The sequence below is a fragment of the Peromyscus leucopus genome, chromosome 8a (genome assembly GCF_004664715.2).
Source record: "Peromyscus leucopus breed LL Stock chromosome 8a, UCI_PerLeu_2.1, whole genome shotgun sequence".
Lineage (NCBI taxonomy): Eukaryota > Metazoa > Chordata > Mammalia > Rodentia > Cricetidae > Peromyscus > Peromyscus leucopus.
In genome coordinates, this window is record NC_051085.1 from 37243902 (window position 1) to 37315990 (window position 72089).

Below are 72089 nucleotides of genomic sequence, written 5' to 3' on the forward strand. Positions count from 1 at the left end.
TAATTTGTAGAATTATATGTAAATAAACATACTCTAAATACTGACACATTTAAAAACAGCACTCTAAGTCTTTACAATGAAATTAAAAACACTGCTGACAGAAGTAAAGATGACTAAATAGTGGAGAAATTTATGCATTAAGGCAAGTCTTAGTGTTGTTAAGGTGATGATTTTCCTAACATCCATAGATTAAAAATGGTCTAAGTCAAAAATCCCAATAGGCTTTCAAAGGTGGTACTATGTTATGCTTTTCTTAAAATATGTACAAAAGTTCAATAAACAAAGGCAGTAAGAAAATAATTTAAATATAATAATAAATTTTACATCAGGTTTAGTAGGGAACTCCATTAATAAATATAGCTACTCACTGGCATGAGGATAGGAAAGACTTAGGAGCAAGAGATGCTAGGTGGAGTAGTGTGTCCAATTGTTTTCACACTTGCCAAGTAAGATTAACAGAGAGGGTAGTCTTTCCTCCCAATAGTCTGGAACAACTGGCTTATCCTGTGTGAAAATATAAGTCAGCTGCAAACCTGATTTAAGTATATTCTAGAACCAAACGTATGAAAACTATAAATGAAAGATACATTGAACAAAGCCTTTATTGTGAAATGCCTATTATTTTTAGTCTTTCCCTTCAAAATAGTCAAACACATAAAATATAACTTAGAAGGCTATAGATAAATCAATAAATGATCTGATATGTGCCCATAGGATGGACAAGACTCAGCAAAATCAATGTATAGCCACAGCACTGCACTAAGATGAATGTATCCCTACCTTGTATTTATCAAAATTCTGAAATTGAAAGAGGTGACTGCATATAAATAATAGATCAATAAAACTGCTAAATATAATCTTGATACAGAGACACAGATTGTTTAAATATTTGTACTACCATGAGTAACAGGTGATTAAAATTTATACTTAGCACAAATATTGATGGCACAGGAAATGCACCTTCTGCGAGTGTAATGGGGACTTAATTACATGCTGACAACACACCAGAGTAATGCACATGAATAAAAACATAAATTCAATATTATATAGTACTCATAAATAAGATTATGAAATGTGTAAGTGAAGGATATAAAAATCGTTTAAATTATGTATTTAGATATATTCAGGGAAAAGAGTTGGCTTTCCAAAAATTGTTTCTTATAGCATTAAAAATCCAGAACAAAGTATAGTTAACATTAGTAGAAGGAAAACACAAAATCATAAAATTTACTTGATATATTTCCCTAAGTTCTGACAAATTCATTAGAAGATGTAGTCTTGCCCAACTATTTCATTTAATTCTTTCTGACCATATATACCTTATAATTTTCTGTAACTGATAATTAATAAAAGAAAATTCTAGGTGAAATATAAAGGCAATTGAAAAAACATTGGAATAATTCCTCCTTGCTCATGAGTAAGACATGTATTTTCAGGATCCCCATATCATATATATGTTCAAAATTGTTATGAAAATTTTCTATTAAAAGAAACACATTAAGCAAATATTACTAAAAATGGAAGGAAGGCAATACAGAAGGCTGTGTTGAATATAAATACAACATAGCCTACAGATATCACATTGTAAATGATAAAACAGAAAATAAGAGCAGGCACGTAAACCTGCCACCTTGAAGGATAATGTCTAAGAAAATTCTAAAATTGAATGAATACATCAACTAGAGATTCAGGAACTATTGCCAACCTAAAGAAAGATAAATATATAAAAATCTAGATTAAGCAGTATCCAGCAGATGACAACACCATATCTTCAAATTGATGAAATAATGCTGCTATCAATCTACTTTCTATAAACAGTGAAAATAGGCTTCAACAATGAGGTGAAATAAAGACATTCCATTCAAGTAATATTTGTCAACAGCCAGCACACAAAGTAAAATAGAAGAGGACATTCTTCATCAAACTGAAAGTGTTAATGTATACAAAGAAACGGAAAGAACAATAGCTGGCTGAATCTAAATAAGCATTCACTTGAAAAAAGAACTTGTGAGCAAGACACCTGTGTAGCTTGGTCTGTTTAAGGGGCCCCCAGCAATGGGATCAGGATCTATCCCTGGTTTAATGAACTTGTTTTCTGGAGCCCATTACCTATGGTGGGACACTTTGCACAGCCTTGATGCAGAGGGGCGGAGGGTCTTGGACCTGCCTCAACTGAACGTATCAGGCTTTGCTGACTCCCCATGGGAGGCATTACTTTTCCAGGAGAACGGGACTAGGGATGGGTTGGGGTGGAAGGCTGTTGGGAGAGGATAGGAAAAAGGGATGAGAGGGGGATCTATGGTTGGTATGGTAAAATGAATAAAAAAAAATCTTAATAAAGAAAAAAAATTAAAAATGAACTTATACCCTAAAGTGAAATACATATATGTATGTACACACACACACACACACACACACACACACACACCTTACATTCACCATGTCAATACATCCAAACTGTGTATCTTGGAAGGAAACAGTGGAAAGAGAAGTACTTTTGAGCATCATTGATAACCCTACATTAACTACCAAAGTGTTAAATAAGTATACTGGTGCTGCTGTTCAGGGACCACTTTGTTTATACTCTCCCAGTCACAAGGAGACCTCTATGCTGGTAGAAGTACCTGACCATGTTAGTACATATAGATATTCTTTACATTTTTATTAAACAGCATGTGTGCTGGCTAAACTTATGTCAGCTTGACCCAAGTTAGAGTTATTGGAGTGGATGAGCCTCAGTTGAGAAAATGCCACAATAAGTCTGGGCTGTAGGTTAGTCTGTGGGGCATTTTCTCAACTGGTGACTGATGTGTACAGAGTCCACCCACTGTGTGTGGTGACATCACTGAGTTATTGATTTTGATGCTATTGAAAGCAGGCTGAGCAAGCAATGGGGAGCAAGCCAGTAAGAGCTGCCCTCCATGGCCTCTGCAGCAGCTCCTGCCTCTAGGTTCCTTCCCTGTTTGAATTCCTGTCCTGACTTTCCTTCAATGATGTAAAAGTGTCAGCCAAATAAACCCTTTCTTCCCCAACTTGCTTTTGGCCATGGTGTTTCATCATAGCACTAGTAACTTACTAAGGCAGCATCTTTAGGTTTTCTTTATTTTTTTCAATTAAGTTAATGAGCTTTTTTTTTTAATTCTGCAAGTCATTTTTTAAGAGGAAAGGAGGATTAATAGCTAAAGTGTCCCTCACAGGAAGAAAGAGTAGGTTTTGGTTTCCTACAAGACACATACATTTTTGGTGGGTGGGAGGCCCTCCTTTAATTCCAGTGCACAGAAGACAGAAGCAGAGGATCATCAGAAAAAGCCAGTGCTAGACCAACCGCATCAGTGAGCTCTGAGATCTACTGATATATCAAGACTTACTGAATAAGGTGGCAAGCAGTCAAGAAAACTGACATTAACATCTGGTCTCCACAGGAAAGCCAACAACATATGTAAGTGCATACATACCACACACATATGCATATGAGAAACTAGAATTAAAAGTTAAGGAAAGATTTAAGCAAGAAATTACTGTCTCACTTTAAAAAAAAAAACGTTTAAGGATGTTTTGGAAATCAAGCGTCTCTGTCTCTTGTCTTGTAGGACTGATGTTTGAATGAGTAATTTAGATTGCATTATTCCTATGCATTTAGCAATTTGAATATCTTGGATATTTACAATCAGCCCCAAATAATATAAGAATGACAAGAGATTTGACAGTATGACTTGGTGAGCACTTTGAGTCATTATAAAGAGAAGCTCATTTTTGATCAGTGCCGTGGTGTTAAATGGCTGTTAGTGACAGAGGGACCTTGAGTTTCTTTTCTTTGGATCATCAGTGACTGCTCTGCTATGTGACCTTTGTGTCTTTTCTAAGCAAAACTTTCATGGGTTATGAAACAGATGTTTGAACTATTAAAAATCTGTCAAAGTTATAACATCATCTATTTGTAAATCTTCACAACGTATTTTAAAGATCTCAGTGTTCAAATGATGGCTGGCACATCCAGTTAAGGTTCTGAATTTTCCAGTTCTCTAATAAACATAGATAAGAGAAAGTTGCAAGTTTGTTATAATTCTATAAGCTGCAAATTGAAATTACATTTTTCTTTTGTTATTATATTGTGTGTGTGTGTGTGTGTGTGTGTGTGTGTGTGTGTGTGTGTGTGTGTTGCCTGTATGGAAATATACTACCTTTTTTAGTCCTCATGATTATGTTATGAAAGGGTGATTACTCTTTTGCCTAAGGCTGAAAGGCTAATATTATCTGCAAAAGGTCATAAGATTAGTAACTGGTATTGATAAGTTTTGCATAGACTCAATTGGGTTTCAAAGTCCATATGCCCCTGATCTACAAATTGCCTCCCAATATTGGCTACCTCTGTACTATACATAGGACACTAATCCATATGGCACTGCTAGGTGAATAGCTCCATGTTATTAAATAACACAGAGTTAAGTCATAAATAACCTGTTTTAGAAGTGTTGGTGAGTTATTCACATTTACCTAGGTTTTATTCCTTTGTCTAAGCCTCATCATATGCAAATGTCAATAAAACCTTGTGAGGAAATGGGACCTCATATTCGATCAATAGACAGAAGAATCATTCACAGCAACATGAAAATAAAAGCAAAGCAAAGCAAATCATTACTTTGGAAAATAGTGCCTAATGACATCATTAGTTAAAGACATTTCACATGAAAGGGAGGAGATACTTTTCTTTTTCTTTTTGCTGTTAAAGAGCTTCACTTTCATTTAGACACAAATTTACTGCAGATTTAAAACAAAGTGCTCTAAAATAATTGAAGCAACTGAATAATGAAGTCAGATATAAAAACATTAATTGTAAATTCCATTGATTACAGTATGGTAATCTGTGTGTTCTGACTCTAGGGTCCCTTTCCATTCCTTTTCAGATGATTTCATTTCATTACCTACTGCTCCTTATTTAATAATTTATTGGATAAGCCCTTTATCAAACATCAGACTCAGGTAAAATGGCAAATAATTAAACTTACTGCGTTGAAAACAGCACTTATGTTTTTCACTGTTATTTTAAGATCACCCAACTATTCTTACTCTTGTTAAATACAGAAACACTCTTTCTAAAAGCACCCATAGCTCTTAAGCACTTGTAGATCACACTAACACTGTTGAATTTGTGTAATACCTGCTTACTCCTGCATTTCTTATGCCTTTTTTACTTTTTTTTAAAGGAAGAAGAAGACAGAGACAAAGGTGTTACTCAGGCTTAAAAGCGGTGGTTATCAAATGGATATGGCAGAATTTGGCTTCCACGTTTTGACAAGTGAAAACTAGTAGCATAGAATTTAAAAGGCTTGGGGTTGCATTCAGCCTTTCAAATAGCCACAGTATTACTTATAATGGGCACTTAATCTGATTGTTGAAATATTTTCACTTAAGGAAATTCTCTTTCCCCACTTTGTTTCCAAGAAGTTATTTCTAAGAAGTTGTGTATTTGAATCAAGTTCAATGCAGGTTGATGTCATCTATGTATACTCTAGGTATCTGGTCAGGATAGGAATCAAATAAGAAGCTATTTTTCCATATTGAAAAGAGTTGATATCTGCTCATTTATGTGTTAGATTGAAATATGCTATCTAAGACTCAGCTGTCAAATTGCATATTACATTAGAATTATGTGATGGTATAACCACCTTGTAGCCCCCGGGATTCTTTTAAGGAAATGTCTGTTAAAAGAGGACTCAATTGTTTCCATATAAGAAAACAAAGATTAAAATTAATAGTATTCTTACCTTAAAAATAGAATTTTTGCTATAAATGTATGATGGGTTTTACTAGAGATCTACCAATGTACTGAATTTATACAATCACCCTGAAAACTATGATAACATAGAACAACAATGTATTCACTGAAAATCCCTTGAAAATGAACTACACTTGAAAACAATGAGGTATACTTAAAATAAATAAATACACCAGAAGACCCTGTACATGCATTAGTTTTCTATTTGTAAAAAATAATGATGAGAAACAAGTACTTCATCATGATCATTTTCTTTCCTTATGATCTGTTATATAAAGGATGCATATTTTCAGCTGCTCTATTGGCTGATCAACACACTGTTTCTTCTCACGCTTTCAGTTTCATATTATGTTTATTACCCTAACTTTCACATTTCATCTGTAGTCTGAAAAACTTTACTCCCTCATGCCAACAGATACAACCTGATCATCTTTCTCTGGGGGCTGTAAGCCCTACATGGATCAGGTTGTTGGATCAACATACAGATTAAAATGTTCAAATGTTTGTCTTCTAGCTTCATTATTGGGGGGGGGAGCCTAGATTTTCCTGGAAACCCTTATTTTGGATCTCAGTTGAAATACCTAGAAAGGATATCTGAAGAAGAAACTGAGGCAAGTTTCAAGGAGCAGGGCTGGACCTAGTAGGTACTGTGCTTTTGGGGCATGTTCTGACATGAGTAAACTAAACAGTGCTGAGCTGGGCTAAATGGAGGATGATGAACCAGGTTACATTATGCAAATACAGCCTTCAGATTCCTACCTCTGCTATGATCACAAATGTTATGAAGCAAAAATAAATATTCAAAATCTTTGGCTGGAGAGATGATGCAGAAGTGGGTTTAATAGTCTCCTAGAGGGCCGGAGTTAATTCCCAACACCTGCATTGTGAATCTCAAAACCACCTGTAGCTCCCACTCAAGGGTGGAGTGATGCTGGGCGGTGGTGACGCACACCTTTAATCCAAGCACTCAGAAGGCAGAGCCAGGTGGATCTCTGTGAGTTTGAGGTCATCTTGGGCTACAGAGTGAGTTCCAGGAAAGACACAAAACTACACAGAGAAACCCTGTCTCAAAAGAAAAAAACAAACAGAAAAAAAAAGAAAAGAAAAAAGTGGAGTGATGCCTCTGGCCTTTAGAGGAAACTACACTCATGTGCACATACCCACACACAGACACAAAGCTAAAATAATAAAAATGAATATTTAAAATATCTACAGGTTATTTTTAAATGGTTAATAGTCACCATCACTTAATTCATTACTGAATTGGAAACTGTGTACGTGCATATCAGTCATAAGAAAACTCAACCAGTTGAAAAAGAATGCTATTTTCCCAGTAAAAACTGGAAGGGATGTTTCTGTGGTCTTCACTTAAGTGTCCTTTCTTGACTATTCCTCGACCAAGACAAATCTAACTGTCCTATATAGACTGGATTGGCAGAATCAATGGGATTTCTGAGACAGAGGGTGAAAATAGAAGAAAACAAAAAACCCCATTTGCCAAAACAAACAAAAAAAACAAAAAACCACCCATTACCATTTCTTCTCTAGTCCTTGTCTGCTGTTCAACAGCAGAGTGACTGATATGTCATTCATTGGTAGGAAATTCAACCTTGACAAATGCATAGTCCAGGTTTTCGATATGCCCAGATGTTTATGACTATTGTCACACTCAAGTTTAGAACATTTTTAGCACCATATAAAGAGACCTCCCAGGTTATCTTTTCTATCCTGTTTTAGGTAATGAAGTTTAATCCCTATGTTTTCTTCTAAATATTTTATAGTTTTAGTTCTCAGTTAAGTCTTTCACATATTTTGAACGAATTTTTATGTATAATATGAGATCAGAGTTGAATTTCATTGTTTTGCATGTGAAAATTCACAACTACATTAAAGATGTTAGAGGATGCATCCATCTTGACTGTGGAGAGTTTGGAAGGTTTCTATCCAGTGCTAAACAATCCATATCTGTCTTCTGTACTGCCTGACATCCACTCATTGCTTGCCTCTGTGTTGGATGGAACATCCACAACTAGCACTTTCCTATATCCACATACATGGTATTCCCAGGAATGTATTTCTAAAATTCCTTTTGAAAAAAATCTTTAATTCTTCTGTAACTATAATAAGCCATATAGTCAGTCCCTTATTGGAACATGTTATTCGGATAACCTGTGTCCATGTTTCAATGTTGTAGGCAACTCACACTTGGTTCAAGAATAAATTATTTCCCAATTATTATGAAGTGAGATCTTTGTTTGGTGTCAACATGGGAATAAGGGAAGACATACTTTGTCCTTGGCCACAGGACCTCATTGCTGCATTTTAACTAGTTTTGGGAAATCACTTATTTATTGTATATTTTTTTATTTATTCAATTTTAGAAAATATAAGTATCGGGGCTGGAAAGATGGCTCAGAGGTTAAGAGTACCAACTGCTCTTCCAGAGGTCCTGAGTTCAATTCCCAGCAACCACATGGTGGCTCACAACCATCTGTAATGAGATCTGGTGCCCTCTTCTGTATACATAATAAATAAATAAATCTTTAAAAAAAAAGAAAATATAAGTATCATATTTAAAATATTCACTGATTTCATTGAGGAAGGGGTTCTAGATTCTCCTTGTGTAGTAATTCCGTGAACAACATTGTTTTTATATCAATAGGTTTTAAGTCTCAAACTGTTGTTGTCAAAACACTGTGTGCACACAGATGTTCAAAAGGGTCACCTTGAACAATCTCCCTCTTCCTTGATTTAGTCAGCACATGCGGAGTGAAATATTCACATTAATGTTAGAGTATGATAACAACTTAAATTATTCAGACAATTTTTAAAGTCAGAATCTGATACTTAGACAATGTTTTAGGAACTAGAGAGCTAGCTCAGCAGTAGAAAGTACTTATTGCTCTTTCAAAGGACTTGGGTTTAGACCCAGCACCCACATGACAGCTCATAACCATTTATAATTCCAGTTTCAGTAGATCTTATACCAACGTCTGACCTCCCCAAGCACATACCTGACATGTGCATAAACACATATGTAGCCAAAAACAATGATATATATATATATATATATATATATATATATATATATATATATATGAGAAAAATATTTTAGTTGTAGATATTTTGGGAAAACATTCCCAGAATATTAGCATAAGCTTCTACGTTCCCATAGTATACAAAATTTAGAGACAAGAATTAAACCCATCTATCTTCAGGCAATGAGTAATTTTTGCTGATGAATTTGACAGAAAAAGAAATCCATAAAAATAAAATAGTAGGTGATCTAAGATAAATCTTTTAAAATATTCCTTAAGTTATTTTTTTCAAAATGTATTTAATAAATAGTGTCACATACCTAGAATTATGCAAAATCAAAAGATACAAACTTGTCCATCAAGGGCTTTATCATTTAATGAAGGATGTGATTGGAGTAGTTGATTTTTTCACAATTATGTAGGGTATTGGTGTCATGTAAATACATACTGGTAAAAGAATAAAAATAAAATGGTTAAAGTTTCAATTCTGTTTAAAAAATACTTAGTGACTTCTATGGTATATCCTTTGCCCTCTGATTTGTAGAGATGTTCTTTTACTTGATTTTAATCTGTGTTCTCTTTTCTTTTCCCTCAAGATTTGACTGTGCAACATTTTTATGCTCACACAGCTTCCCCTGCGTTCTTAAGGCTAATTACTCCTGAAGGAACATCTGTATCTTGTCCTTTCTATATCCCTTCATTGGACCAACTTAATTACATGGACTGTTTTGTTCAAGGAAATATACTGACGGATCATTTCCCCAGTTGAGCTCCACAACTATTAAAAAGAATCTTATCCTTCACTTTCATTTCCTCAAATGATTGGCTCCAGTGCGGAGTTTAGCATGGCTTCTAAAATGAAAATGTGCTAATGATTTCGGGGAAGTGTAAGACAGGAAAATTGCAAATATTCAACACACTGCCAAGGGGAATGTAATACAGCCTGCACTGTCACTTGATGAATTATTTCAGATATTTGGGATTTCTTTTTGGTAGTTCAACATGCTATAATAGAATATTATATATATGTATATATATATAATATGTATATATATATATCCAATTTATTTGTAAAATACATGAATCTTCAAAAAGAAATCTTATTTTAAGAAATGTATGCTGAAGTGTGTTTCTAGTGTGTTTCCAGAGAAGGAATATTTTTCACCTTATCAGGTGATTTATCATTTTATCTTCAGTTTTCTGTCTTTTCTTATACAAAATCCAGTCCTCAAGCTGAGTGAAAATTAGCTATGGAACTATTATTTGTTACAAATATACAAACAAGTGCAAATTCCATCATATGCTGTTTTCTTTAGTCTTACCTTTGATATTTCGTAGACTGTCCATTTTGGGCTCATTTTTATAATACTGAAAGCTTGATCAGGGATTGCTACTGAGCTAACTAATCCTCTCTCTCTCTCTCTCTGAATTTTTGAGACAGGGTTTCTCTGTGTAGTTTTGGTGCCTGTCCTGGATCTCACTCTGTAGAGCAGACTGGCCTTGAAATCACAGAGTTCTTCCTGGCTCCACCTCCCAAACTCCCAAGTGCTGGGATTTTTTTTACATTTCATGCATTATTGTTCTTTTTTATGTTTTTCCCCAGTACTAGGGATCACTATGCATGCCAGATTAGTGTTATAGCACTGAGAAGAATCCCCAACCCTCATTTAATCCTCCCTCCCCTCCCCCCCTCCCCTCCCCTCCCCTCCCCTCCTCTTCCTTCCTTATTTCCTTCCTTCCTTCCTTATTTCCTTCCTTCCTCCTTTCTTTCCTTTTTGAGGCAGTCTCTCTCAGGATCTCAGGCTAGCTAGCCTTTACCCCACGCTTTGTTTAGTCTGACCTTTAACTTGTGACACTCTTATATCAATCTCCCATATATTTGGGATTGGCTCATCACCAAGAGACCTGGCCATGCATTCATGTCATAGAAAAATCAATTTAGAAGTGTTGCACATAGGTGGATTTCCTATAACACAGATTAAACAAATCTTCAATGCAGAGATTAAACAAGGTACATTATTCAGAGTATCTGAATGACTTACAGTGGTGCTCACAAAGGTGACAGAGCCATAGCATAAAATCTGACTAAAATTCCTACCATTCTCAAGCCAGATAAATTTCACATATATTCCCTCTAATCAACATCTTGTTATTTATTAAAATAAAATCATTAATGCATGAACATCATTAAGTGATGTGGGATTCCAGCTATAAAGTTTATGTGTGACATTGAAATCTATGGACTAAAAATTGAGGTTTAGTTTGATTTGTCACTATTAGACCAGGTCTCATATATCACTGAGTAGCCTCATACTTGCAAGGTGGCTGAGGATGTCCTTGAATTTCTGCCTTAATTCTCTTGCTTCTACATCACAAACATTGGGATTGCAAACATTCTGGCAGTGTACCTTGTTAATAGGCATATGCCATATAAGATATAAGGTTACAATGTATATCCTCACTTTAAGTCCAATAAATTTGAAATATTGAAATTCAGGAAACTGGTTATGATAACAAATTATAACTAGATATTTTTTGGTTTAAAGAGATCACAATAATATAATAAAGAATTTTTAAAATTATTTTAGCAAAGGAATTGTACAAAATGTACTCTGTATAAATATAAGCCCCAAGGAAGCATACTAGATAAACTACCCATTTTATAGTCTGGTTGCCTGTTAGTAACATTCACAAAAAATTAGGCATTTCACCTTCTTATTGGGTTATTGACGAATAATATATGTGATATTGTATTTTAGTTTTAATTTCATATTTACCACAACAAAGTATCATTACCAAATATATTTTCCGTGGTGTGTATGATATAGTTGTAGACCAATATTAAGCAAAAAATATGCAAAAAAAACCATTAACTGTGTTTAGGATATATTTTGCCACTAATGACTGTTTAAATATATTAGCCCATGGGCTTGCAAGCCACCTCTTCCTTGCTGTCAGGAAATAACTAACCCCAGTTTCTTTAATTACTGTCTTAAGCTGCGTAAATATTTACAAAAAATGTAAAAATTAAACATATTTCCATTTGAGAAGCCTGAGTGCCCAGTTTCCATGGAAACGGTGTTTGAGTCTAAAACTCTATATGAAGTGTAAGCAATAAGCAGCAGGAAAGCTTCATTAATCAGCAGTAGCTTATTTTCCATATAGTTCACCTTTGATATAGAGATACAGAACATAGATATGATAGGATAAAAGGATGAATTGTTGAATTTGCCTTTAAAGAGCAACAACTTGTTTAAAAATATTATACATTGCTATAGATTTTAGTTTATTGATACAAATTTAAAGTTAATTTTGTTATATTGTATGTATATTTCTACTCTCATGTAAGGTATTATGTTTATGTAACTCATTTAAATTTTAATGGATAATTAAGGAATACAGATTAATATTTTTTTATGATATTCAAACTTACAGTCATGTTAAGTTTTCTAGGTATATAAAGATATAATTCAATTAGATAGGTAATCTTCAAACACTTCAAAGACATATAGAATATGACATTTAAAATGTTTTAAAAACTTAGAGTTTCTGGACAGTGAGACAAGTCTGCTCCTGACAGCACTGATTTACTTCCAAGAAAAAGATGTGTGTTGAAGACACTCTATATGGAGTTTAACTTCTTTTTGTCAAAAACAGCCATTTGGACAAGGAAATGATTTTGCCTGAACTGCTTGAAAAAATGTTGTATAATCTGGACATGTAGGACACATAGGAAGGTGACCATGGAACTTTGCAAGGTGAGATAGTCCTTCAGGTTCCTGCTTTGCAGAAGAAACTGCCAGACATTCTACAGGACACAGAAAGAAGCAACTCAGAGACTCTAGGCCTGTGAGCTGAAGATGGATGCCCCAGTGTTTCAGAGGAACTTTGGATGACTATCCAGGCAGGCAGATGTCTCTGTCATTCTAGATTTTTGGAAGTTCTCACAATGTTCTTCCTGTTTGCTTAGGTAATATTATGTCCTCCTGAGGTCTTTGATATAATGAAAGACTAGATAGTTATAATTTTCTTTAATTATTATAAAAGATAAACTAGATATGAAACTTTAGACTCATGAATATAGGATAAATAGAATATTTTCTTTAATTTCACAAAATACAAATAGACTATTGTAACTGTAATTCTCGCTTGATTAACTGTTATATATAACTTTACTATGTAAAAGTTAAAACCTTCGTTTTTGAGAAAAAAGAAAAAGGGAAGTGCTATGAGATGTTCTGTATGCTGTGAATATTTGTTGCTCTGATATTGGTTGGTAAATAAAATGCTGATTGGCCAGTAGCCAAGCAGGAAGTATAGGCAGGATAAGCAGACAAGGAGAATTCGAGGAAGGAAAAGGAGAACTGAGGAAGAGACACTAGCCTTCCTTCCAGGGAGCAGCATGTAATGGCACACAGGTAAAGCCATGGAACACGTGGTGACATATAGATTAACAGAAATGGGCTGAGTTTAAATGTAAGAGCTAGTCAGTAGTTAGCTTAGCTAATAGCTGACCAGTTTTAGTTAATATAAGCTTCTGAGTAATTATTTTATATGTGGCTGCAGGGTCCGTGGGGCTGGGCAGGACTGGAGAAAACTTCAGCTACACACCTTGGTGGTCCTGCACTACCAAGGGCTGCATCAGAGAAAGAGTTACTAAAGCTTATTTTTTTTTTAAAAAAACCTTACATTGCGCATACCCTATGATATGGTGATATTTTATTTGTACTGAAATGTGATTTTAATTTTATGTTAATAAATAAAGTTGCCCTGGGGTCAGAGCTATTAGAGCCATAGCAAGAGCGTGGTGGTTAGAAGAGCTAGGTAGATTTCTGTGTGTTCAGGGATACAGCCAGTATTGGAGACATACGCCTTTAAGACCTGGAGGGCGGTACTTACAGGCAGTGATGAGGCAGTCATGTGGTTGGGTTTACAACCAATGAGAAGGCAGAACAGAAAGACTATTTAAACATAGACAAGCAGGAAGTAGCTCTCTCGGGGAAGCTAGGAGCACTGCAGGAGGTAAGATTTTATCTCTGAGCTCTGACCTCTCAGCTTTCTCTTTTACATTGGCTCTGTGTTTCTTATTTTAATAAGACGTTTGGTTACATCTACACTATGATGTCCATACTTCATGTCAAAACTCCTGACAGCTCTTCAAATCGTGGAAAATTTTGTAGAACTAGGAAGTTTATTCCTGTTGATATTATATATAAAATTTCTTGTCTTTCAGTTGAGTGACTAAACCTATATGAAGAAATTTTCTGTTCGATAAACTCATTTTGTAGATGTTTTTTATTCAAATCTAAAATAACATAATTTACCTGTAGTAATATATCAAAAATATTTATGAATATTACTAATATTTCAACAATGATTCTTTCTCCATAGATCATATTAGTAAAGAAAAAAGTAATTTTGTATGTTGTATTGACCAAGTGACATATACTCATGTTGGACATCATCTTGGTTTAGCTATGTGGAAGAAATTAAATCCCAGGTAAGATATTCAAGCACTTCTTCACATGTCTGTGAATAATAGTGTGTCATACATACATTTTAATATCTATTAGAAACTTACCTAAGAATAGTCCATTTAGTGCTGTTCTAGTAAGAAAATTAAGCACTACATAATGTTGATAAACTACTGTTACAAACACTGGGTTGTGGTGATGTGTTGTACCCCCAATAATGTACACCCTAATAAAGTTTATCTGAGGATTAGATGAAAAAGCCAACCACCCTATTAAACACAGAAGTCAGGCAATGGTAGCACATGCCTTTAATCCTAGCATTTGGGAGGCAGAGATCCATGGAACTGATAGTTTTTCCTGTGTCCCATTCCAGATCTCTATGAGTTCAGGCCACACTGGGGAACAGAGCCAGGCATGGTGACATGTGCCTTTAATCCCGGCACTAAACATAGAGGTCTGGAGGTCTGTACAGACAGACAGGAAGTGATGTAGCTGGGCAGAGAGAAGAAATGAGATGGCAAAACAGAAAGGCATATATGCATGGGTACACAGTAAGTAGGTCTCTTTGGAGACTGAGGTGTCAGTGAGGTTAGGTGGTCTGTGGCTTGTCTTATTTCTCTGATCTCTCACTTTTTCACCCCAGTACCTGGCTCTAGGTATTTTAGAAATAAGACCCTTCAGCAATTCATCCTGTACTGGGTTTTAAATTCAAAATGATGGTATCATAAAAAAGACAGATAGAAATCATATAGATGTATATGATGGTCCATATAAGACTGAAAACAAGGTAAAGAAATGCTGCAATTCATAGGTGGAACTGATTCTCTCTAGCTGGAGAATATAGCGCTGTGGGGAGATTTCTGAAAGAAGAACTAATTTTCACCCAATGACCTGTTTATTCACAATGATTCCATTCTTGGGTTTGACTTTTTAATAATTTATTATACTGCTCATTCGTTCTTTTTATGTGTGTGATATTGTAGAGAGGTTTGAAGTTCATTTAAGAGAAGCATTTTATACAAGCAAATTATGGGGAATACACTACCCTTAGTCAATCATTGAAAACCTTGAATAAAGCGTAATTATGTAAAGTTGGGATGTATATTGACATAAATACAAGTAGAACAATTTATTCATCTACCCTTTCATTTACAGTTTGCTCAAATCAAATAAATTTACTTCAACGTGTAAGAGAAGCATTGTGAGATAATTAAATTATAGAAATTTTTAGGAGAGAAATCTCATTCCTATAGATAATGATATGATAAATGATAGTGTACAGATCATGTTACTAATGCCTGTAAGAAACCCAGATCATAAACATAGTAACTTTTTTCCTGTACAGTTTTTCATTCTTTTGCTTTTTCTCAAGAGGTCCTTTCCAAAGTCCTGCCCTCCAATGCATTTAAATCAAAAGCACAAGTGTGTCATGATCTATGCCAAATTGTCTTAATATTTTACATCAGGTTAGTAACCCTGATATTATCATATCCCAAACAGTTCCATTGTTCACCAAAATCACTGACAGTTATTACAAATATTTATTCCTTTTAAAATGTTATGACAGTAACTTAATGTTTTCACCTTATATCCAGTTATCTACTTAAACATGTAAAGTTTATAAATTCTCTTTGCCCTCAAAAAAAAAAAAAAAAAAAAAAAAAGCTCTCTCCTCTTCCCCATAGCTCTGCCTGGAAAAACAGAATCAAAGGGTGCTTTAAGCCTCCCTGTGGAATCAGAGTGTGAAGTGATGCAGGCTGAACATGCTCAGAGCCAAAGGATATTGAGAAGAAAATGAACAGGATGCTGCCTTCCCAGGAGTGCAGTAGGCGTTTAGTTCTCTGTGAAGAGCTGTTACACTGAAAGGTACAGTTAGATGGTGGGTGGTTTGAAGGAGATTAGGGCCCCTGCAACTTTCTAGAGAGAAATAGTCATTAGCTAAATTCAACAGCAAACTTGGCAAAGATCATATGAACTGACCTGGGCTTGTCTGCACTATTGTCTGTGCTTCGTGAGCTGGACTATTGTTCAGTATATTCTCTGTCTGTCCTACTGAGACGCTTCAAAAATCCTAGAAGACAATTAGGAACTCAATTTCTGGAGACTTTTGACCTTTCTTTTAGGAAATACTCCAAAGATTTTCATTTTGATCTGCCAATACCTCTGAGAAAATTGTGTTTGAGTATTAACTTATAAATGTCTTAGCTGTTGCTGAGTAACATTCTCTACTGATTGATGTGCTTGCAAGAGAAGAATGAGGGCCATTGCAGCCCCAGAGCAGGTTCTTAGGGGAAAAAAAAACAGACAAAAAGGAATTGCTTGTGTCAAGCAAGAACCAACATTACCAATCAGTCATATCAAGAATTTACTAAAAGAGAGTGACGCACATATTTTTTTAAAAAAAATAAATATAGTAATTCTCAAAACTCAGAACCAGAATTTTTCAGAAAGACCATTGCAAACACCCATAAGCTGTGTTCTCCAAAATAACTGTATTCTCCAAACTATTTATTTAATATTAGACTTATGCACCATTTAAATCAGAACTATAGACTCAAACTAGTTCATCCTCACCATTTCAAAATGTTAAAATGTGCCTATCTCTTAAGATTCTAAGTATTCTTGTAGTTTAAGCAGAGCACAAGAATATATACACAGTGGTCAGCTAACACCAAAAATCTGTGTGTATTCCTTAAAAAATCTCTCTGAGCCAAAGTTAAATGTGGCCATGTGATACTTAATTTAGAATGTCAACTTGACTAGATTATCCTGTGTGTGTCTGTGATGGTCTACCTGGAAGCAATTGAATCACAAGAGTTCTGAGCTAATGTTATTCTTGGGAAGTGGTCAAAGACAGGATAGGTAGCCTAATTTTAAGCATGAGATCACTGAGGACATTTCTTTTGGAGTGTCTCCTCCACCCTTGGATGTAGACCCATTCCTCTGTTTCCTGGATGCCAAGGGTGAGCATTTCTCCTTCTCCAACAACACTATCATTTCATCTACTATATGGCCATATTTCGCTAAATACATTATATACACTCTGAAACAGTGAGAACTCCCCAAAAAACCTTTACTCCTTTGGTTTCAATAATGGTGCCACAGAATATACGAAATGGTCTACCAAATCAGAAGTATACACTCTCCATCATTTGTTATCTTCTTATCTGCAAAATTATCTGAACAATTTAGGTCTTGGTACATCTCTGTGTGTATATTCTTTATATATAATATGTATATAACATATACATGTGTATGTTATATATAAACACACAATAGAGAGACATGTGTGTGTGTGTGTGTGTGTGTGTGTGTGTGTGTGTGTGTATGACACACACAGAGAGACAGACAGACAGAGACAGGGAGACAGAGAGAGACAGAAAAAGACAGAGAGATTTTTTCACGAGCATTATAGTAGTTTCAAAGGGGTAGCATAACAAAATTCAGCAGAAAACAATTGTATGCACTGCCAGTGCTGGAGACCACAGAACTAATGACTACTCTTCTCTGATGATGTGATGAACTGATTCTTCCTTTGGACTCTGGTGACAGTCAGGCATCACTAGCATTCTTTGGCCACACATTAATCTCTCCAGCTTCAGGAATGTCTCCATGTGAACTTCTTTGAATGACTCTCCAAATTTTGTTCTTGTTAAAAAAAAAAAAAAAGGTGAATTTGACCTCAGTGACTGCCATATCCTTTACTCTGGCATGGCACCCTTTACCAGATAACATCTAAATCTATCACAGATGAGGGAAAATCCAACTTTCCTGATCTAAGACATCAACGCATCTTTCATTTAGGGATATAATTCATGTTACATTGACGACAGCACACACAGACGTCAGCAAGGTTCCTATATTAATTTCTGCTTCATAGCTGTCAGTGTGTAATCTAGATCCCTTTAGCAAATGAAATCTGGTAACTTCGTGTAGAGTACTGTAAGAATTTCTTTTAAAATACAGAACTTACGGTATACCTCAAATGTGTGCTGTCCTCAAAACATCGATATTATTGTTCCCATATGCTTGGTAACCTCACTTTAAAATCTGGACTTGGATTTTCTACTTTAGAGTTAGTTTTCTTTCGCTTTTCTTCTTCCTCCCTCCACCTGGGTTCCCAGCATCATTTATGAATGGTGTTAAATTTGCATGAATCATCCAATTTGGAATATATGTCATGAGATAATAGCAAAGGAAGAGGTAGGGAGGATATAAAAGCAAGATTTTTTTTTTTTACCTTGTAGAGAAAGCTTTAAAATATTAGCTTATCTCATTATGTCTGATATTTGGAACAAATTCTATTTCTTCCTGTGTTTTGTTTGTGTTTCATGTAGCTGAGTAAGTTTTGTTTTATGCTGGTGGATAAATTGAAGCTACAGTGGCAGAGAGTGTCTTATTACTTTTGTAAATTTACCCAAAGGTTATAAAGCAATAAGCCTTCCTAATAAATACAATTTATGAATATATAAAGGCTCATGCTTTGTATTTAATTCTTAAGGGGAGCCACAGCATCAAGGTTGAAAACAATGAAACTGATTTTTAAAACTGCAGAGCAGGTCATCAGTTAGGAAAGACTGTTGCATTATATGGCTGTTTAGGGGAAAAAACAAAAAACAAAGCAAAACTTCACTTTTCATTGCCTTTGTTCTAGATAAACATATTTATTAGTTTTTTTTTTTTTTTTACTTTTTTGGCCTTAAGATATAATTTTACTTAATATTTTTATTTCCTCAAATGTTACATTTAAATATGATTAACACAGTAAAGTAGATTTATTCATTCATTCACTGTGCTCCTTCACTGTTTCATACAAAATTTCATGAGTATCATTTATCATACATTATTTTAGTCACTCATTTATATGACTGTCTCCCCTTGTAAACCTTGAGGACCGTTAAAGTGGGACATTTCATTTATCTCCATAATCACTACCTGCAATGTTAACATATGGTAGTCATTTAAAAAAAATGTCTTGGATTAAAAGTAAAACCTGAAATTGAGAATACACTGGAATGGTTCTTAATAATTACCCAGTGTTCACACATCTAATAAAATCTAAACAAATGATTGCGTGACAGTAAATGTTAATGGAGAGAAGCATTAAATGTATATAAATGGAGAAGCTGAAAGCCAGCCACCTGTCTTACTGAAGCTCTGCTTTATTCATTTTGATGTGAAAGATGCCAAGAAAGTTTTATGTACTTAAAGAAATTGAGAATCTGAATTCTTGCATGGAACATTACACTTATTAAGAGCAATGTAGATGAAGCGATACTCTCAGAAATGTTTATTCTAAGAATTAGCTTGCACAATCAGGGAGGCTAATAAATCCCACAGTCTTATGTCTAGAGTCAGGACACCTAGAAACGCCATGAATATATTCAATGCAAGTTGGAAGTCTGAGAATTATGAGTCAGAGAAATAAGTCCAGGTCAGGGGTCACAGAGTGACTTCCTGCTCAGCAGGTCGAAAGCAAACCTTATTTCTTCCAAATTTTATTTCCTAATAGTGCCTTGATAATCAGACTGGTCATTCACTGTGACATAGGGAAAAAACTTCTTTACTAAGGTTTTTAATGATTTACTAAGTGTGTCATAAACCTAATCTCATCTGGAGGAGCTCTTCTAAACACATCTAGAAATATTGTTCAACCTGTGTAGCGTGAACCACCACTTCAACTGACACAGAAAACAACCATTAATGTTAAGCTAAACATAATCACATCAGTCTCTTTTGCATCACTTTTTGGATTATGTGGAAATTTTCAGTTTAGAGTTAAAATTTTGGTTGCAAAATGTAGTCAGTCAACCTATACTGCAGTCTGATTAGATTCCAGTGTTGAGTTGGGCAGAACATAATGTTTAATAAGGCATAATCCTCCCTGGATCCTCTTGAAGAACAAGTTAAACAAGGTATAGTTTACCTCAATTATCTCATTTTCTCTTTCTCATAAAGCTGTATGTTAATGCTAACCAATAAATACTCTGCATTTGTTATGTTCTTCATGGGATTTATGACAACCCTGTTTATAATTCTGCAGTCTTAAAAATACCTTATTGAAAGAGATTATTAAAAATATCTGGAAAAAACAACTACATATAAATAAATAAATAAATAAATAAATAAACAAACAAACAAACAAATAAATAAAAGACAGATATTCATGGTTCCCACTCACTTGGTTGAACCTCTTAAGAAACTTTAGCTTCCTTATATTGGCAGTTATCTTCTGTTGTGTGACTGACTCTTCCTCAGAGAGAAGTTCTCAACCTGGGAGTGTCAACATATTTGGTAGTCACAAGACCTTTCACAGGGCTTGGCTAAGCCCATTGTAAAACACAGATATATCTGTTACCATCCATAACAGTAACAAAATTACAGTTACAAAGTAGCAACAAAAGTAATTTCATGGTTGGGGCTGGCCACAACTTGAGGAACTCTTTCAAAGGATCTCAGCTTTAGGAGACCTGAGAACCTCCATCCTAAGACTTGAACCAATGTCTGTTCACCAGAGACAGGACACCAACAGCAGACCAAATACATGAGTCTATCAAAATCCAGTGCATTTACTCGGGCTAAAACAAGAGTATGGAGGTGGAGTTAGTTATAGGAGTGTAGGTGACAAGGAAGACACTACATCAACAAAAAGTTAAGCGCCGTGATGTCCCATCAAAGCTGCATCCCTAGACCTCTCTGCAAAACATGAAGGCAGATTGACAGGGCAGTAAGTGTCTCCTAATGTGAGGTCAGGAAGCCAGGGAGTCTCTTCTCCCCAGTAATTGTTCACTGTTTCCAAAGGCTCAGGCAGGTGCCTTATGAATCTTGCATCTTTGAGGAACTTCTTTAGACTTGTGAGTTATATACTTCCTTAGTCTCATGAGCCTTCCTACTCAAGGTGGATTGTTTAAATGTAGATGAAATTATTTCACAACACCATCATATTATGGGATTTTAACTTCTATCCATTTATGTCTTCTGCCCTACCTAGTTTAGCCACAAATTAATATTTCATTAATCTTTCATGAGCAAACTAAAGCACCACTTCTGCTTTGTCTAGCCATAACCAATGTTTTATCTACGCAGAGCTGGAATTATTAGAATTCTCAGAGCTGGAATTATTAGAATTCTCTAAACTCTCAATCTATAGTAGCATTGAAACATCATACCTTTAAATTCAACCCTACCACATTTTCCTATGTGAGACTAGGTAAAGAAAATAAAATATCCTAACCACTTTTGAATTAATGGAAACCTAATTATATTATCTCTATATCAGTTCAGAAAGTGACTAACACAGACATCCACATCACTCAACTGTTTGCTTCACTAATCAATAAATTAGTGTGATTGATAATATTGCTAAACATTCCAGTAGATACCCCACAGTTAGGAACTCCATTAAACCTACTAATATAAAAATAATACTAAAATTAGGGAGGTAAGTTCTTTATTGTCCTTTTCAGATAATAAGCATGGCAAGTACAGGGAATGAAATGGGAAAAGCATTTTTTCAAGCATTATAGTACACTTCACTGGTAATTCTTATGCTGATGTGTTTACCCATAAGTCGCTAGCACAAGGGGGTTTACATTTAGAGTAGAGTTCTCTCATTTTCATAGTATAAGAGCAAAACTATGGCAACAAAGTGAATGAACTCTGCGTCTATGAATTGGCTGATTACACTGGAGTGATTGATGCGATGAATGATTGTCAGTGGGCATTTCCATTTTCCTCATGGATCATAGAGCAAGACATAGATAAAATGCATCATTTTGGCAGGACATAAGCCAGCACATCTGGCTGGCAACTATATTGTCCTAATATGGAAATCAGTTATCTTTATTTTCTTTTAGGACTTATATCAAAATTGTTGTTCTCCACAGAGAAGGATTTCAATGACTAGTTCTTATTGAGTTTGTATCTAGGCAACATCAAAACAACACATTCAAAAATTTAAAACCCAGCCACTTATATGTTTGTTTGAGAAAACGCTGTTTTTAATCAGTTACTCTGATAACTGATAATATGTTGCTGATAACTATGTCAATACTTTTAATACAAAGAAAAGAGAAATGTAAAAATAAAAATATTCCAATGTATACTACTAGGATGACTCATTTTTAGAAAGATGCTGTCTTACTTCCTTGAAACCTTCACAAATATGACTACATAGCTATTTGATAAATACTGTGTCTATTTTGTCTGAATATTGAAATGTAAAATGTAACCTGGAATCTTGATGTATCTTAAGAATAGATAAGATTCATTAATCTTAAGCTTCATTAGTCTATAGTTAAAATCTAGAGGATATTTTATTTTTTGTTTTGTTTTATTATTAAATTTTTAAAAATTTATTTTACATGCCAGCCAAAATTTCACCTCCCTTCTTTCTCCCTTTTCCCTCTCCCCACCTCCTTCATACTCCACTGTCCACTCCTCAGAGAGTGTAAGGCCTCCCATGGGAGTCAACAAAGCATGCCATATCAAGTCGAGGCGGGACCAAGCTCCTCCCCCGCTGCACCAAGTCTAAGAGAGGCCTCCAACCATAGGGAATAGGTTCAAAGAGCCAGCTCATGAGCTAAGGACAGATCCTGCTCACACTGCTAGGGACCCCACAAACAAGCCACGCTACACAATTTCATACACATCCAGAGGGCCTAGGTAGGTCCCATGCAGGCTCCCTAGCAGTCATTTCAGTGTTGGTGAGCTCCCACTAGCTCAGGTCAGCTGTCTCTGTGGGTTTCCCTATCAGGATTCAAGGGGATGTTTTAAATAGTGCATGCATTTTAATGCCCTTCCAAATAGCTGTTTGCTGCCTGCACTATAAGCTACTGCATGCATATGTGCATCATTCACTCATATTGGTGTGTTTTCTTTATCACTTAAACTTTGCATCTAACTTTCATCATTATGTAATGATTTAATTCATTTAATATCTTCAGTTTCCTGCCTGAAATTAGGTTTTGAAAATGTGCATTCGAGTGAATAAATTATTTTGAGTTCATCTCCAGAACCACAGACAGGCATCTGGGCTTTCTATCACCTTCTCACATTATGGTGGAGAAATATCTTTATCATAGATCCATAAATCATTGTTCTGAGCAGTAGAAATGACATGAGTGTCTCATAATCTTAAGTTATGAGATAAGAATCATTCTGGTCTTAAGTCACATGTTTGTCTTCCCAAATACCTATCATTGAGATGTTGTGCACATTGGATAAAGTAGTGAAGTCATTTGGTGATGATCATTAGTCCATAACTTCTATTTCAGTGTACTTTGTGATAAAGATGAGAAATAAAGCATAGATCATGTAATAGCAGTAGAAGCCAGATAACCTGGCACAAAAGCCAAATTACCCATTAAATGAATGCTTGAATTTGAGAAAGCCCTCATCTACTTAGTGTAAACATTATAACAGAAATTCTGAAGCTCAAGGGGCTACCCTGTTGATACTGAAGGAATAAGGAAGAAAAATCCTGCATTAGGGAGGTTTTTGGTTCTAATTATAAAACCAGAGAAATGAGCTGAATATAAGGTTTGTTTTCCCTGAAATAAATCAATAATATTGAATTTTCTATGTTCCTTGTGGAAAGAAAGATTAAAGTGGGATCAGAGTCGAGGTATACCAAAACAATGTCCTTTTGGAATGAAACAGTGTAGAATTACATGTCACCTTAGCAAAACATTTAATTATGTAGAAAGTATTTAGTGTAAATACTGACTCAGACTTAAAACTATCTTCCATGAAAAGGATAAAATGTAAATTCAATTCAAGTCTCTCATATTTTTGGTGATTTTAGAGAGAAGTTTCTTCAGCTGTATTTAGTTCTGTTCCCTGGCAGATATTTTCTGGATGTATAGTAATTCTTGGCATAGTCATTTACCTAATGTGCCTTCCAGTCACTCTCCTCCAGGTTGATACTCTAGTAAGATGAAATTAAACATGATTCCAGAAATACTGAAACAGTTTGGAATTATGCACTCTTCAATTTCATAATCCTTTAAATCTTAGACCATTACATTTTTATCTCTTTTTAAGATACTACTTATGCATTCCTTGGAGAAAGCATCCTGATTTGCACTTCAGTTATTTATGATTTACATTTGCATACTGTCTTTCTTCCGAAAAGCTTATGGCGTTGAATAAAAACACTTTCAACTTTCATTAAACATCTGTCACAATGTAGTGCAAAAAAAATAAAAAAATCCAGCAGGGGAGATTTACGACAATATCTGAACAAATATGATAGAAAAAGAAAATAATAAACAGTGTAACATGAGAGATTTATTATACTATTATTCATGTCCTCTGACCCAGCAGTGAAAATATATTAAACTTTATTTGAATTGTATTCATTGTATGTAATTCATTTTCTAGATGAATTCAAGTAGGTGATTCTGAACATGAGGTGCAATTCTTTGCTTCCCTTAGAAAATTTGTTGAAAGCTTTGTTGAAAATGCTTAGCCATTTGCATCCTAATTTTCCATTATTCTTTTGAATATGGAGAATAAAACATCAGTGATTCTAGGGTAATAACAATTGAATCAATAGGAATAATTCTACCCACCATAGAGTGAGCAATTTTGGTAAACAAATAGAGATATTCTATCCATAGATATTAAATGTTAAAACTGAGTGATAATTTACCTGTTGAAAGCAAAAAATCTGTGTGGTTACAATATATATGGAAAGATATCAGAAGAATGGCAAAGGGCATTATTATAATTCTGACAGCAACTAAACACCAGAATAGTAAATAGTATTTAACTAGCTTCCACCAAATTGATAAGAGATTTTTTTTTTCACATGAACATCCTGGGAACACAGACAATTTCCAAATTTTTCCAAATTTTATTTATGATCAATAAAGAGAGAACTTTGAGAGAGACAAAAATAAAAAACCGTGTTATTCTAAATCAAAGAAGCCCTCAGATTCATCCAAAATTTGTTGCAAGCTTCTTTTAGCACTTTGTAGACATGATTTAGAATATAAATACATTGAAAAGTACATGGGCAGTGACCTCAGGAAAGAAAAGAGTCATTTGTAACAAAAGGTAAAAGATTGATGAGACTAAAAGGTGATTAAAATCTAAGAAATGCATAACCAGAGATCATATGAAATATTTAAGTTACTGTAATTTTGAATAGCATAATGTAAGGATTCCAAACTGGGCATGGAAAAACCCAAGGGCTTCAATTGTACACCAGGAACTATAGGCAACTGAGGAAAGTTGGTATTGGTAAAGGGTATCCTTCCCAGGAAAGAGCACACTACTTGGTTGTTCAGTACCAAGCAGTCTTCCATGAAAACATACTTGTAGAGTAACATTATATAGACTGAGAAGGTTATATCTGGGAATACATATGAATATATACACACACATACATGAGATAACAATTAATAAAAAAGTCATGAATTTGAAGGAGAAGAAGGAGGGGCTTCTGAGAGAGGAATGAGAAGGGAGAATTTTTGGAATCGTAAATCTCAATTAAAAAGCATTGAGTTTTTAAAAACTCTTAGAAATTAGATTTGCAATATTTTTAAAAAGGAAAAACAACAGTCCTCATAGGTTTTAGGAAATAAAGAGATTAATTTTGACTTGAAATATTAAGCTACAACAAAACAAGAGACTGAAAAAAATGCAACAGTTGTTACAAAGTTATCAGAAGATGGAAAAGAGGCGATAACATAATAATAAAGGGCAGTAGACAGAGCATGTAGACAACTAAGACTCAGCATGTAGAAGAATAAAGAAAACCTATAAAAATTACAGAAATAGCCAGGTGATGGTGGCACATGCCTTTAATCCCAGCACTCAGGAGACAAAGGCAGGTGGATCTGTGTTAGTTTGAGTCCAGCCTAGTCTACAGAGTGAGATCCAGGAAAGGTGAAAAGTTACACAGAGAAACCCTGTCTCAAAAAAAAAAAATTGCAGAAATAACATACACATGAAAACCTACAATTAACTTGCACACTCTGAAATAAACGATCGTTAGACCCTATGTATTGAGATGTCCACACCATATGCATTAGGGAAAGTTATCCCCAAAGAGTCAATATTACCTCTCATAATTAGTCTTAAATTTTAAAATAAAATTTTCCAAGGAAAGGTAGCCATGCTCATTGATGATGTGGGGGGACATGAAACTGGCATCAGGCATTTTGACAGCAGCACCTTGTGCCAGATCATCAAGTGGCATCCTGGTCCACACAACATCAGAGTAGTGATGCCTTTACATCCAAGCACAGTGGCTTTGTAAGAAGCATTGCGCACATGTGATATCCATACGTTGTTATTATTAGCCTTTGCCTGTAAGTAGAGAATAAATTTCACACAGTAAAATAAATAGGCAATCGTTAGCATCAGGTTTGTATTAAATCTTATGTAAATTTGCTCACAGAATTCAGACTAATTACTGGAAGGAAGCCACTGCATTTTTTTATGGTGCTGTATTTTGATAGCATAGATATTGAGTTACAGACGGGCACAGACTGACAAAACACATACAAAATAAAATGTTCTTAATGATTTCAAGTGTTTATTGAAAGGAAAACTTTGTTAATTTAAACATCTACAAAAATATTCATAATATACAAAGTAGAAAAGACACAACTGTTATATTTTAGAGGGCTATACTTATTAGAAAATGGAAAGATTTCCCATGCTCATGGATTGGTGGGAATAATGCAGTAAAAATGGCCATCTTACTAAAAGCAATATACAGATTCAACACAATTCCCATTAAAATCCCAACACAATTCTTTACAGACCTTGGAAAAAATTTTAAAATTTATTTTTATTTATTCTTTGAAACTTTCATATATATATATGAAATCATCATTTTTTTACCACAACCCTCCACTTCTCTACCTTCCCTGAAACTCACTCCCCCAACACATTCAACTCTCAATTTTATGTTCTTTACTTATAATCTACTGAATACAACTGGTGTTGTCCGTATAAGAATGGATATAGCATAATCCCCTGGATTATGAATAATTTACAAGGATCCAAATATCCCTGAAGAAATTTGGTTCTCACTCTCTAACCATCCTTAAACTGCCAATAACTCCTGAGCTAGTAGTGTGGTTTCATAAGCAGGGTTTGTGTATAATCTATAATCTGTCACTTACTCTATGTACTTTTATTATTTGTAGCTCTGTATTAGACTGCTTGATAATCAGTGTTTATGATTACTATCCCTTTGCTTTTACCTCCAGTTTACTACTCTGTTTTATTTTTAAATACAGTTGGTCATATTTATCAGATATTTGTATGGATTGATATGATTACATTTTTAACCCGACCTATATTTGAAATCATTCACGGCACTTACTTATTTAAATGCTAAGCAAAACACATTGTCTGCCCTAGTTAGTTTTAAAGAAAGCATTGATAGAAGAATGATCATCTCATACTGAAATAAAGCTTGGAGGGGATTGTCTTGATTATTAAGTGAGGCAGCAGAGGGCAGTCCACTGTGAATTGTACAATCCATAGGCTAGTGGTTCTAGGCTACACAGGGAAACCAGCTTTCCAATAGTCAGAAAGCAGTATTCCTCCATGCTTTTTACTTCATGGTATTACTTAAGTCCCTACCATATCTTTCTTCAGTGATGAACTGTAACCTGGAAGTGAGCTCAAATAAATCCTTTCTTACCCTAAGTTGCTTCTCGATGAATGTGTTTTATCACTGTAACAAAAGAGACTAGAATATTCCTTCAAAATAAACCTAAATTGGATATTGGGATAACTGTTCATATGTAACAGGACATGTGTATAAAATATTGGACTCAGAAACTTGACAGATGAATGACTGGTCTAATTTGCCATGTAAATGCAGTTTCTGAAAGATTCTCATCAAGTTTTCTTCTCCACTATCATGGACTGAAAAGTCTCCTCAAATGTCTTAAGTTGAAGTCCACACCCCCTGTCCTTCAGACTGTGACTATTTTTGAAGACAGGTTCTCTAAAAATGTATGAATGATGTATAAGTGTGATGACATGTTTTATATTATTTCAGTTTTATGAAAGTGTGAATGTGATATAGATTTAGAATGGATTCTACTTCAAACTTTTAATTTTCATTTGGGGGTTCAACAATAGCAATTTTGACTTAGTAAGCTGGTGATTGTAAGTTCTACAAGATCTATGACTTCACTCTTCACTAGCCTTGGGTCATTGGCTAGGTTTCCAGTAGCAGGCATCGTTTCATTATTGTTGAGCTGAACAAGGACAATATTAGACATTCTATAGTGGACTGGGAAAGACCACCAGGAGCCCACCACCAAGAACTAGAGACACCTATGGAAATATGAGAATAGGAGAAAGAGTTTTCTCAAGGAAAGAACACATTAATTGGTTATCCAATAACAAATGATTAGCTCTGAAAACATACATTTAAGTAACATTAAGTTGCATTTGTGTATTAGGAATATATATGAAATACATAAACACATGTAAATGTAACAATGAATAGAGAGGCCATGGATTTACAAGAAAACAAGTAGTATGTAGGAGGGTTTGAAGGAAGGGAAGGGAAGGAGAAATAGATAGAATTATATTATAATATATTATATTATAATCTAAAACAATAATGCTTTAAAAAAAAAAAGATGTAGCACTGAAAATTTGACTTTGGTTGGATGATGATGAATTTACAAGGAGAAACTAGAGTTTTACGTTTCCATTTAAGGAACTCCAGTGGAGAATGAAAGGTAGGGAAAGACTTTTGTGGAACACAATATTACCTACAGATCCAAATCAAACAGCTAGATGTAAAATTGCAGGTGATGGAGCAATGATTTCCAACTCAATGACAGTCCTATCCTGCAGAATATTGGCAAATATGCAGACATGTGGTGCCAAGCACAGTCTGTGAGAATGAGGATCTGTTAAAGTTTGGTCCTTAAATGCTTCTACAGTGCTCCAGTTTTGTAGGCTTGGTCCTCAGTGGGCAGTATTTAGAGGTGGCTGTTTTAGGTAGTAGATTGAATCATAAGGAATTGACATCTTATGAATTATGGAGTATTGGAACCATAAGTTAATGGTTTATTGGAATGTGTTAGAAACATTAGGAGGTGTAATCTATTGGAAGGAATTAGATCCTTTGGAGTGTGTCCTGGAAGGGCATATTTTATCATGGATCTCTTCTCTTTATTCTTTTTACTTTCAGTTTGACAAAAGCATCCTCCTTCCTTCACAAGCTTCATCCACGATGTGTTTCTTTCCAAAGATCTCTAAGTAAACTTGTCAAGCAATCATTGAAACTTCTGAAATGCTAAGCCCAAGCAGGTTCTTGGTCCAGTCACAACAGTGGGAATTTAATATGATAGCTATCAGTAGAGATTTCTACATTTATCCAATTTTTCTAATTATGGTATGGGGAAACTTTATGATCCTGGAAGGAACAGCAAAATATGTAATTATAACAAATCACTTTTTTTACTCTTTACACACATTTGTGCATTAAGTGATGTTACTCACCTCCCAGAAATTTATCTGCATTTTATAGAATAAAAGAACTACCACTGGTTTCTATTTCTGCATGTGAACATGAATATAACTGGGACAAAACAGCAGTGTGTTTCTTTTCCCTTGCAACACCACAATCCTGAAGGAAATTACTGTAAGTTATGTTTATGCCTGGTGGCCAATAGAGAAATGCTAATAAAACAAAACTGTATACAGCATTTTCATTTATTTGAAAATAGTTTTCTTAAGGCTGTACTGGCATATTAAAGTTTGTTTTATTTAAAATCCAATATTATGCCTTAAAAATAAATCCTAAGTCCGTGTCTCTGCACCAAATTATCTTGTGTATACAGGCAATCTAATTTTGATTACTTTGACTGTTTTTTTTTTGTTGTTATTGTTGCTGACCAAGGAGGAACTATAATTCTGACGTTCACAGGAACACATAAAACTGGATATATGATTGGCATTTATTCAAATGTTATTTAATGGAGAATATTTATTAAGTCAAAAAATGCATTTTGATTTCTTATCAACGTGAGTCATTTATGCCTACTTATTAGACTGCTTCTCAGATAAATTTTTCTTCATTGGTTTTCTTTTGTTGACTTTTCTTACTTGGGGCCTGGTTCTGTTATGAGATAGGGGCGGATTGTGACATTTTAATTAAACAAAAATGATATATGTAACAGGAACTATATCTGCTTCCTTTTAGTTGACAGACACATATACTACTCCTTTAAATAAAGGAGTAGTATAATTCACAGAAATCACCCAAGTAATTAAGTCTAAAACAAGAAGAAAGTTTCCTTTTTGCCCTTTAACAACACATTTTCCTATAATTTTATTACACGTACATACACATGAAAAATTTATCTTCTTAATCCTTTTATATGTAAAATTTCATGCTATTAAGCACATCCTAAAGGTTGTGCAAATATCACCATGATCTGGCTTTGTGAATAGTTTATGAAAGTTTTACATGTGAGAACTATGTTTACATCCTTTACAGCCCTCCCTCTCCAGTCTCCATCTCCTACAATGAGACTCTTGCTGTCTCTAACACTCTCAAATCATTATCTCTTCTTCAATTATTGTTGTTACACACAAACACAGAGAGAGAGAGACAGAGACGGAGACAGAGATAGACAGAGACTGACAGACAGACAGACAAATGCACACCCTAATGAGCTCAATTAGTGTTTGGGAGTTTAGGACTAACCACTTTGGGTTTTACTAACCTATCAGGAAGCTTATATCTAACCCTCCCTCCCCCAGCAGGCATTGACTATCTTTTCCCCTACCTAGGCATAGGGCCTCATGGGATTTCCTCTATTAATGTTGGAATGTCAACCATTATTGCTGTTGTACAGATCATGCCTAGTCAACTATATTTAAGATCCTGTGTGTGGCTTACCTGTCATGTATAGAAGATACTATCTCAGAGCAAAATTCCAATCCTGCTTCCCTGGTCCTGAAAATCTTTCTACCTCATGTTCCATGAAGTTCCTCCAGTCTTCATTGTAGAAGTGTTGCTACTTTTGTTCTTGGTTGGGCATAGTCTCATATACAGTTGTTCTTCACATTTTGACCAGTTATGGTTTTATGTAATGGTGTGTATTAGTTTCATTGATGAGGGTTGAGAGCGATACTTATCTGTGGGTATAAGAATAAATATTTGAAATGCACGTAGAAAGTATGCTTGCTTCAAAATATGGTAGTATTAGGTTCTCCTTGAGGGCCGATTACCTCAAAATCTGAGGGTAGTTAGCTAGGCTTACAATAACATACATGATTCCTTCCTATTGAGCAAGATAGCTGTTGGTTGCCTCTATGATACATGGGTGACTACTTCTCTCTAAGGGACATCATATCATTCTGGTCATTTATATGTTTCATCAAATTGATACCTGAGTTGGACTATTGATTGATTTCCCTTTTCTCCTTTGTCAGCTGGCATAGCTCCTTCAGAATACCATTTTTTTTAAAAAAAGATGATCCTTTGTGTACAGTTGAGGCCTGATGGTCTTTTTCATATACACTTTGGCATGTCTGTTTTTGGCATGGTGTCTTCCTTTTTCAGCTCATGTTTGGGAGATTATGTTGGTGAGACTGCATGAATGTAGTTTATGACATTCCTATGAGATACAATGTCACAGAAGACTCCCCGATCCTCTGGCTATTAGAATCTTTCTGTCCCCTTTTTGGCAATGTTCCCTAAGTCTCAAGTTCAGGAGTACTGAGAGTAGGAGAAATAATCTTCCCCATGGAAGAGCACACCTGTTGGTTATCCAGTACCAAATGGTCAGCCTTGAAAACATAAATACAAATACCATGATACAGACTGAGCTGGTTATATTTAAGAATATGGGTATTTATACATACACATATATCTATGCAATAACAAAGATAAAACAGACATGACATTTAAAGAAAGCAAGTAGTGGTATTAGGGAGAGTTGGGAGTGAGAAAAGTCAATTAAGAAATGTTGCAATTATAATATAATCTCAAAATAGGAAAGAAAATCAATCCTTTCCTGTCCTTTTTCAAATTGAATGCTTTCAAGAATGTTGTCGAAGATAATTTTACTCTGTATGCAAGGTGTTTTTAATTAGGTTTTTCTCCTTTCTTCTTGGTGTATGTCTATGTTTTGCATTAACATTATATTGTTTTAATGACTATGTTTGATGTAAGTTTGAGGTAAGGTATCTCCTCAGCTTTCTGTTTCATTTAAAGATATCATCATTGATTTTGTACCCTGCTTGATTTCATTTGAACTTACAGAGAGGTTTAGCTGTTGATCCTGAACTATTCATTGAAATTCTGACAAGGGCTACATTGAGTATCTACATTACTTATTGGTAGTATAGGCATCCTAGAATTTGAAAAGAAATTGTTTTTGAAGTTCCATTTGAGATCAGTCATCTTAATTTATAAAAAGGCAACTGATTATTGATATCTTTTGTATGTTTCTACAATTACAAATTTATTTGTAAATTTTAACTTTTTGTTGTTGTTTTTTCAAGACAGGGTTTCTCTGTGTAGTTTTGGTGCCTGTCCTGGATCTTGCTCCATAGACTAGGTTGGCCTCAAACTCACAGAGATCCGCCTGGCTCTGCCTCCCAAGTGCTGGGATTAAAGACATGTGCTACCACCACCACCTGGCTTAACATTTATTTTTATGATAAAACTTTTTTATTTCTTCTGTATAAAATCATACCGTTGGTGAGGAAATAACTTTATTTTTCTTCTCCAATTTGAAAGTATTGTTTCAGTCAGGCCGTGGTGGCACATGGCTTTAATCCAAGCACTTTTGAGGTAGAGGCAGACAGGTCTTTGAGGTCTAAGCCAGCTGGTCTACAGTGAGTTTTGGGACAGCCAGGACTACACAAAGAAATGAAAAAAAAAATCCCTTTTACTTGTCTCATTTTCTGAAGCTGATATTATAGTTCTTTGAAGTGTTGAAATCAAACATTTTGCCTGTGTCATTTTACAGTAAAACAGAAGTATAGTAAAACTATAGGCTTTTATTAAAGGCCTCATTTGGTTGACATGATTTCCTTATATTTTTATTCTCCTACTAATTTTATCATTTAATGGCGCTGAATTATGTCATATGTTTTTCAGCAGCAAAGTTAATTTGTGTTTCCCTTTTCCCTCTTAATTCTGTTAATGTGGTGTTACACTAATTGCTTGTTCTTATGTTGACCAACCCACATACTCTAGGAGCAAATATTTGGCAATGATATATTGGCCTTTAATATTCTAGTGAGTTGGATTTGCTAGTAGTTTTTTGAGGATTTTCATATTAATAGTCACAAGGTTTTATTTTTGAAGTTTTTTTTTTGTTGTTGTTGTTCTAAAGGTAATAGTAAAATACATGCTTAGTCTTCATCCATTTCCAGGTTTAGGAAAACTTTGTGAAATACATAGGCATCAATTACTTCTTAAGTGTTTTGTTGAATGTAAATACCTTGTAGGGTTTGTATCTTTCATTTCCTAAACTGTAATCTCTTACGCTAAGCTGTATTTTGAAGTCTCCAAAAAGATGATGGAATCCAACAATGACGATTCCATGAGGACATTGATAATGCCATTAAGCTGACAAACACCACCCGAAGATAGGCTTCAGACTACAAACTGCTCAAGACAATTTCAAGATGGCTAGCTGAGATGATCCAGCCTCACAGACCACTCTAACCAGGACTTAGATAAACTCTGCCCTTTCCCATTATGCAGAGACTGGACAAGAAATGATACAGTTACCTCTGCCAGGACTTGACAAGTAACCCAAAATTTTTCTTTTCAAGATGCCCTAAAAATGCTTTCATCCCCTGACAGCAGGAAGTAAGCTTAAGAAAACAACACCCACATTCCCAAGAGATGGGGTGGGTAGTTTTTGGTCTTTCAGTGAGTTATGGATAATTGTCATTGTTTTGGGGTCGATTACAAGTTGTTATTGGTAATGGTCAGGGAAAAAGCTAAACAAAGGAGGTTAGATTCAGGGTTCTTATTTGAAAAAGAAAAAGAAGAAGAAAGAGGATATAGATATGATAAGATAAAAGGTGAATTATTGAATCTACTCTGAAAAGAAAAAAATGAGAATATAGATATAAGATGAAAAGGTAATTTAATCTACTTTTAAAAAGCAACTATTTATTTTAAATATTTTACATTGGATGGATTTTTTATTTTGCATACAAATTGTGTATAGTGTTGTAAATTTGGATTAAATTTGTTAGAATATACTTTACATACATTTCTACTCTTGTTCAAAGTATTATATCTATACAGCTCATTTAACAAAGTAATGCAATTTTCTAGTCATTGAAAGTTATTTCCAACTATTTAGGGTAACAAATGCAAGTTAGTAGTTACTCATTACAGTCGTTAGGTATGGTTTCAAGGGTCAAACAGATAGACAGGTCATCTTCAAACACTTCAGAGATCTGCAGTATATGGTATTTAAGATGTTTTAATAACTCAGATTTTTTATGACAATAGACATGTCTACACATGGCAGCACCCATCTACTTCAGTGAAGATGATGGGCATTGATGGAACTCCGTATGGAGTTTACTTTCTTTGTGGCAAAAATTAGCCACTGGGTAAGAAAGTGCCCTTGTCTTGACTGCTGACAGTATGCTGTCCAAATGGACAAGCAGGACACCAAGAAAAGGACTGCCAAACCTTGCTAAGACAAGGTAGGAAGACCCTCTAGAAATCCTGCTTCACAGATGACTCTGTCAGATACGCCAAGCCAAAGATGGATGCCCCAATATTGCAGAGAAACCTTGGGTGACTGTCCAGGCAGCCAGCTGGTGCTATTATTTCTTACATTTTTTGGAAGTCACTTGCCTGAACTTCGTTCTTACTCAGTTAATATTATTTCCTTCTTTGGTCTCTGTTGGAGTTGAAGACTAAATAGTTATAGTTATAGTTTTCCTTTTTAACAAATTCAGAAAAGAATTTCCATAAAGAGGTGTAAAGTGTATAAATTTGAAAGACATCAAAAGATAGTTTTGGGTTGGTAATACAAGTTAGGATAGAAAGTAAATTAGGTACAACATTTTGGGCTCACCAAAATAGAATAAATTATGGAGTAGTTTCTCTGAATCTGTCAAATGTTTATGGACTAGACATTGTTATCATAATTCTTGATTGTATATACTTATTATACTTACTGTATATAGTTTTTCTTATATTAGTTTTAACCTTTCATTATTTTAGACAAGAAAAGGGGGAAATGTGATGGTATATTGTGTATCAAATAAAGCTTGCCTGAGGATCACAAGACAGCGCTACCCACTAGATTAAACATAGAGGCCAGGAAGTGGTGGTACACACCTGTAATACTATCACTTGTGAGGCAGAGCTCCCTCTGGATCTCTGTGAGTTCAAAGCCAACCTGGACTATGTGAGATTGATTCAGTCTAGGGAAGAAACAGAGCCATGCAGTGGTGGCCCACTCCTTTAATCCCAGTACTTGGGAGTCACACACCTTTAATCCCAGCACTAGGAAGGAAGTGAAATAGCTGGGCAGAGACAGGAACAGAGGCCCTTTTAGGCTGAGGACTCAGAGGCTTATGGTCTCACCTGGAGATAGGATCTTGCCTTCCATTCGGCCTGAGGATTCAGTAGTGATGAGAAGTTTCTCTAGGGGCTTGTTCCTTTATCTCTCTGTATTTATCCCAATATCTGGTTCTGGATTTTTTTTTTGTTTTGTTTTTTGTTTTTTGTTTTTTGTTTTTCGAGACAGGGTTTCTCTGTGTAGCTTTGCGCCTTTCCTGGAACTCACTTGGTAGCCCAGGCTGGCCTCAAACTCACAGAGATCCCGAGTGCTGGAATTAAAGGCATGCGCCACCACCGCCCGGCTGGCTCTGGATTTTTATTATAAGACCATTTAGGAATTTGTGCAACATTCCACAATAGTTATATCAGTCTGATTTCAACAATGCTAATTTTTTTTTGGATTGGCAATAGATATGGACACAGTAGTATGCCTCCTTCTCATAATCTTCCCAGTAAATACATTGCAAAACAAATCTTAAAGCAAAACATACACCTTTCTCTAATTTCCATTTACAGAAATAAGGATAGTTAGTGATGTTCAGAAAAGCCTTCTAGCCAAATTATATTAATGTTAAAGTTTTTATAATAATTGGCCTCTTATCAGGTAGTAAGAGCTATAAGTAGAAAACATATTTTAATGATAAAACCATATTTTTCCATTTCATTATTATAGGTAACTCATACTACTTAGCAGTAATCAAATCTTTGAAAGAAAGCAGTATTTCATTTGTATTATATATTTTTCTCTATCCACAGTTTGGCTGATTTAAAATGTCAGTCGTTTATTTCCAAGAATCCCTTTATAAATGCAATTATTGCTGTTAACTCCAAAGTCTGTTGATTCTAGTAGCATATATTATGATTTTAGATTAATTCTAAATAAGAGTCATCATTCATCCAAAAAAATTGTACTTAGTCATTTAGTCTTTTGTTATGAAATGATTTGCTTTAAACTGACCTTCAAAACTATTATCTAGCTCATAAGAATCAAAGAATTCTTGTCTCCCATTAACACCATGGCTAGCATAAGGGCTATAATAGTTAACAGATACAATCAAAACTTCTATTGTTATCCCTTGTTCACATAGAAAGATTGAGTTTCTTCCTAGAGAAGTTAATATGGCCTGAACTGACTGATGCTGATCGAAATGCCATGCATCATGTGTAGACAGAGTCAAGGTAAAAACTTCTAGAAACCGCTTCAGTGATCTCGTCTCCATGTTCAGAAAATGACTGAAGCTTGTCCCCTTTATAAACATAAAGGACAGAGATCCTTAACTGGAACTCATGGCCAGCAGAATGTAGAGAAAAAAAGATTATGGCATCAAAATTGAGATTAGGGTTGTGAATGACTACATCTTAGCAAAGCTGTTTGGAATGATAGGAAAATGCCAGTGTGCTGACTATTACAGGTTTCTTGAAGACTATTCTGTGATATTGAACACATTTTAATTCATAAAGATTCTGAAATTCAGTCAAGTGATATGATCTTATTTGTATTTTTTTCAATGAGATATTTTAATGCAAGTAGGACCACATAGTTAATTGAATATGAAAACTATTGAATTCTGCAAAATCTCAAAAACTATACTGCATAGACATATAGTTAACATAATCCACCAAATGAATAATTTAGCAATGTTACACTGTTTTATTTTTAAATACTTTCTAACATTTGGAGATGATTTTCTTTATGTATAGGCTTGTAATATTACTTCAGATGCAATTAGAGGTTCCTTTTTGTTATTCAAATAATTCTCATTTTTGTGATAAATGGTGTAGTGACTTAAAATACTTGTGAGAAAAAGATAATGGTGATTATTTTATAATGTCCATGTATTAAGTTATATTTATCAGAAAGAAGAGCATCCTAGACCCTCTTGCCCAGAGCCTGCCATGTCTGTTGCACTATGTAGTGTAGAGATTTAATGATCTAGAGGAAGAAATCTTTGTAGAGGGTAGTTTGAAACTATTTCTATATACGCTAAGGAAATTGGGAATATTTAGCTTCACAAAAAGAATAGTTAACAACTAATAATAATTTTCTGCAATCACAGGGAACATTGTAATATATGAAAGAGTGTTCAAGTTTTGTTCATCTCCAGAATATAAAAATAATACCAAACCAATACAATTTTGAGGAAACTACATTCAGCTCCATGTAAGAACATTTTTTATATACTCAAGAGTGTAATAATATAACACTTCAGAAACTTCACAATAACAAAGTTAGAGATGTCCATCTTTTAGAAATAGAAACAATTTCCCTTATTCACAAGATAAATTTGACATTGTAGATGATTTAAAATGTTGGAATTGCAAGTATTCATGTCTCTTATATTATATTGTAAAGTAAGGGTGAATGAGTTCAGAATGGACTTATATGATTTAAACAGGAATTATAATCATAAAACATCTAAAAAGTAAGCTTATAGTTAATGATCTTAGAGGAGTAAGTATGATTTCTACACATTGTCTATTTTCTAAATTTACAAGCTAATATAAATTCTACCTGAAACACTATGATAAGTAAATACTGTGGCAATTTCTACAAGCTTCCTAGAACAAAATGAAAGCCATGTGAATGGCATCTGTAAAATGGTGGAAGATGATCATCTTTTAATGGCTACTAGATTTGGTCCCTGGATAATGTTTATGATTATTCAAAGATTTAATTATATTCATATTGATCCCATTTGAGACATTTTAGTTAAATATCAGATAATAAATGGAGACTGGTTCTGGTCAACTTCAAGTCTGTTATATTGAATAATTAGCAAGTCCCAAAGTATATGTGTTTGTGTTTGCCATGTATGCATACAAATATGAATGTATGTACATACATAAACACATAGATAACTGTGTATGATATCCACATAGCTCATCTTGTTTTATTTTTGAAAGATGCATATTTATAGAAATCTCTGAATAAGTATTTAATTTATCACAATTGCTCACTTTAGGCCTACAAAAATAGACTTTCACAAAGCTAGTTAATTGTAAACTTAAATTGAACAGTGATGCCAGATACAAAACATTTTCTAGAATAACTATAGGCAGATCCTGATATGCACCATAAAGTTCTGGTAGGGGGTTAAGTTTCAACTGCTACATGGAAGGAAGTCAAAAATAGACTATACTCATTTTGATTGACATTTGCCCAAAGCTCCACTATGGTTTACTCTAAAGGGATCTAGGAAGTGCAGACACTCTATAATGTCACTTGTTTACTCTATTGATGACATTTTGCTATTCATAACTAATAGTCAATCTTTCAATCGTTGTGAGTTCATCATTAAAAAGCATGTGCAGTAGTGTTGCATTAACAACTTCCACAGACACAGAAGTATTTGTCAGCTCCATAGTCTGAAAGTTTACATGTAGAGTCAGACCAGTATACCTCACAACTCTTTCTGCCAGGATCAAAAGGAAAAGGATTGTAAGCATTATTTTTAACTTGGAGGACAATACTTTTGATATTCTTCTATTGATTATCTGGCAGGTATTTTTAAGGGCGTTAAGTCTTACTGTGACCCTCCCAGAAAACTATCAGTGCTGCAAGTTTAATCCACAATATAAGCAGACTTGTCACTTGAGACATAGAATCAAGTAGACCCTGTGATAGTAAAGGTATCCATGTTTGTGAGTCACCTAGAGGCTCTGACAATAACCGACAGAAATATCTCAACATAGGCTTCCGTGGTTTCTAGAGCAGTGATGTCTTTAGAATAGGATTATATCCCATAGGGAAAGAGATCCTACATACTACAGGGAAACCATGGGGACAATTGATCCCAGGGTACACTGTCTCTGCTAGAAAACAGCAACTGCTCATGATGCTTTGAATGTCTATGGAGCTGTAATTACCCATAATTAGTTCTCAGGACCATTAGATCATAAGTATAGCTAGGACCCTTGACAAGCAATTACCAAATGTGTTACATTTTGGATAGTGCTTAAAGGCAACAGACAGGTGTAAGGAGTGAAGTAAATCCTGGCATCATCTACACCATTATACCAACATCTCCATTTCATGCCAATACCACATTGGTACCACTTGTAATAAGCTGAAGGAGGAGGGAAATTTCCTAGCCTGATGCACTCACTACAGGCATCAGGTTGTAACCTGGGCCAAAGTGAAAGTTGTGTTTGTGAAGTGGTACTCTGAGAACAGTCTCAAAGAAGGGGAATACTTTAACTGCATCAAGCTCTGGCAGTGGATGTGGTTATCTTTTACGCTAAAGATGAAGTCCTCATAGCAAGCAAACACACAGCTAGATTGGCCATCAAAAACAAATATGATGTTGCTAAGTAGCCACATATCATTAAGAGTTGGAAGCTAATCTTCACAGGAAGTTTTTAATAAACATAATCATTCACTAGTAATGGATGTTGTTTAATGAGTGCAGCAGAACTCTAGAGTTGAGGAATGGATGTTCCAAGGAGTATCCAGGACACCAAGGGCTGATGTGGCATATTCAAGGAAGGAACCACCTATGGTGAATGACCCACATAAATAATTTTATTACATCTTACTTCATGGATGTGGATGAGACTATTGTATTGTTCAGAAATTTTTAGAGTTGCCATAAGAGACACTGTTCACTAGAGGGTCAATGAAACTCCATGAAAAACTTGCCAACCTGGCAGGCTATTCCTGGAATTTTGTGAGCTAGCATACCTTTCTAGAAACCACCCCTTCAGGCTTCTAAAATTGGCTGGGAAGATGTTTGTGAGGGTTCCAGAAAACTTCACTGAATGCCAGTGAGAGTCTAAGGGTGCTTTCACACAATAGCATTGAATTAAAGAAGAAAACACACCAGAAATGGAAGGGATGGCCCTCCTCTTTACAGTCCACCTAAAGCACCTTCCCTTGGTGAACCCTAACATTTTATCTGCTGGAGTAAGTAAGTGTTTGCAAAGTTCAACTAGAAAACCACAAAGGGTTAAGATAGCTAGGTTTCTAGTTGTGGTATAATATTTGACAATAATTAGGCTTGGTGGGAGCATGACATAAATTGGAAAGAAGAATTGCATGAGAAAAAAGTATGTTTTCATTATGACAGTGCTGCAAAGTTTGAAAGTCATTTTAATCAATGGTGATAGCTTATCTCAGACCCTCCAGTAGAGGGTGGAGACTAAAGATAAGGCAAAGCATGACCAATTGATATTAGCAAGCCCCTGTCTATAGACAGGATAGGGATTATGCAGTCACCAGTAAAGCAACCTTTGGCCCAGAGAATGGATGTATGGATACTATCGTCCCTACTCTGGAAAACATGGTTGTATTTTAGATAGGTTATGATAAAAGAAGAGAAATACATTATCTTTGGAAAAAGCAAATTTATTTTCATCATAAAGAATTCTGCATTTACAAATTTAAAATTAGTCTATATTATATATTGAAGTGATATGTACTATTTGAATTTTCTCTAAAACTTAAAGCAAAATTTTATTACACAAAGGTTGTTACATAATTAGATCCTCCTCTTCTTTGAATGCAATTATTCTTACTCTCCAAAAAGCTGCTTCTGAACTTTTTATCTAGAGATTCAAGTGGTATAATTCTGACGATAACAGAATAGTAAGAATGCCTCAGTGATTTAAGTTGAAAGTAGGAAATTGGTATATGGTTTTGCAATCTATATCAGGAATATACACGTGTCTTTATTCAAAAATACAAAATAAATTATCTGTGGACATGGACAGTGATCGCAGTAAACCATTATATATTGTTAATGGAAACCAGTAACTGAAGGTTATAGTGATCAGTCTGCCAATCTCTTCAGTCATCTTCTTCAGGTGACTTCTCTGAAGTATTGGTTAAGAAACCTGCCTTGAGCTTCCTGTCACAGGAAGGGCAATGCACTATTCTAGAAGTTAGAGCATGCTTCCTCCTAGACCCATCTCCCCTCCATCTCTCCAGTCCTTTTGGCATCAGAGATTGCTATTCACTGTGCTTTTAGAATTTAAAATTGTTTACTGAGTTTGAAATTGGTGGCTTCTGCTAATTCCCTACATATGCACTCACATTTATGTCATTGTTGATTAATAAGGTATATGTCTTAGGTAAAATACAGCTTTTCAAATAAGTTTTGCTGCTCTTTGTTGTTGTTGTTTTTCTTTTTTTAGGATCTCATGTAATCCTGGCTGCTGACCTCAAGCTTGTTATATACCAAGGATGACCTTTATATTCTGAGCCTCATTTTCCCATCTTCTGAGCTCTAGGCTATCAGGCATGTGCCAGCATGACTTACATGATGAGGATGAAGCCACAGATTTTTTTATGCTAAATAAGCACTCTATCACTCTGGACTACATCCCCCATTTATTAACAGAAATTTGAAAATGAAAATAAGAAAGACAACCGTAACACAATATTTTATTTACTCAAAACTCTAGTTCCAATCTTAGGCATCAGTATTAGTGAGTTGTTCAATATTCAAAATTTTAAAGAAGGAAAACAAAAGGAATGGAAAGATGGAGGAAAATAAAAGAAAGCAAGCTCCCCATCCTTTATCATTTTGAGCATGTACCTTGAGTCTGTGATTATTTTATTATAAGAAACAGTAAGATTCTGAGAAATGTAATAAAAGAAAAATAGCTGCAAAAGTTCCCCCCCACCATGTGTATTGATCTTATTTTTAAAGGACATTAATTTGCAAAATATAGGAAATGAGAGCATAGCATATGAATTAAGTTGTCAAAAGTTTTGTTATAGATATTGTCTTTTAAATATAACAGCAACCCACTTCTCAATTCTTTTTTTTTAATTTTTGTTTTTTAATTTTATTTTACAATACTATTCAGTTCTACATAACAGCCACAGATTTCCTTGTTCTCCCCCTTCCGGCCCCCCTCCCCTTCCCCCAGCCCACCCCTCTTTCCCACGTCCTCCAGATCAAGGCCACCCCCGAGGACTGAGATTGACCTGATAGACTCAGTCCAGGCAGGTCCAGTCCCTTCCTCCCAGATTGAGCCAAGCGTCCCTGCATAAGTCCCAGGTTTCAAACAGCTATCTCATGCAGCGAGCCCAGGATCTGGTACCACTGCCTAGATGCCTCCCAAAACAGATCAAGCCAATCAACACTCTCACCTATTCAGAGGGCCTGATTCTTATCAAATTAAAAGTCTTAGTTTTAAAACACTTAAAGAGGAATATTAATTGGCTGATGGTGAGGTTGACATAAGAGTAGTACATATGAGTCCTTGGTGACAGCAAACCAGATAAAGTAATGCTACCTGAAACTTGTCCCAAATAAATACATTTGCCACCCAAAGCTCAAGGGAGTTGACGTACAGGGGACAAAAACAACAAAGATAAGTTCATGATTTTATTGGGCTAAATCCAAAATTCCATTAAGATCTGAAAAAATTATGCTGGCACTCCATTTAATGATCTTGGAATCTACTCTAGGGAGATTGCAAGAGTGCCATGCAATAATGAACATGTGACCTTCTCTGTTGATCTTGACCTCCAAAAACTACCAGCTTTCACCAATCTGAAACAGAGTATTAAACACCAGGCTTGGACAGGGAGGGTGAGGCAAGGTTGAAGTAAGGCTCAGAGGACAGACTGAATTGTTATATGGCCCTGGGTCTACGTTCAAATGTTATCATGAGCCAGGACGTCTGCCTGCAGTCAGCTGTCAAATAACAAAAAACAGAGTGCCCAAGCATTACCACAGTTCCATAATTTTTTACAAGGAAGATATTCATAAAGATTCTCTCAATTAATAATATAAGTGCCTGATTGAGATCTGGTTTAAGCGCCTTTGGCACAGTTTCAACATTTTTGAAAATTACCCTTGATGTAAATAGAATCAGTTAAGTCCATGAGACTCAATGTCTTCACATCAAAACCATTATTGAATAATACAGTTTTGTGGAAAAGAGATAGAAATATCTTTTGACCTCATTATGGGTATCTCAGAGTGTCTGCCAATCCCATATATTTATTGGAACATCTTCATTGACTCACACACTCTTTGCCCATTGAGAGGGAAGACACAGATGTTAATAAAGCCCTGGTCAGAATTTTGGAATTAGTTCCTTGGTCCTTGGTCTCCTCCCTCTACTGTCTGCTCAGAAAATGTAAGTATGAACTCAGGATCTCTGGATTATTCTTCTATGGTGTCCTTAGAAACTTCTAAAGTATTCAAATATATAGAAAAGTTAATTAAAAAAAAACCATAATTTCCACTTTCAATCAACCTATCATATATTTCCTTTGATTCTTTAATTTCTGTTCTATTATTTATTCAGGCAAGCTCACAATTTCAGAAAACCTGCCTTTGACATGGAGGAAGGGAGCTAAAAAGATAATATTAAAATGTTCTATTTTCTTAATCATATTAATTTAAAATTAAATTTTAAATTCCCCTTTCACTCTTACTATATTCTTTTGAACCACATCAGAGAGGTCTACATGCAAACATGTATGAAGCTCATAGCCATGATGTCACTTAAAGACTACACATGCTCAGGTCCCAAATGTTTATAGATCATACATTTCCAAGTTTCACTAAAGTATTTATGTAAACATTACAAATTAGCCATTGGTCCACAATCTTAGAAAATTAACGTAAATTCTAAATGCTACATTTCTAAGTTAAAAATCTCTACTAGAAGCTTAATCAGAAGGATGGTTCTAAGTACTAAAGTTATTGATACTATGCTACATTACTTAAGTTTAGGCTGATGGAGAAACAGTACTGTTTATGAGAAATGGGTAACAAATGACAATAAGAAAACTCTAATGCTTGATTTATAAATCCATTGCACAGTATTTGTATATATTTTGTTCTGAGATATTTGAATCTTTAAAAGCTATTGATTTTGTCATTTTTCTATTTATTTATGTCCTAACTCCTGTGACTAGTATGTGATCATCCTTGGAAAGAGGGCCACTGTAGATTTAGAAAGTTAAGATTAAGGTCAGACAAAAGAAACTATGTGCCTAGGTGAATATGATTTATGCTCTATGTAAAGGGTGAATCTGAATATAGACATAGACATAGAGGGACTGCCATGTGGTGGTGGGGGCAGAGATCACATGATACTTCTCCATTCCAGGGAATGCTAGATTCCAAGAGACCACCGAGGCAAAACAAAGAGCATGAATATTTTCTACATATTCGTGAAGATAAAAATCAATCCTAACACTGTAATATCAAAGGTGTAGCCTCTAGAACTGAGTCAATTTACCACTGTTCTTAAAGAGCATCAGTTTTTGGCAGTTTGTTTAAAGTACCTAGCAAACTAATATTAACTATTTTCATTCATTTACTTATCTCTGTGTGCTAATCATATAGTGAATGTTAAATTAAAATACCAATTATCAATATTAGTAATTGGTGAAAATTACCAAAGGATTCTTGGGATCTTTGTTTTATTTCCTTAAACTGTATAAGAATATACAGCTGAATTGTACCTAAAACTTGTATTAAGAATCTAAATATCTTCCAAAGAAAATCATTTTTGTTGAAGTCCCAGAGATCTTTTTATTCCCACCTCATTGTGCTATGGTTCCAGATACGCCAATACTGTTGGCATTTTATGTAAGTCTTCATGCTTTCTCTGTCACATAGCTCTCTTTAAAATGATTCCATGATACTTTTGTACTTATTACGACCTCATACCACAATTTATATCAATCAATACAGCCTGCCATACTGTAGGCTTTAAAATCTATAACAATAATCTTTACCAAGTAAGGAGTAAACAAGAATAATCTAGGAAGAAAGTATTGTCATGCATGACATGCATGCTATGAACATTTCCTCAACTCTACATGTATGAGCAATAAGGTAAGGTATTTAAATATTGCCTCTAGAGAAGAGGTCATGTTTTCTCTCCATGCCATGACCTCATTATATCCCACTTCAGGTAGAGTGTTGATGCTTGGTTTAATATACTTTAGAGTAAAATTCCTGTGCAGGAGATCAGAAATTAGACATTAAGTGGTATCATCTCACTTTCTCACTCCTTTATTATTCAGGGATAGCAGCAATACTTAGGATAACTACAAATAGCTGGGGTATCTTTGTCATTTGTTTGCTTGCTTGTCTTTTAATGTTATTTTCTATCATATATGTCATCCAGTTTGGGAGACTCCTATCAAGAAAAGAATATTAAACAATTTCTGCTTGTTTTTCCCCTATTTATAATATTTACATTTACAAACCTACACATATGCGTGTGTGTGCGCGCACACACACACACACACACACACACACACACACACACACACATTGATTTATAAAGTATAATTTTCTTGGGGGAAAGTCAGCTGAGAACCCAAAATGTCACTAAAAGAGATAATCCACTTGCTAAACCTATGTAGAAAGAGTCCCTTCTTGATTTTCTTGAACAGGTTAAAACCTTTTGCATAAAAGTGAGTGATGGGACATATGCAGGGACACTTGGCTCGGTCTGGGAGGGGGGCACTGGTCCTGGCTGGACTGAGTCTACCAGGTCGATCCCGGTCCTCGGGGGAGACCTTGATCTGGAGGAGGTGGGAATGGGGGGTGGGATGGGGGAACGGGGAAGGGGGGCGAGAGTGGGAGAACAGGGGAATCTGTGGCTATTATGTTGAAATAAATGATGTTGTAAAATAAAAAAAAAAAAAAAGTTTAAAAAAAAAAAAAAAAATTCTCACTTTGCAGAGAGAGATGGCTTGAGAAGTCACTATCACAGGTGTAGTGCCCCAAAACCTCCTCAACAGTTTCACCAAACATTACCATGTTACATAAACAATGATCTTTTTAAAAAATTATTGATGAATATGTAACTTGTAGTTATTTTTACCAAATTAAACCATTTTGTGCTCATAATAAAGAGAAGACTTTTACAAAAAAAAAAAAAAAAAAAAAAAAGTGAGTGATGTAAAGGATGATATTTTTTACAATGCCTAGGAAGAATTTAGAAAGTATAGCTGGAGTTTTCTCCTGTCCCACCTGGTCCCCCGGCTGCTCAGACCCAAATAAACACACAGAGTCTTATATTAATTAAAACTGTATTGCCTAATGACTCAGGATTCTTGACAGCTAGATCTTACATTCTAAATGTATCCATTTTTATAAATCTATACCTTGCCACGTGGCTTGTGGCTTACTGGTACCTTTACATTTTGCTTCTCATGGTGGTGGCTGGCAGCTCTCTGTTCTGCCTTTCTCCTTCCTCCTCTCTAGTTAGAGTGTTCGACCTAACCCTATTCTGCCTCGCCATTGGCCAAACAACTTTATTTATCAACCAATCAGAGCAATATATTTTCACAGCATACAAAGAGACACTCCCATCAGGAAAGTGCCTATACCAAACTGATAAGACAAACCAGTTTAGCCAAGGTGACCGGCTAGGAGACTTCTAAACTGACATCACAGATATGCGCTTCTTAGTTCTCCACTCCTTTTTCTACTAAGTACCAGTCACTTGTTGTATTCTGTCTTCTTTTTGCATGGTTATTGTTGTCAAGAGGCAACCCAAGAGGTACTCTGTTGATCACTAATATCAAGAGGCAAGTAAATCTTTTCTTCCGGCCTGGTGGTATATATCTAATCAATATGCCTTTATAAAAGTATATTGCCTCCTTCAAACTTTCTTATTATATTTCCTTAGTACAAACCACTTAAAAGATGTGCATAGTGCATTTCTTAGATTATTGCACCTTGCATTGTTTAATGAAATAAGTCGAACTTAACTCTGCTTCATCTCTGTAAACCTGAGGCTTCAAGGAGCTTTAATTTCCCAAAACTCCATTCAGTCCCACCTTGTTAATTTTATTTGTATGGTTTGCTGTGTTCTTTAAATAGTAAGTCTCCAAGTTAGAAGAGTGATTCTATCACAGATAATCCTGCCTTAGGAGCTAATCAAACATCTGGGAATCAAGGACTTTATTTTAAGTTCCCTTCTTTGACTATCTTACCAAGATTTGGGGATAGCCTCTCATTTTAGGCATGTCAAATGTTCTTCACATAAAACAGTGTCAATAGTTTAATAAAGCTTGAGTAAAGATGATTGATAAATGTTAATATTATTTTTCAATGGTAAAAAATACTATGTGAGAATATTTTGAGGCGGTTCTATCATTGCGTTGGCTCAAATTGATAGACTATCATATCTAATGTGTTACTTTTTAGTAGTGTGAGTATAGATAATGATAACGTACCATCAATTTTGAATAGAAGACAAAATAATTTCAAATGATTTCACCATACAAAAATGATAGTATCTTAGAAAAAAGGTATGCTTAGCCCAAGTTAAACTTTTTTTTAATGTGTTTATGGTTCACAATCTCATGTTGTGCCCCATCAATACCCTCAGTTTTCTTTCTCTTCTTTATTATTTTATTAATAGTAATTATTATTATGGAAAATAGAATCTTCTCTCTTACAATATACCCTGACATTTTACTCTCCCTCCACGCCTCCCACCTTCCCCACATCTCTCCTCTCCCCCAGATCTATTCCCTCTGTTTCCCTTCAGAAAAGAGCAGGCCTCCAAGAGGCAACACCCAAATACAACAAAAACTGTTTCTTTACAGTAAGACAAGGCAGAAGTCCTCACATCAAGGCTGAGCAAAGCAGCCCACTAGGAGGAAAGAGTCACAAGAACAGGAAAAAGAGCCAGAAACACACCCACTCCCTCTCTTAGGAGTCCCACAAGAACAAGAAGCTAACAGCCAAAACATATGTACAGAGGACCTGGTGTAGACCCTTGCAGGTCCCATGCTTCCTGCTTCAGCCTCTGAGCCCAGATGATCCCTGCTTAGTTGATTCAGTAGGCCATGTTCCCCTAATATCTCCCTCCCACCCCCATTTTCATGGTTATATTTATCAGTTAAGAATAGTTGGATTTAGAATTGCAAAAGACAATGATTGTGAACACCTAATCCTTACAAGTATGTGTATGCTGTTTCTAGATATGGTGATATTTTATTTGTGCTGAAATGTGATTTTATTTGTATGTTAATAAATAAAGTTGCCCAGGGATCACAGCTAAAAGCAAGCCATTTAGCAGAAGTCCGGTGGTGGTGGCACACGCTCTTAATCCTATCACATGGTAGGCAGAATCTCTGTGTGGTCAAGGACACAGCCAAGAGTTGACCTGAACCTTTAATCTCAGTACCAACCATAGAGACTTGGAGGTCTGTATAGATAGTGACAAGGAAATCGTGTGATTGGGTTTAGAGCCAATGAGAAGGTTAAACAGAAAGGCAATAAAAAGACAGGTCACACAGGAGAAGGTCTCTCTCTCTCAGGGGAAGGATGGCAGTGAGTGGTAATCTAAAGGTAGTCTTGGGCTTTGCTACTGCTCTAATCTCTTAGCCTTTAACTCTGTATTTGGCTCTGTGTTTCTTATTTACTAAGATCGTTTAGAATTTCATCTACATCTGGATCTTGTTGACTTCAATTTTTTTTTTTTTATTTCTTCATGGATAAGATAAGAAAAAGTAAAACTAAAGTGAAATTTCCATTGTTCATACTGAAAATACCTCTGAAGACTAAATAGCAAATGAGGCCTAAAATGAACAGTCAGTTTATACTCAGCAGGAGAGTTCCTCAGAGGGAAACAGATTTGGAAACCAACACTTTTCCATTTGCGTTGTCTCCACAGAGGTGTAAATTTCTAGGAAGTCCCACAAGCTGCTTAAATGGGATGCCCTGCAGAGTGAAGAAAATTCAGCCTTGCTAGTGCAGCAAGCTAATCCTTCCAGTGCACCAGGATCTATCCTATCAGCACACTATATGTGTCAGGATTTACTATCTCATTAGGGTACTCCTTCAAGATTCCAACTGACCATTGTTCTATCACTTAGTTATACACAGTTTTTGTAAATGTGAAGATTTTACAGATGAGTACACTCTATTGCATCCTTTCCTTTCTACTGTCTTTCTCCATTCCTCCAGTTCCTACTGTGTCTCCCAGCCACTCATCTTAAATTCATGATCTGCATTTTGTATTTATTTCACACACACACACACACACACACACACACACACACACACACACACACACACAGAGTCCAATTAGTGTTACCCTTATTTGCATATGTCTAGAGCTGACCTTTGGAACTGAATTCTTATCTCTGAATATACAAAAGACATGAAAAGAAACCTGGTTCTCTCACCTTCAACAGGAATAGCTTTTCATCTAATGGGTGAGAACTAGTGAATTTTTTCTCCATACATGTTGAAATGTAGGTGATTTGGGTCGGGTCGTTGCAAGTCTTGTTTAGGCAGCTATATCTTTTGAGTTCATGGGAGGATTACCCTTGTTCCCTACAGAAGACACTCCCAAACAACAGTTATCTAGTCCTCTTCCACAATGTTTCCTAAGCCTTAGGTGCAGTTTTGTGTTATAGATATCCAATTTCAGGGTAAGCTTATCCTCTATATATTTTGGACAAGTTTTGGATACCTTTATTAACATGCAACTACTTGAAAAAGATCCCTCTTTGATGTGATGTAAAAGTGCAAATTCCTGGAGTATCAGGCAAATGAAACTGGAAAGGGTAATGTCACCAACAGGACACTGATGTACATGCTCTTTCGTTTCTGAAGGCTCTGCACTAAACTTTTTATGACTTCTAAGCATAAGCAAGTATCCTAAGGATGAATTACTGGCACTTTTTCCCTAACATCCATGCATTATCAATTCTGGCAATAATCACAATAACAATAAGTTGAGATGGGACTTGAGAATGTGGGAGAGGAGAGGGCAGTAAGTAGCTTAACCAAAACCAAGGGTATGTGTAAAAGAGAAACCCACTAATTAGTAAACTAGTTTGAAAACACTTTTGAAAAGTTTGAATGTAATAAACCTGCATGGGTGGAAAATTTCCCCTGGAAGACAGCTGCTACTAAATGAAAACTGCACTACAAAGCATTGGATGCATTCCTATGACTGATTGGCCAGGGCCTGCCCAGAGATCTCCCGTGCTTCACAAGCTATTGCCTTTGTCCTTGATTACCTGCCATAACTCCATATGACAGACATACAGGTCATATCCCATGCTCCAATGATGACCTCAAAACTCATAGACACACATGAAGCGCTGACTACATTAATGGCTTATCAAAACTGTAATATACATGATATTAGGAGGAAGTCATGTCAGAGTGGATATGGTGGGAGTGAGGTAAAGGGGAATAGTTATAATCTTATACTTTTGCATACATGTTTGAAGTTCTCAAAAATAAACCAATTAAGAATTTGAGAGAAGTATTTACAATTCACTTACCAAACACTACACATCTGACAGTGAAATAGATATTTAACACATAAAACTCATTTTTACTCTCATAAACACAAGTTGGAGTTTCTTGAGGCATATTATATATGAAAATGATGAATTTTAGACAATGGAATACATTACTTAAAGTATCCCAGGCGATAATTAATTCTCAGACAATTTCTAAGCATCCAAAGTTCCTGATCCCACTATCGTATCTCATTACTGTCTTGGACTGCACTCTGTCGCTGGCATGCATTGGTGGTGCTTATATGTGGCTTTGCATAGATGACGGACAGAGACAGAAAAACTCCAATTTTCCAGACAGTGGGTCTAACATTTAATAATTGAACTTTACATTAATTACATCATTAGGAAGCTCTTCAAAAAGACAAATGTTAGTTATGCACAGGTGAATGAGAATAAATGTCAGCTCACATTTCTCAAAATATAAAAGCAAAAGGATTGAATGTCTGGACACTAGAAAAGAGTACTTTATCAGATGGCCACATATCCTGATTGGGAGAAGGCACTCAGGTATTCAGGTTTTCCATCCCCAGTGCTATCAATGAAGAATGATCTTCCATTTCTCTGCTTTCCTTCAAGCTCGCACAGTCCCGTCTTCTTACTCCTTTAACCTGCTGCCTTCCCAGATACATCTTCAACATCGACAATACCCTCGATCCACAAGCCATTTGTTTCCTTCCACATCCATATTCACATATTTGACAGGAGAGTTCAACCTCACCAAACTACATGATATGTAATCATCTGTTGTTGAATGCGAATTGTTCCAATAGTAATTTGAAATTTAATCCCCTTTGCTATATTAGAGATAGAATCGGATGGGGCATGTAGAATGTGACTGCTGGGCTTGGGGAAATGACTCACCTAGTAGATAAGAACATTTATTCCCAAAACACAGGGATCTGAGTTAAAAACTCCAGAAACCACATAAAAAGTCAGGCATGACTATTCAGACCTGTAACCTCATCATTGAATAGGCAGACAGAGGATGACACAGGATCCTGACAGATCACCTGCTACTCGCCTACCTCCACTAAATTGGGACAAGACAAGGTGGAACTTGCTAGACAAAGACACACAATACACTGCTATGGTCTCTGCATGTGCACACACAATCATACTTACCTGTACATGGATATCTATGCACTGCGCGCGCGCGCGCGCACACACACACACACACACACACACACATTTGCATACTCATATACATACACACCCCCTCATTAATCAATTAAAACATCCATGTAATAAGATACTAATTCCCATTCAAAAACTTTAATAATTGTGATCATGACTTATCAATTCAAATATTAGAAATGGGCTGAGGCACAGAATAAGGAGTGAATATTAAAATAAAAGGAAAAACCTTCTGATTTGTTTACGGGGAGATTTATGTCTTTTGATTTGCTTGGGGTTTTAGTTTTGGTGGTACCAGATGAACCCATGGCTTTGTTCTCACCAGGCAAGCACACAGTCACTAAGCTACATCTCTAGCACTGAAGCATCTTTGAAATTTATGAAGTTTATTAAAAAAGAAAACAGAAGAGTAATTCAGTCTGAACACATTCAAAGAGTTTTGTATCATTTTGAGAAAATATTTCCACGATTTATAAATGATAAGTTTTTCTTATTTTTCAATAGCTCTTCTCTATCTCCTGGGAATGACTACCTGGTGTTCTAATGTTTGTTTTGTTTTAAATATCTAGTTTTCAGTCAGATATGGCCTCTCATATCTATAATCCCAGCATACAGGTGGCTGAGCCAAGATGATCCCCCTGAAATCAAACTAAAGATGGTTTGCATACACAGTTCTAGTTTAGCCTGGACTACAGCAAGAGCCTTGGTCTCAAAAGGAAAATAAATAAATAAATAAATAAATAAATAAATAAATAAATAAATAAATAAATGGGCTATTAGAAAGTGGGCAGGGGACTTGGGAGGACAGGGAAAGGGGAAGTAACATAATTAATTAAAAATGAATTAAACAATGGAAATATAATTTAAACATGTAAAGCCCAGTGATAGCACTGAGTAATTCTGAACTCTGTTGGAAACTCTCCTATGGGGCTGTAACCTCAGTGAAGGGGCCATACGGAGGAAAGTTACAATGGACTACAAAATCGGCAGAACAAGACCCTGTAGTTCTGGAAGTCACATTGCTCGGGAATTGTCCCAAGAGATGGCTGACCTGGGAAGGAGATGCTTCGTTGTGCCTAGAATAGTATTTATTTGTGAAGCATCCCCCAAAACTTAGTGGCTCGAGGCAGTCTTCCCCATGTCTCAGAAGTAAAACGTGCACACACTTCACTCCTGACAGTCGGGGGCGAATCCCAGCCTGTAGTCTTCTCTCCTAACAAGGATGCGAGGAATCCCTGAGGGAAATCCCAGGAGACTCACTTCTGCATTGTAGCTTCTATTGTCATAGAAACAAAGAGAACAGAAATAAAGACAAAGCATCAGTGCTCTATACATCCAATGGCCTAAAACTATCTGAGAAAATGGTGTGTCAGCCTCCAGCCTTTGAAAATGCGTTGTCTTTGATCTGGTTGATAATGAGAAACACTGTGTAAAGACTCAAATCTCATGAAGAATAACATGTTTCCAATCTCCAATCATCATATTTAATGTTGTAGCTAAATCTCTTGGTGTTCATGATTAAATAGCCTGTGATAAACTAGGAGACAGGGCTTAAATAGATGTTTAAACATAAGTAATCTATTAAAAAACATAAAGTGAAAGGCAACCTATCAGCTGTTATGAGAAATCGGGTCCATATCTATTTGAATTGGTAGAAGTATTCATATAATTTTGTATGACAGAATTTTACTACAGTGTGGATTTATATATATATATATATATATATATATATATATATATATATCCTATGAAGTACATTTAATATGAATCAAAGTAAACATAATAAACATAACCAAACACCCCGTTATGTTAGTAAATTCTAAGCCTGTAGTCCTGAAACCATTTGTCAGTTATTTCCTATGAAATTTTCACTGTTTAATTGAAACACAGACATAGGGATTCTACTTCTAAAATATTTTCCATTCAATATTAATTTTGAAGATGGCATAACTTCAGGAATTTAGATTTTATATATAATCACAAACAAGAATTGCCAATAGTAAGTTATGGTGAGTCCCTAATTTTAAGATGTTGCTAAGTGTCCAATGTTTGTATTCCTCTCAGAGGTAGCTGTAGTTACCTAAAAATAAAATCAAAATTTATGTTCCTTTAATCCATTATGGTTTTTAGCACCAAATAATGTTTCTTAAGCTGTTTAAGTCTACTATTTAGTAAGTGCTTTGATATATTTGTGTACATGTGTAATTGTGCATATATACATGTGTTTTATATATTTATATATTTGTCTTATGACAGTATTTGAATGAGAAGAATTGAGGCACCAAGGGTGCTTTGTGCTGTGTTTAGAGATCCTCTCTCTGACCTTATAAGGCTATAAGTAACAAGTTCCCCAAAGACAAAGAAACACGAAAGTCCTTAGTTGAATACTGAGGCATTACTAAAAATATCAGAACTAAAGCAAATGGTAAGAATGCTGTTATCACTATGGTCATCACTACTGCCTACTTAGCACACACACAACTATTGTGAGCAAAACACCACGATTTTGCTAATTGTATGATTGTACTTGGAAGCCTCAGAGCAATCTACAATTAGAGATGTGAAAGGTTTTGATAAGGCTAAACCTGTAGGTTCAGCCAAACCAAAAGAGTAGGTGGCAGAACTCTTATTTCTATGAATCCAATCACCATTTCAAGTACTTGTTTGCTTATTTATGCTAAGCACACTTGGTACTAGGAATTCAAAAGAAATACTCAACTCATTTTAATTGTTTTTAATTTGGTGACTAAACTTCAAGATGGAAACAGAAAATAGGAAAAGGCCTGGACTTAGAGCAACAGGGATTTGAATATTAAATACTTAAATAATTACAGGAAAATATAGGTTTGTTTCTTTCTGGGGAAAAGTGGGTTTTGTGGAAGCAAATCAATTTCCTAATATTTGAAAGATGATTGTCATAAAAAAAAACCTCATATTGACTGCATGTACTAGGGCAAGAAAAAAATGACTCCAAGAGGGGAGACAGATAAACAAAGATTTACTGTCATGAGGAAACCTCAAAATAATGAATTTGAGAAGCCTTTAGGAAGTAATGGCATTTCTTTCTTGTAGAACAACAGAAACCTTCAGGTCATAGAAACAAACCAGGTCAATTTTGGAGATGATGGTTGAGTTAAGAAGCATTTGAACTAGAATACATCTAAATCATTTCCAAACTTGGTGACAAAAAAATGAAATAAAATACCAGTCACTACAATGACTCTGTGACTCGGGTGAATTCACTGCCTTCCTTCAAAAGCCAGTGATTTAATTTGCTTGAATTAATCCCGCAAGCAAATGTGTTAAGAATCAGAGAGAGTACAATTCAGAGGGAATCATGTCTAAGAATGTAATGAGGAGAGCAAAGTGAAGGAAGAGAATATCAAAGAAGAGCAAGCCAAGAGCAAGGTGGGGTTTTGGAAGATTTGACTTCACCTTTAGTGCCAATAGTTTTGTCTACTTGAAATTAGATGAGCAAATACTGTTGGCCTAGCTAAAACATCACACACTGTTATTATAATTTTGTTAACAGAATGAGGTTAGTGGCCTTTCTGTTTTAAATGTCCCTCTGGCATCCAAGATTTTTATGTCTGAAAACCATGCAAGATTCTATTTCTGAATGTGCTTTCTTTCTTGTTTAATTGAAATGAGTATCACTTTACTAATCTAGTGATTTGAGTTGGAAACTATAGCAACAATCTTTGGATTGAATGAATCAAAAACAAATGCAAAAAAAAAAATAAGCTAGGCACCTGGTTATCTGGTTTAAGTATTTATTTTGGATGAGGAGTAATATGAAGACCGATTTCTATTGAGTAACAGAGTCAAGGATAAGAACTGTAAAATAGTGTGCCTTTCTGCCATACATCCAATGCCAGCTATAAATCTCCTGACAGATTCAGTAAGCTTTGAGCATTTTTCTTCCTCACAATAAAAGAGCCTCCAAATTCCTTTCACTGAGGGCTTCTTGAATAAAACAGCAGGGTATTTCCAACCATCTTATAATAGACTTTCAGGGACAGAGATGTTCTATAAAGAGGCATAAGAATAACCAACTGTAATCCATTTTGCCTTAGAACCAAAATCCTTTTTAAATAATGAAGAGGTGTGAGGAGCAGCTGATGATGAGGAGGAAGCAAGGCTTGATGTGAGAGAAGACAATGGGAGAACTCTAGAAAAATCTATCTTGAGCTAATGGCAGTTTTCCTTTTTGTAAGTAACTTCTCTCTACAGAGACGTACTGGAATGCAGAGAGCATGGTGTAAGAAAGGGATCTTCACCAGGTGGTGGTGGCTCACGCCTTTAATCCCAGCACTCGGGAGGCAGAGGCAGGCGGATCTCTGTGAGTTCAAGGCCAGCCTGGTCTACAGAGCGAGATCCAGGACAGGCACCAAAACTACACAGAGAAACCCCGTCTTGAAAAACCAAAAACCAAAAACCAAAAAAAAAAAAAAAAAAAAAAGTAATTTTCAACATTAACAGCACAAAGCAAGGAGAAGCCATTTAACAAGACTCTCTGCTTTATCTATCTGCTCAAAGTCCAATATCATTATTTAAAAGGCTTCAACAATGTGAAGAGCCAGATCTACTCGAGAGGGATGCAGTGGTCACCAGGTCTACCCCGTGGCTACCCATTATTAATTAACCATGGCATTTTCCAGAAGGGAATGTTGTCATTCGTACGCAGCTTCTTTCTGCTTGACAATCCCTCTAAAGAGCATCTGATTTTGCAAGTCAAGACAGTTGTATACAATAAACCTCTTTTGTGTATAATGTGCAAAGCTAGGTCACTGACACACCTCCCAGAAAAGGAGGAAGCAAGGAGGAAGGAAAAAAAAAAACAAAACAAAACTACTCTTGGTAAACTCATTTATTTAAGATTTCCAGTCTCAGAGTACTGTCCTTTGAACACCCCAATTACCTCCTCTTGCCCTGACAAACAAGTGGTAGAAATTTTAATGAACTGGAATATAATCAAGCTCCGAAATAAACAGTGTTAAATCATTTTTTACAGAAAAAAGCAGCTCACATACCTGTACTCTGTGTATCTCTGGTTTTCACAAGGGTGGAATGCTCTTGCAATGGACTGAAACAAACAATGTTTTATTTTTGTTTCAACCTCTGTTGACTTTCCTTTGCATTCCTTTCCCCTAGTATGCCAGAGCCTCAGTTCTGAGAATAATTAGCATTGCCCACTGGTGATAACAGGGCCACAGCAACCTAACAGCGATATCTTGCTGGCGCCAGCTGTGCTTCAGTATTTATTTATTAAGATCACAATATTTACACAGTATGAACTCGTTGAGATGGTGGGGGGATTGAGCAATGCTTCGGCAGCTAAATTTCATCCATGTTTTCAAATGGAGCTTTAAAAAAAAAATAAGAAGAACTTGTAGGCTGTGTTCTGTTTACTTCTCTGGATAGAAAATTCAAGTGTCTCCTTCCAGCCTGGTTCTGTTTGCTAGCAGCTTGGAGTGTACACCCTGGAGAAAGCTGTGCAGGCATGAACTGCAGCAGATGCCGAAATGAAACCTGCTTGTGTAACAGAGATGAATCTTTGTGCAGCCACAGATGCGTGGATTGACACAGCAAAGAAGTGAGGCAGTGAGTTTCCAGCAGCTGATCATCACACTCAGCCCAGGACTCTGACTAAATAATCTCCATTTAACTTGAATTCTTACCTCTTTCCATTTGCTTTTAGGTTAAAAAAAAATCATCAGGCTGGTAAGTGGCATGTGTTCTGATGTCCATTCGAGTAGTGGGTTACTGTGTACAGAGAAAGATTTGATACCAATAGGCCACTTTTAGTATTTTCACTGTCATAGTATTTGAAGTATTTTTTGGATGAGAAATAAGTAAAAAGAAGGGATGATGATCTTCATTTACCATGGTCTCCTATTCCTTGTTCTCCCTCTCTTTTCTTGATCCAGCTAGGATCTCCCACTCTTCTTTCCCTCGACCGTCGCCCTTCATTGTTCCCACTCATGACCAGGCTGTTCATGTAGATCTCGTCCATTTCTCTGTGTCTTTTTGAAGGTGAGAAGGGGAGGAAGCAGAGAGCTAGGGAGGCCCACGGAGATCCACAAAGATACCCCCGCAAAAGACTGCTGGCAATGGTCGCGAGACGGCAAGAACTGACCTACTCTGGTGATGGGATGGCCAGACACCCTGATAGTTGTGCCATAAACCCCATCCAAGGACTGAGGAATCTGACTGCAGACATCCACGGCTGGGCCCCTGGTGGAGCACTGGGAGTCTAATTAGTGAGAAAGAAGAGGGTTTATATGAGCGAGAATTGTTGAAGCCAAGGTTGGATAAAGCACCGGGACAAATAACCAAATGAATGGAAGCACAGGATCTATGAACCAAAGGCTGAGGGGCCCCCAACTGGATCAGGCCCCCTGAATGCGTGAGACAGTCATTTGGCTTGATCTGTTTGGGAGGCAGCCGTGCATTGGTGCCGGGTCCTGGGCTTGTTGCATGAGTTGGCTGTTTGAATCCTGGGACTTATGCAGGGACACTTGGCTTGGTCTGGGAGGGGGGAATGGACCTGCCTGGACTGAGTCTACCAGGTCGACCCCGGTCCTCAGGGGAGACCTTGATCTGGAGGAGGTGGGAATGGGGGGTAGGCTGGGGGGAGGGGAGGGGTGAGAGGGGGAGAACAGGGGAATCTGTGGCTATTATGTTGAACTGAATGGTGTTGTAAAATAATAAAAAAAAAAAAAAGAAGGGATGATGAACAGGGAAAGGTGTGGGTTGAAGGGGGAAAATGGGGAAGAAATAGCATATTTGTCAAAGGGCATAAAGAACTAATACAGCAAGTTGACTATAATTAATATAGTTATAACAGAGTGTGATCATTTGAATAGGTATGGCCCCCATAGACTCCTGTGTCTGAAGGCATGGCCTATGGGGAGTGGCACTACTAGAGGGTGCGGCATCGTTAGAGTAGGTATGGCCTTGTTAGAGGAAGTATATCACTGTGGGAAGTGGGCAGGCTTGGAAGTCTTACATGCTTAAGCTATGCCCAGTGTGGCACACAGTTTCCTCCTGCTGTATATGGATAAAGATGTAAACTGTAAGCCATCCCCAACTAAGTGTTTTCTTTATAAGAGTTGCTATGATCATGGTGTCTCTTCACAGCAACAGAAACCCGAAAACATGCAATCTGCATCTGTGTTAGTTTTTACTGACAAATTGACACAACCCACAGTTACCTAGGGTGAGAGGATGGCAACTGAAGAATATCCCCCAGTCTAATGTACTGGTGGACAATGTTTGTGGGGCATTTTAACAACTGACAACTGATATAGAAGAGTCCAGAATGTTGTGGGCTATACATCCCTAGGCAAGCTAGCTGGACATTCACTGAAGTGGGAGATAGGAAACAGAGTTCCTTCCTGGACTCTGCTTCCAGTTCCTACTTCAGGTCCTGTCCTGACTCCATTCCATGATGTATTCTAACCTCGGAATGTAAGTAACATCAAAACTTTGTTCCCCTAAAGGCTATAGGTGGTGGTGCTTTTTCTCAGCAATAAGAAAAAAAAAGGAAGCAACAATGATACCAGATGAATATGGGGTTGCTGTAATGGACTTGGCCATTTTCCTTTGCTTGGGGAAAGGATTGTGCAAGTATTTGGTTCTTTGAGTTGAAAATACAGAGCATAATGAGTTGTTGAGGGAATTTGGAAGATGATGCTTAAGTAAAAACACAGACAATAGAAACCAAGCTAATGAAGCTTTGGCTGCCCATCACCTTAATCATGTGACCACTTAATCTCATAAAGTTCCAGGAAGGAACAAGAACATAGGAAACAGGTTAAGGGTTATTTGTATGATATTTTGAATTATGAATCTTGTGTGTTGATTATTTGGGGCTGGGGAATTAGCTGTGATTAATAATAAATCCTCAACCCTGTAGTGAAAGCTTCTCTACATTTCTGGTCCAATAGAAGGTGATCATCTAAGTGTAGTGTTAACTGTGATTAAGAGATCAGCATCATTAAGGTAAAATCTGGGAACTATTTTCTCAGGGTCACTACACAAAAGTGGTCGTCCAGACAGTGGAGGACAAATCAAAATTGCCCATGTGCAACAATCATCCACCTGGAACTGGCTTGGAAGGCATGAAAGTTGCAAAATTAAAGGAGTCACGGAGAGTAGTAGATCCTTGGCACAATAATAGAGCCCCTGAAGACAAGTACTGCAAGGCCATTGGTGAAGATGAAGATTCTGCTTCATTGGAAAGCCCAGGTTTGAAAGGGTAATATAGAGAACTAGAGGATCAGATGATCCTGAAGAGAGGCCAGAAGAGCCCATTGGTAAAGGTACAGGCTCTGTTGCAAAGAAGACCTCAGGATATCAGAAATGCAAGCACCAAGGACTTCCACTAAGGACAGTAGTGGGTGTGAACAGTCCTAAACCTACTACAAAAACTCCATGTGTTAACAGACTTGGAGCTGCTGAAGCTGTTTGGAGCACAGAAGATCATGAGTGAGTCTGAAATGTTGGACACTGAACTATAGAATTTGGATTTAATTTGTGGAACTTCGGTTTTGCTTTGATAAAATTGCTACTATTCTAATATTATTTCATTTGGAAATGAGAAGTATTTAACTTTGTTTTGATTTTATAGAAACCTACACTTAAGAGACTTTGAACTTTTAAAGAAACATTTAACTTTTAAAGTGTTGGAATTTTTTAAAATGACTCTGGGACTTCTAAAAATTATACTTTGATTCATAGTTTGATATAACATAAAATATTTGAGACAGGAAAAAATATGGTTCAACAGTGGTGTGTTTATGTGTCAAAGTGACAAGCAGTAGCCTGTGCTGTTGGCTTTGACTGTCAACTTAGCACAAAGCATGGGGAAAAGGAAAACTCAAATGAAGAACCTCATATATCAGATTAGTCCATTCACATATCTGTGAAAAATTGTGTTTATTGAATGGCTCTATCCTTAGGCAAACAGCCCTGAAGTATGCAAGAAAGTTTGTTGAGTAGAAGCCAGAATAAGTAACATTGCTCTATGATCTCTGGTTCAGTTTCTTCTTCTAAGGTCCTTCTTTGAACTCTGGTCCTCAGTTCCCTCAGTGATGGTCTGTTACTTGTAAGCAAAATAACTGAATTAAGCCTGTTCCTATCCAAGTTGCTTTTGACCTTGATGTATTTTCACAGTAACAGGAAACCAAACTAGCAATACTATATTGAATAGAAGAAAATTTTGCAACTATAGATCTTTAAAATTAACAATTTTAAACAATTGAAACAAGCTTGTCTAACTTGAATTTGTTTACTAAAACTAGCACTATTTTTGCTATCACTTCTAAATAACTCACAAACTGTTGTTTTTTGTATTTTTGCTTATATATAAACATATAGTAGTAGATATAACTGTTCAAACAAGACAGTGAAGTTATATGAATGAGTAGACCCTCATCCTATCTTAAAATGAAGCAGAGGTATATAACTTTTATTACCAAAGAAGTTATGAAAATGTAGGTCCAACAAAGGAATGGACACAATCACTGCCAAGTATGAAGCAATGATAAATGTTGTTCCATTTGAATTTCATCTGTGACTTTTGAAAAAAAATCATCCAAAAGGCAAAATTGATACTGAAGTCTTCTCTCTGCTAACTTTTATAATTACCTATTAAGGAGTTTTATTTTGCTTTGCTGTTTTGGTGTTGGAAAATGGACCATGGGCTTGCATATGTTAAACAAGGTATTTATCCCTGAACTCCATCCTCAGTGTTTGGTTTTATGAGACATAGTCTTACAATGTAATCCAGGTGAGCCTTGTAGTCACTCTATAATGCTGGGTAGACTTCAATTTATAATTCTCGCTATTCTACCTTTCAAGTACTATCATGACAAACTTTTAACATCATCTTTCAAATTCCTACAAGAAAAGTAGGTTTTCATTATAACACTTTATGAAATGTATCCTATTATTCTATATTTCCTCAAAAAAATTAATAAAATACTAATTAGTCCTCAAATATTTTTACTATGAATAAAATCTGAATGAATTAGGACTGTATCATCAAAATGGCTTGTTGAATTTTAGAAGAAAATAACCACTTATAGCCACTGGATATTGATTGGAACCAAAATGTATTAATGACTTTATGTCAGTGCAATCATGCCAAAGAAGACACATGCCAGGGAAAGCTTGTTCACAACATGTTCGACAGTGAAGGAGACAACAGCTGGGACCAAGAGTTATGAGCCAACCTGCCGAGTCCTTCTTTTGCCTACTTATGTCAATTAGCCTCTAAAGGCTCCATGAGTTCCTTAACAAGTAGCATTGGTAAATGCAACAAGCACTCAAAACATGAGACTAAGGTGGCTATTTACAACTCAAGCCGTAACAATCCGCCCAAAGATACATGACTAGCTCATTATGAAATGTGTATCCACTAAAATTTCAGAAGCCTCCGCACTCTCTGACATGCCAATGTTGTTCAGAAACCTAAAGTCCCAAATTGTTAATCACAGTAGCATCCTAGTGATGTTTAAAAGCTTATAGGCACATTTTATAAGGGAAATGGAAATGGGGATGCACACAATTTTAGACTGAGTCAATTATTTCCAAAGGAGAGAAATCTCTGCAAAACAAACAATGAAGTAAGACAATGTTGGTGTGTGCACTAGGTATGTTGTCAATTTGGTTCTCTGTGATTTATCATCTTCTGTGTATATTGGGACTATAGGGGTTGCAGGCAAGATGATTGCATTCAATGTGGAAGAGTTTTCACAGCCAAATAAGAGAACTTGAGAAGAAACTGTATTTGTGTTTGAGGGAAAAATCAAGATCAACTTTCCAGAGACAGGGAGAAAGAGGCAAGATCAGAAAGACCATTACACTGAAGTTTTAGTTCACAGTATTAAGCACAGTAAATATAATAATTTGTTATATTGTTTCTGATAATCAGCAAAACATTTACTTTGAATGATATATGTGTCTACATAATAGACAAAATTATTCATCAATACACCTTCCTTACAATAGCTACAAATACTTCTATTTTAAGAAAGATTTATCAGATAACAATGTTGCACAAGGTCATAAATTACAAAGCTATTTTCAAACACTGTGATGTTCTTGTGATGCCAGCCTTGGCCTTTTTAAAAATTTAAAATGGGATAGTGTAGAGATTCAGTTGACATTTAATATTGTATTGTCCCATCATTTTATCTTTCATCAGTCTTATTGCTTTTATATTATTAAAATACCCTAGAATTCACCAACACGAATAGGGACTCTACAGTTTTATTCAAATCAAACTTTTGTTTTGAAATGTTGATGCAAAGGCACATGAAAACTATTCTATCAACTTATTGGTAAAGTAAAATTTGCAAATGGAAAAGTGAAGAAGACTCAGAATGACGAATACTCTTAATCTCATGAAATCCTTGGTCCAGACTTTACAGAAACCTAGAATAATTCTAGGAAAAGTTAAAAAGAAATTCACTAAATTTGAAGATCATATTTGCTTGTGTTTTAAGACTAGTAATGTTCAAAATATTAGTGTGTACAATAATTGACACAGCTGTAAATCAAAAATCTGATTTTAAGAAGGAGATCATACATGCATCTGAATATAAATTACTGATCAGGAAAATTACCGTTTCAGACAAAATATAATCTTGTTCTAGCTTTACTTCACTACAGACAATTTTTTTAAATTTTTTAAAATTTTATATATATATATATATATTTTTTTTTTTCAAGACAGGGTTTCTCTGTGTAGCTTTGCAACTTTCCTGGAACTCACTTTGGAGACCAGGCTGGCCTCGAACTCACAGAGATCCACCTGGCTCTGCCTCCCGAGTGCTGTGATTAAAGGCATGTGCCATCACCGCCCAGCTCAGACAAATTATTATTGCAGCTTCAGACATTAATGCTGTGATCTAAATTCTCTTAATTTTTATTTATTTCAAAAATTACTATAGAAAAGTGTTCTCTTCTAAATAAACAGAAAGTACATGAAAATCTAAATATTTACATAGCTAATGATGGGTAAATGCTATGTTTTTTAATTTTAATTGACTCAAGAATTTTTTCTTTTTTTATTTATTTAATTTTTTTTTCATTTTACATACCAACCACAGTTCCCCCTCTCATCCCCCCTCCCATTCTCCTCCTTCTGCCTTCCCCCAATCCACCTGCCCACCCACTTCTTCAGAAGGGTAAAGCCTCCCATGGGGAGTCAACAAGCCTTGTACATTCAGTTGAGGACCTATCCCCTTTCCCTGCATCAAAGCTGAACAAGGAAGGCATTGTACCATAGAGAAGGGGCTCCAAAAAGCCAGCTCATGCACCAAGGATAGATCCTGATCTCAATATCAGGGGCCCCTCAAATAGACCAAGCTACACAATTGTCTCCCACATGCAGAAGACATAGTTCAGTCCCATGTAGGCTCCACATCTGTCAGCCTAGAGTTCCTGAGGCCCCAGGAGCTTGGTTCAGTTGTCTCTAGATTTCCCCTTCATGATCTTGATGCCCCTTGCTCAAATAATCACTTCCCCCTCTCTTTGACTGGACTCCTGGAGCTAGGTCTGCTGTTTGGCTGTGGATCTCTGCATTTGCTTCCATCAGTTATGGGATGAAGGCTCTAAAATCCATCAAGATGAAGTCTCAATTTTGAATATCTATGCCCCAAATACAAGGGCATCCTCATTTGTAAAAGAAACATTACTGAAGGTTAAATCGCACATCAAGCCCACACACTATTAAATAGTGGAGATTTCAACACCCCATTCTCCCTGATGGACAGGTCTGCCAGACAGAAACTTAATAGAGAAATAAGGGAACTAATAGATGTTATGACTCAAATAGGCTTAACAGGCATATATAGAACACTCTACCCAAACACGAAAGAATATACCTTCTTCTCAGCACCTCATGGAACCTTCTCTAAAAGTGACCACATACTCAGTCACAAAGCAAATCTCAGATACAAAACAAAAGAAAAAAAAGGAGTAACCCCTTGTATCTTATCAGATCACCATGGCTTAAAGTTAGAATTCAACAACACCACAAATTACAAAAAGCCTACAAACTCATGGAAACTGAACAATGTTCAAATGAATCACCATTGGGTCAAGGAAGAAATAAAGACATAATTTAAACAATATTTTTAAGAAGAGTTGGAATATTCTCATTTTTAAAACAGATTTCTTTAATATTACATAATACTAGAAATACATATGCAGAAATCCATGATTCCAGGAATACATCTGACAGTGAATTATGGTCTAGAATACACAAAGAACAATAGTAACAAACAACTATAAAACAATTAAAAAAAAACAAACAACCCCTTTAAAAACTGGGGCAGAGCACTAAGCAGCATTCTTTAAATGAGATGAATATGGCCAGGAAACATTTTAAATTGGTTAATACCCTTAGTCATTAGGGGAACACAAATTAAAACTGCTTTCAGGTTTCATCTTACCCCAGAATAATGGCTGACAGTATAACATCAGATGATTGTGTTAGGGAGGGTCGAATGGATGGGGGATTGGAGGACATGGTAAAGGAGGTAATGTGGAGAGGAGTAACTAATAACAAAGACCCTTGGAAGTAACACAAAATGATGGTATAGATACATGGAAAGGTGAAGACTTACTCATTGTTGGTTTGAGTGCAAAATGGTAGAGCCACTTTGGAAATCAGTGTAGAGTCTCCTGGGAAGGCTAGAAATAGTTTTAATCATATGTTCTGGCTATACTATGTAGCATGAATCTTAAAATTTCTTATTAATAAAATCAAACCCGGGGCCAGTTATTGGGGTGAAATGCTGGATGGTCAGAGAGACAGAACAAGCCACAGCTAACCTCATCTGGCCAACTTCTCAGCTGATCTTGTTTCCTCAGACTGGAAGCCTCTGTGTCTCAGCTGAACTGTGCTGCTAGAAGCCTGAAAGCTTAACCAGCCAAATGCTTAACCAGTCAAATGCTTCTAGTTTCTGGTCCTCACGCCTTATATACCTTTCTGCTTTCTACCACCACTCCCTGGGATTAAAGGCTCTCTTTCTGGGATTAAAGGCTTGAGTCACCAAGCCTGGCCATTTCTAATGTGGCCTTGAACTCACAGAGATCCAGAGGGATTTCTGCCTCTGGAATGCTAAGATTAAAGGTGTGAGTGCCACCATCTTCTAGCCTTTGTATCTAGTGGCTGTTCTGTCTCTGACACCAGATAAGTTTATTAGGGTGCACAATATTTTGGGGAACACAATACAACTCTGGGGCATATTATCAAAGGACACTAAATTCTACTATAGAGATGTCTGCTCACACACTTTCATTGCTGCTCTATTTACAATAGCTAGAAAAACGAAATAGTCTATATATTTATCTACTGATGAATGGATAATGAAACATAATACATTTACCCAGTGGGAAATTAGTCAACTTAAAAAATTACAGAAGATTCAGGTAAATAGAAAGAGTAGGGAATAATACTTATGAATGAGGTAATACACAACAAGAAAGATAAATGCTGTACGTTATTTATCATATGTTGGTAGTAGCTTTGATTCATTAGAAATACGTGTTTAAATTAGAGTATCCTGGAATGCAGGAAACAACTAAGAGGCAATATGATGGGTATTCAAGGGAAGGTGATGAAACACCAATGATTTGAAGTGAGATAGGAGAATAATAGACAAGGAGGGGTTAAATGCATGAGATATTGGACTATGGAGTAAAGGGAGGAGTATAGGAAGGGGATAACTAATAATAAAGACCTTTGGAAATGATTAAATAAAACTCCTACTGTAGATTCTTTCTATATATATATATATGTATGTATATATGTATATGCATATATATATATATATGCATATACATATATGAGATGGATTTAAATGGAGATACCCTATAGTACAGGTCAGGGATGGTCAGCAATGTCTCTGACAAACAGCATAGACTATAAGATAAAAAGACTAGTACCAAGGATAAGTTACCCCTCTTTGCACTGTTTGTGAGTGTTGTCCAATAGATCTACTCTCACATAAATATTACAGGGTATTCCATTTGCTAATGGTTACTCTCCAAAAGTGGATGTCAAGCGCCTATTGATGAAAGCACCATATACCTGAATTATCAGATATGGAAAAGCCAAGCAAGTACATGCCTAGAAGTTTCATCTTTACTAAATACCTTTCATAGTGCTGAAAGGCTCTATGCATTGTAAAAGTTATCAATAATCCTGCTATGAACTTGGTGAGCTATAATAACAAGTGACCTGGATGGACTTACTCACTGGTACAATATAAACATGGATGTTATAGGAGTAACCAACCACTTTATTTAAGGCTGGGTTCATGAGATGTAGTCCATACAGTTACTAGGGTCCAATACCAGTATCTGGCTTAGGTCATGAGCTATAGGGAAGAACCTAATCCTATTATTCTGTTAAATGGAGAGGATAATAAACTACCCCCTAAGTTCTTGTCGTTAAGGCCACAGATAACATATTTCTCAACGGTCTTCAGAGAAGTTTTACTTTTTTGGGCAGTAGATGGAGATTAATAGAAAGAATTACAACATGTCAACATATATAGAATAAGAGTATGTGGAGTGCTCAGTTCCAAATGAGACCTCTATATCGCACCCCATTCCATATTTCTCAGGGGTCATCATGGAAGAGGGCTTAGCTGTTTGTTGATGGAGAGTCATGTTTCTTCAAGGATGATGGCCTTGAGAGTCTTACAATGGATTGTCCCATTTTCATGCAATAAATGCAATACTAAATGCCCTCAATGAAGGTTGAGAGAAAAAAGAAGAGAGAGAGAGAGGGCGGGGAGGGACTGCACAAGTGAATAAGAGAGCACATGAAGTTTAGTTGAGGGCATAGGAGAGGAATTGAAGTTTAGAGAATTTAAGTTTATTTAATTAAAACATATTATATGCATTTTTGAATATTAAATAAAAGATTAAAACAAAAATAAATGAGTAAGCAAGTTTTGGGAGCAATTTTCTATAAAACTGTTCATATATGAAGATATGTAAAATGTAACTTAAAGATCCACATGATCCCATGTAATTAGGATATCCACTTGAGTATGCAAGTATATGTTTTCCTGACTCTATCACTAACATTTTTATGCTTAATATCCTTGTACTTTCTCACAAATTAATCAGCATAGTAACAACAATTTCTAGTGAAATTCTAAAATTGGTTATATATATAAAAAGCAATCTACCAACAGAGTCCAACTCAAAGATGAAGAATGTTGTCTTTTGTTTATACAGGGAAGTTCTAGAGTAAAATTTTCCAATTGCATTTGATTTTTTGGCAAGATGTAATTGTGTGATGATTCTGAAGACAAATGGATACTGACAGCCTACAGGACAAATTTTAATATCCTGAATATTTTAGATACTTATTATCCCAATGTAGTATTCAACATTTATCTCATTTTTCAATTAGACTGTCACTTCAAATCCAGAAGACTCAGAATTACAGCAGCAAGCAGCAGGATAGATCTGGTTAATCATGACTGATTTTGTTTATTGCTCCCTTTTATTCATTCAGCTTTAGGCAACTCTTCCTCATTTCCTTCATTATATCAATTGTTTATGTAAAATGAATGATTATACTTAAACAAGTGATTATGCATACATGGCCACTAAGCAAGCTTTACTACATTTGGATAGGATACTGGAATGTTGAAAATATTTAATATTTTGAACAGGCAAAATAAATTTTATGCTTTAGTTGTTGAATGGCATTGCTATGGAAAAACTTAGCTAATGTAAGTTCCTAACTATCTTAACTTAGATGATTAATTTTTTTCCAAATAAATGTATATTATGAAACATATTTAACATTTTATTGTATTGCCAAATAAGTTAGGTCTACTAATTTTTCACATACTAGCTCACTGAATTCACTTTGTTTGCAAAGTGAAACTAGGGTAACTCTCCACCGCTGGTGGGAATGCAAGCTTGTACAACCACTTTGGAAATCAATATGGTGCTTTCTTAGAAAACTGGGAATCAATATCCCCCAAGATCCAGCTATACCACTCTTGGGCATATACCCAAGAAATGCTCAATCATACCACAAGAGCACTTGCTCAGCTATGTTCATATCAGCATTGTAATAGCCAAAACCTGGAAACAACCTAGTTGCCCTTCAACTGAAGAATGGATAAATAAATTATGGCACAAATACACAATGGAATACTACTCAGCAGAGAAAAACAATGACATCACGAGGTTTGCAGGCAAATGGATGGATCTAGAAAAAAATCATCCTGAGTGAGGTAACCCAGACTCAGAAAGACAAATATGGTATGTACTCACTCATAGGAGGCTACTAGATGTGGAACAATGATGACTGGACTGCTACTCACATCACCAGGGAGGCTGCATGAAAAACAGGACACCAAGAAAGACATGGGGAACGCCCAATGATGGAGAAATGGCTGAGGTCTACATGAACAACCTGGACATGAGTGAGAGTAATGCAGGGTGAGGGGCGAGGGAAAGAGCCTGTGGGAGCGGGAGATCCCAGCTGGATCAAGAACAGAGAGGGAGAACAAGGGATAGGAGACCATGGTAAATGAAGACCACATGAGAAAAGGAAGAAACAAAGTGCTAGAAAGGCCCACAGAAGTCCACAAAGATACCCCCACAATAGACTGCTGGCAATGGTCAAGAGACAGCCGGAACTGACCTACTCTGGTGATGGGATGGCCAAACACCCTAATAGTCGTGCTAGAAAGCCCATCTAAAGACTGAGGGATCTGGATGCAGAGATCCATGGCTAGACCCCAGGTGGAGCTTCAGGAGTCTAATTAGCGAGAAAGAGGAGGGTTTATATGAACGAGAATTGTTGAAACCAAGGTTGGATAAAGCACAGGGAAAAATAGTCAAACGAATGGAAACACATGAACTAAGAACCAAAGGCTGAGGGGCCCCCAATTGCATCAGGCCCTCTGAATAGGTGAGACAGTTGATTGGCTTGATCTGTTTGGGAGGTATCTAGGCAGTGGTACCGGGTCCTGTCCTCATTGCATGAGTTGGCTGTTTGAAACCTGGGGCTTATACAGGGACGCTTGGCTCATTCTGGGAGGAGGGGACTGGACCTGCCTGGACTGAGTCTACCAGGCTGATCACAGTCCTCGGGGGAGGCTTTGCCCTGGAGGAGGTGGAAATGGGGGGTTCGCTGGGGGGAAGGGGAGGGGAAGAGGAGTGGGGAGAACAAGGGAATCCGTGGCTGATATGCAGAACTGAATGGTATTGTAAAATAAAATAAAAGGAAAATAAAGAATAAAAAAACAAAACAAAACAAAAGAACCAAAGTGATTTATGTTCTGACACAATCTGTGAGTTTTACATATCAACTTGACTGAGTTAAGTGATAGTCAGACAGCTGGTTAAATTATATTCATGCTATTTCTGTGCAGGTGATCATAGAGATCATACTTTAAACCTCCAACTGAGTAAAGGTGACAGCTTTTGTCAGTGTATATGGTCATCATCTATTAGATTCATGGACAGCCTTGAAGAAATACGCAGAAGACATGCAAACACGCTCCACATTTTTAACTGGACCACTTCTCCTGCACTAGACGTAAGTATTCAAGGATCAGGAGCCTCAAACATAGATTTATGGCATTGTTCTATTCCAATGACCAGTGATGATACCCAGAGCTGAAGATCTGAACTAACATTTACACTATGGGTTCCTGTTATTCTCATGTTCTTTGAGTAAGACCAAATCATAACACTAACCCTGCTAGTCTTGCAGTGTGTAGGTCAGCAGGTCTCAACCTGTGGGTTGCAACCCCTTTGGGGATTCAATGACCCTTTCACAGGGGTCCCATATTGGAATTGGATATTCTGCTTATAACATTTACATTATGATTCATACAGTGGCACAATTATAGTTGTGAAATAGCAACAAAATAATTTTATTGTTGGGAGTCAATACAACATAAAGAACTGTATTAAAACATCATAGCATTAAGAAAGTTGAGAACAACTGGTGTAGGTGAATGATTATGTGATCCAATTCCTAATAAACCTTCACAAATATATGTGTGTGTGCATATATACACTTACCTCCATTAATATATGTATGTGTGTTTACAATACATATTCATCTCTTCATTAACACATTAGTGTATGTGAAAATATACACATATATATGCCCTACTATTTGTTCCTCCAGAGAGCATTGGCTAATACATGTGTATAATAATTGATGCTAATAACTATGAAGTATATTTACAATATTGAAAACAATTGATTAGTGTATAAATTAGGCAGGTGTCTCTCTGGTTTCACATCAATTATATTTTATTATGTATTGAAAAGTATTTATGATATAAATTTATAATCAGACTAGAAAAAAATTCCTTCTTAAATTGAATCACTTTAACAAGTCCAAGAATCAGATATTTTGCCTTTCATTGTAGTCAGGAATATATAATAAATGTCTAGCTAATCTCTTTTCACTTAGTGTTGCCACATAATAGAGTTTTAATGCTGGGTTTAAGTAACTTAGCTTCTATGATTTCTAATGATGTGAACTCTTCTTTTGAGAACTTCTGTTTTTTTGTATTATTTGTGAATAATCACTAAATCTAAAAATATGAAGCCATGTATATTTTTTATTGCATAGATATTTTGTATCCTTGAATAAGTTTCTTAATCTCCTTAACCATGTTTAATTTTTGACAATACACAATGCACTAGAATTCATTTTTCACAGTAACACTAAACTAGACACTATTTTTCTCCCATTTCATATTTCATTCTTTCATTCCTTGAAACTTCAACTTTATTGTTATAGAGGTAGGCATCTCATTTCTTG

At 35.9% G+C, this 72089-nt stretch overlaps 1 long non-coding RNA gene across 1 annotated transcript; it reads right to left on the minus strand.

Moving 5' to 3' along the window:
* Nucleotides 1-17796: 17796 nt before the first annotated feature.
* Nucleotides 17797-57391, minus strand: LOC114686886. The gene is made up of 3 exons (XR_003733631.2): nt 57277-57391; nt 31189-31427; nt 17797-17936 (listed from the first exon to the last, which is right to left on the minus strand). It is a non-coding gene; the product is annotated as an uncharacterized LOC114686886 (long non-coding RNA).
* Nucleotides 57392-72089: the final 14698 nt, after the last annotated feature.